Source organism: Lissotriton helveticus, chromosome 5_1 (genome assembly GCF_964261635.1).
Source record: "Lissotriton helveticus chromosome 5_1, aLisHel1.1, whole genome shotgun sequence".
In the NCBI taxonomy this organism is placed as follows: Eukaryota; Metazoa; Chordata; class Amphibia; order Caudata; family Salamandridae; genus Lissotriton; species Lissotriton helveticus.
The window spans coordinates 1,657,620,645-1,657,692,733 of record NC_136065.1 but is presented as its reverse complement, the minus strand read 5'-3'; the positions used below and the strand labels follow the sequence as shown (position 1 = coordinate 1,657,692,733).

Here is a 72,089-nt window from a genome sequence, read left to right as displayed (position 1 = left end):
ATAGCATCAATAAACGCATGGCACTTAAAAAACGAGGACACTAGGAAGCAGATATCCGACTCCATCACACAGTACTTTGACAATAATGTAGGCTCGGTTGACTCTCACGTCACCTTGTGGGAGGCATTTAAACCCGCGATTAGGGGGGAGGCGCTCTCAACCATCTCGGCTGGACGGAAAGAACAAAGTAGACAAGTCACGACAATTGAGGTAGATTTCGAAGACCTAGAAAGGGAGGCGCTAGAAACTGGGGACAGGGAAGTCAGTCACAAACTGCAGTTGAAAGCGGCGGAGTACAGAGCACTGGTAACCCAAGAAGCTCAAACTATGGCCCGGCACTAGATGGGTAGGCTCTAAGACCAAGGCGACAAAGCCGGGAAACTTATAGCCTGGCTCGAGAGGAAACAGCAGGCCAGTAGGGTGGTGCCGGAAATACGCACAGAGTCAGGGGCCGTAGTTACAGAACCTCGAGAGATAGTGCAAGAGTTTGCGAGTCATTATCAACGGGTCTACAGGAGGGAGTCAGATCGCCCGGAGGAGGACTCTATAGACCTCCTAACCGATATTCAAATGCCTTCCCTGTCAGATGAAGATCGGGAGGCCCTGGATAGTCGGCTTACTGAGGCCGAACTACAACGTGCAATAGGGGACCTCCGCCCTGGGAAGGCTCTAGGACCTAATGGCCTACCCATTGAGATTTACAAGCTGAAACCCGACGTAGCCAGCAAGTATTTGAAACCCATGTTCGACGAGAGTAGGGAGAAAGGGGTGCTGCCTCGTGATCAGCGCATAGCAACCATAGTGGCGATACCGAAAGAAGGGAAACCTAAAGACCAGTGTGCGTCATATACACCTATTTCGCTCCTCAACGCGGAGCCCAAAATACTGGCCAAAACACTAGCTAATAGACTCAAACCGCTGCTCCCTTCGTTGGTCCACCCCGACCAATCGGGGTTCATGCCTCATCGCAACACGGCCCTCAATATCAGAAGGTTACATGGCGTGCTGGGGCAGCGCCACAGGCTGCAGGAAGACGCAGTGGTGGTCTCTCTGGACGCCACCATGGCATTCGACACCCTAGAGTGGCCGTATATGTTCGCGGTCCTGCGTAAACTGGGCTTTGGACCCCACTTTATAGCGTGGGTGCGTCTCCTATATGCAGAACCCCTGGCGCAGGTACTGGTAAACAACAAGGTGTCTGGGGTTTTCACACTCGAGAGAGGAACAAGACAGGGTTGCCCCCTCTCACCTCTTCTCTTTGCCCTATCCCTTGAGCCGCTCGCAGCCTGGATACGGCAAGACGTTTACTTAAAGGGCATAGTTTGGACGGAAGGGTGGGAGGACAAGATATCCCTCTACGCCGACGACATCCTCTTGTACCTTTGCAGACCGCGCAGGTCGATCATGGCAGCCCTCGATATATTTGCTAGCTTCGGTCCCAACTCTGGCTTCCGGGTCAACTGGAGCAAGTCATATCTCTACGTCCTACATGATGACCCTCCGAGGCTCCCTGACACGTGCCCTATCACGGTCGCAGAGGACGGGTTCAAATACCTGGGAGTGTACATTACCACGAACAAGGCCCTCCTATATGATCTAAACCTCAAGCCGCCGTTAAGTCTGCTCCAGAGGGAGACCAAATCCTGGCAACACCTCCCACTGTCTCTACTGGGCAGGGCAGCCCTATTTAAGATGTTAGCGCTGCCACGCTTTCTTTATGCTCTACAAAACTATCCAGACTCAGTCCCTGACACATACTTCGCGGCAATTGAGGCGGCACAGCGCGACCTCCTCTGGGCCGGGTCACCCCGGATCGCACTGACCAAACTGACGCTGGGGTGGTATGAGGGCGGTATAGCCCTCCCAGACATTCGCAAGTACTACTGGGCAGCCCACCTCTCAGCAATCAACCAAGGGACGTATGGCGATGGGAATGACCCCGCCTACAGTATGGACAGATGGTTGCTTCCCGGGGGGAACTACGAGATAGCACTTTACTCTAAAAGGGGTGCACGCCAACTCACCGGACCTACACTACACTCGGTACGGGTATGGCACGCTGCCCAGAAGAAGCTCGGATGGTCAAGAGTCCTTACAATGGCCACGCCACTGTGGGCCTCCAAAAAACTGGGCAACCTTGGACGTACTAAGGGCTTCCGCAATTGGGACTTGATTGGAATCTCCCATATCAGGGATATCTGGGGCCCCAAAGGGATCCACTCGTTCACCCACTTGCGGGACACATACGAGTTGGCCCCAACTGAATACTATAGATATTTACAGGTGAGACACTCCCTACAGGCTAATATTCCACCAGAGACCACACTACCACAATCCTCCCCACTTGAGGATAGGATACTTGATGGGCACATGGCAGAACATGCCATATCACTCACATACAAAAACTAATCAATCATCCCCCTGACATGCTCCATTCCCTTAGAGAGAAATGGGTTGCTGACTGGCTCGAGATAGATGAAGAGGAGTGGATGTATGCCTTGGCTTCACCGCGGGAGGTCGCGATATCGGCCCGCCTGCGACTCATCCAACTGAAGATACTACATAGAATATATATCTCTTGTACAAGGTTACACCTCATGGGGAGGGCTGACACGGTACTCTGCAGGAGGGGATGTGGTGGCACGGGTACCTTCTTCCATGTATTGTGGGGTTGCCCCAAGATTCAAAGATATTGGAGAAGGGTGGTGCAGTGTATGCAGGAGGTATGGGAGGTGGAGATTCGCCCAGAGGCCAAGAGATGTCTACTCAATATATGGGAGCCAACGGACCTGCCGCCGAAAGGGAGACTTTGGGTTATGCTCGGACAAATGATAGCCAAGCGGAACATTGCCAGGCTCTGGGGTAGTCCTGATCCACCTAAACTTACAGACTGGCATAGTGATATGGACTGGTGTATGCTACAGGAAAAGACTGTGTATGTGGGGAGAGGGTGTCCCCGAAAGTGGGTGGAAGTATGGTCCAACTGGAACGACTTCAGGGGGGGCATTTGCGAGCCTCCATCCATCACGCAGGCGCACACAGAAGATATGTAAGGACTTTTCCGACCTTGTGGTTCCAGATGCTCCGGAGTTGGGAACTTGAAATGCATCGCCAGTACAGAAATGGACTTCCCGTACTCTACGGGGTGACCGTGCTGTTTCGGGGGGGGGGGGGTTGTTCGATTGTTGGGCCTCATTTACTACATACTTGAATCATGCCTTTGTCTATATGGCTATACAAAAGGGAAAATTAGACCTTCACTATCCTCCTCTAAACTGTGAGACACCTACACTTTATCACGCCGCCGTGCCCCCGGGATGACGGCAATGGGCTGTGTAATGTTTGAAGCAATACATGTGCTCCGTACCGCGCAGCCAGCCCGGTGGGTTGTAGGCTGGAAGCTGTGTAACATGGAAGATCAAAATAAAGGTCTTTTAAAAAAAAAAAAAAAAGAAACTGATTGGGCTACAATACTACCTAGTACCCACACAGTTTCTCGCAATGCCAGATTCAAATTAATCTGTTTTTATTTGTTACATAGGTGTTCGGAACTGAGCTATTGGTAGGGGGTAGGTATACACCTACCACCAGCAATAAGGCCAAGAATACAATAAAAGGTCTAGTAAATTAGTCCCTCGCTCAACCTTTGGTGCATGACTCCAAGCAGTCATGCGTCACTTACACAGGTAAGTGTATGCTTCACTGAAACAGGTATGTAGAGCTTTTAAAAACACCAATATATTAAATAAGTAAGACACAGCACACAATAAAAATCCCACACCAATGTTTAAACATAGGAACTATTTGTATTTTTAAAATAACACCAACATTTCAAAAAATCCAATGTAGGGACCTGGAGATATGATTTTTTAAGATTAAACCCACATGGTGCCTAAAAAAATATAGACCTCACTTAGGACATCTCGTTGCTCTTGACCAGGACAAAGTCAAAGTTTGAGGCAGACCACAATGGAGCCCTGGTTGGATACACTTAGTGGGAGGACCTGGCCAAAATGTTACCTTCACACTTAGAAATCTTTCTGGAGCCTTTTATCCTATGTTGGGCCAGATACTTCGTCAGGCTGGATTCGGAGCATGTTTACATGCTTGAATTTCTGTGAGGACCAGGTTAAATCCTGGATGTTTGGAGCTCTGGAGCTTTCAGTGGGACAAACCTGAAATCCAAACCTGTCATGGTTGAAGGTGGCCGGCTTGACTTTAGACGTCAGGTCGGTCCCCTTCTAGGGCTTATTCGCAAAAGTTCTCAAAATGTATTAAAACTTTTGGAAGTCCTTCCAGAAGTTCTCCTTGTAGGTTCAAAGTGCTCAAAACAGCAATGCAAAGGTCTGGAATCGCCTAGATGGTCTCTGGGATGTCTGAACTACAATTCCCACAATGCACCTGGCCAAACTGGACACACACAAGGCTGGGGACTCTTGGTGGAGAGGATGCAGGTGGACTCAGTTACCCTGTAGCTAGCAGGGTGTTCACTCCTAATTCCTTCTTGAAGCAAACTAAGTCCTTAGGGCTATGACACCAGATTGTGCAGCAGGTGCATTCACTCAAAGGGCATTCCCTTTGCTTTAGGCCCCGATTCCAGCAGGGCAGTCCTTCTTCTCCTTGCAGTTTCAGGCAGCAGATCTGAGAGGCTATGTAGCTCTCACATCTTTATTCAGTGTTCTGAGGTCCAATGAGATACTGGGTGCCACCCAAAAGCATGACAAATTCCACCAAAGTGTGGCATCTTCTTGTCCTACAAAGCACTGCACTTCTAAAATCTAAAATGGATAAATTCTCTCCAGAGGAGAAAGAGCCGGCTAAACCAACCCCACAGAGTGGCTCACTTCCATTGGCCCTCCTCCTGCTGGGCCTCTAAACCTCCAGACCCTATGATATACTAGTGACTTACAGGTAGTTTGAACCCACTGGCCTTATTATATACTCTGAACCTAAAGGGTCTGTCAGAGCCATTGTACTAGATGAACTTACCAGCTAAACTTCCCTGCAAGGCAGGATTACCTTTAGGAGTGACAGAGGGCCCACAGCAGCGCACACATGCAAGTGCAGGAAATCTGCTGGCCTCTAAACCTCCCTGTCCTATTACATACTAGGGACTTAGAGGTAGTTTGAACCTCCTGGCCCTATTATCTACAAGGGACTTACAGGGGTCTGTCATTGCCAATGTAATCATACCCAAGTACCATATACCTTTTGATCAGGCACTATCCCTGGGCCTGGTTAAATGGGTGATGCCATGTGCCCTGCTACCGTGCCTGTTGGGGGATTGTCCATGACCGGCTAAACACAAGTGACTACTACATTTGTGTAATTAGCCGTCATACTCCCAAAGCAAGCGGATAGGATGCCAGGAAAAGCAGCCAGGAACCCCCCCACGTGAAGAAATTGAGGAAGGTTCTCATTCTATGGACTGGATAGGAAAGCGTAGCTTTGTTCCAAGAAGTAAAGAAGGGTTGCAGCACAATAGATAAAGCCAGGGCTTGGGACGCCTTAGTGGAATCTCTGAAAGAGACCAACACCGATTCCCCTGATGATACACTACTTTCTGAATGACACCCAGACGAAACCTGAACTTAGTTGGACATGAATGAAGGATGCTTTGGGATGGCATGGGTGGTGGCCTTTTACTGAAACTGGTAGGAGGCAGGGATTGAGGGGGTGGGGTGGAAGGGTGGGTCATTTTATTAACTGTGTTAGAAACTGGCTGAATTCCAATTAATGTATTGTATGAACTGTCATCCCTAATAGAATATTGATTATGATTGAACTGATGCAAATGTACAACGATTGTGTCATTTTTTTTATCATACCTTGGTCCTTGGTCCGAACTGCACAGTTTATCATTGTTATACAGGAATAAAAATGTATTTACATGAAAGATATATGTATGCTCTGTTACTTAGTTTCAGAATTATGTTTTCAAATTAAAAAACATTTTATCAAATGTTCTTAAACAGCTTGTTCTAGTCCTATTCCACTTGAAGATAGGCTGTGCCCACTTCACTGACATTCTCGACACTCATCTGCTTCCTTTAAACAGTCTTCTCTACAGGGCAGCAAGACACCTCAAGTGCATTAGAACCTATGAATGGATGACCCTGTGCCCAAGGACCTCTATTGGCTCTTCCTACTGATCCTCATCACAGTCATGATCTGTTGTTTCAAATTCAAGGTTGTGAACTCCATCATCAAAACACACAAGATGATGGACGGAATGTTGCACAATGGCAAAACAATTACCCCCAGTCACAGATCTGGGTTTAATCCATTGTTATTTTGCTCACCAAGCCACCCCACTTCAGACATGGCCATATGCAAGTCAGTCTTGACCCTGTGCCTCATGGGAACTGTCCAGCCCGAACTGCCAAGCCATGTCTTCCCTGGACCGGAAGTAAGCATCCTAGGACCGGTTTCTGGCTATCAGCCGTCTTCAGCCAGGATAGCTTGACTCCAGTGGCTTAGTGAGCACTGGACCCACGTCTGGGCATACCCTTCCCACATAGGGTGAACAGCAAAACACACAAGATGATTGACAGAATGTTGCACAAGGGCAAAACATTCACCCCCAGTCACAGATCTGGTTTTAATCCATCGTAATTTTTCTCACCAAGCCACACCAGTTCAGACATGGCCATATGCAAATCAGTCTTGACCCTGTGCCTCATGGGAACAGTCCAGCCCGAACTGCCAAGCCACATCTTCCCTGAACTGGAATCAAGCATCATCTTGTGTGTTTTGCTGTTCACCCTATGTGGGAAGGGTATGCCCAGACGTGGGTCCAGTGCTCACTAAGCCACTGGAGTCAAGCTATCCTGGCTGAAGACGGCTGATAGCCAGAAACCAGTCCGAGGATGCTTGATTCTGGTCCATGGAAGACATGGCTTGGCAGTTCGGTCTGGACTGTTCCCATGAGGCACAGGGTCAAAACTGATTTGCATATGGCCATGTCTGAACTGGGGTGGCTTGGTTAGCAAAATAATGATGGATTAAACCCAGATCTGTGACTGGGGGTGAATGTTTTGCCATTATGCAACATTCTGTCCATCATCTTGTGTGTTTTGCTGTTCACCCTATGTGGGAAGGGTATGCCCAGACGTGGGTCCCGGGCTCACTAAGCCACTGGAGTCAAGCTACCCTGGCTGAAGACGGCTGATAGCCAGAAACCGGTCCTAGGATGCTTGATTCCGGTCCAGGGAAGACATGGCTTGGCAGTTCGGTCTGGACTGTTCCCATAAGGCACAGGGTCAAAACTGATTTGCATATGGCCATGTCTGAACTGGGGTGGCTTGGTGAGAAAAATAATGATGGATTAAACCCAGATCTGTGACTGGGGGTGAATGTTTTGCCATTGTGCAACATTCCGTCCATCATCTTGTGTGTTTTGGTGAACTCCATCATGACACCCTCAATAGCTTACAGTATCAATATCTACATCATCCATTGTACCACGCGAAGAAACAATATCTCATGGCTTGAGATTAAAAAGTGCAAGAAAGGAAGGAACACCTTCAACTCCACATCCGTGACCTGCAACTATATTCTAACACATAAAAGAATTGACCCGGCACCCTTCAAATTTCCATTACAATATTCATGCATCAGCATCAATTATTAACCATATGTTCTGGTAAACATCCAAATGTTCTCCCAAGAATTTTTCAGAATCAGTTTCTTCAAGGAAAAAGTTCTTTATTCGTTAATCATAACAGAATCAGTAGCCAACGCGTTTCGTCCGCGATCGGACTTCTTCAGGGCTATACATAAGAAAAGAAAATATACAAGATAAAATATTTACACATTCAGAGATATATACAACATATTACACACATTCCCAATGTGTGTCAATTAAAAACATACAAAAAGAGAACCAGATATGCTCGAAATACATTATATTAGAATCATGGAAGTTCATATTCAAGGGAGAACAGAAATCTAAGAGCACAGTGTCACAAGAACCCACATATTTAATACAATGATAATATCAGGTAACTGGTATATTCAATTCATACTTGTTGTATCTAATGATGCCATTATAAAGGGTTTGTTGTGTTAGCTCCATAAAGATTGTCAAAATCTATATACTGGACAAATACCTTGCTTAATTTCTCCTTTAATTTTAGGACAAGTATTCTTCACACACGTACGGTCTGGTGATCTGAAAGTATAACAATATGTTCTTGATAATCAAAACTGTATCATCAAAACTCTATACATTCAATAATTTGTAAAAAGAAAAGAATTTTCTAAATTATAATATTATTTCCATTATCGTCATCATGACGTCTACACGTTTCATGTGCTACATGTTGCAATGTTAAATCAGAAACATGATTTTACTCCATACTGATGATAAGCAGGACTTGAAAACATCAGTGAAAATTGATATTCTACTCCTGTCTGTGTCATGTCAGAACTTTTCATATATACCTTGAAGACCATACATTTGACAAGAAAACAATCCATAACAAAATGCCTTCAAGAACCTACATTTCCAAGTGTGTATCTATAATCCCTTCATTTCCATTACTTACATCATGGGACATGAACAATCAAAATTCAATGCATTGGAATTTTCCAAGAAAAAGGGTTTTTCAATGTAGACAGCCTATGGAGAGAAGCAAAGAGAAAAACCACTTGTTGGGTGTATATCTATTTCGACATGAACGATAGACAGAACCTTAGTACTACAACATTGCCGACTTGTACATTCGATATTCATATTATTCGGACATATTCACCTATAAAAAAGGTGTTTAGTAAAAGTTCGCATTTATGCAAGACTACGTCCGCCATCTTGGACTAGTCAAAAAGCATATGTCAATACGAGCGTTTCCGACCAACAATAATGTGTGCACATTGTTAAGTCAATAGTTTAGCTGATGGGCAAGTTGTCAATGCCGGTATATTACCTTATTAATCAAACATATAAAAATGTATAAAAACGAACTATCACCAAGTGTATCAAAACCATTCCTGACGAGTGCAGCCGCCCAAACAATGTTGGCGGCCATCTTAACCTAGTCAAAAGTTCTCTCTTATAGAATCGATATAAGTAACTAACCAAGTGATCGATTTTTAAGCTAAAAAGTACCTAACAGACAAAACTAACAATGCTAGTATGAATCTCTAGCAGACAGGGGCTTACCGCAAAAAGTATCGGCACGTAGTGGATGTGTGGTCATCTGGTTCAAGAAAGACATCCTGACCCACGAGTTTATATACCAGTAAATTGAACGACAATCACCAATTAACGATAATAAATTGGTAATTAACCCCATTAAGGTCGAATATCTATGACGTGCTTCTATTTTCAAAGCGCCATTTTGGGTCAGTCACACAAGATGACTGTACCCTCCTAGATTCAGCGGCCATCTTGATCAGGTCATACTCGAGTATAGATCGTCGGCCATTTTAACCTAGTCAAAACAATGTCCGTATGAATACCATAAGCTCAATAGATCGAACAATAAGAGCATATTTTAAAGGTAAATTAATGATTTACACCATTAAAGTTGTCCTTTTGACATGTACATTTACATTTAAAACACCTTTTTGGTTCGCCAACACAGAAAGTCACAAATCCTTAATTTCGGCGGCCATCTAAATCTAATCAAATTTAGATATAAAACATCGGCCATTTTAACCTAGTCAAACTAGTGCACGTATATATGTCAAACGTCAGCAGACCTCTATTTAGGCATTTTTACAGGTCATGAAATATTTTCAAAAATTATTTAAATGATCGACCAACTATATAAACTTTTTTTAAATCAGCAAGAACATTTTTTAGCCAATACTTGAGTAATCGGTGAACTTAACAGGTCTACTAATATTCAAATCATCGTAACATCAATTGTATTTAAGGTCCAGCAGTGAAAGATCCATAATGTGTAAATTCAGAACAAGTTCTTCATTATCATCGAATCAAGCTGAGAGGACAGATATACAGTGATCGAATAAGGAAATGCTTATCATAAAAAATCTGTCTATTGCGGGCAGACACCAATCTTAAATTAGCAACGGCCACACAATTAAATGTTGACATATTCATTCAATCTACAAAAAATGATGAAATTCATTATTGATATTAAGCCCATGGCTCACTGATCGCAGTCTACAAATCCAGCGAGCCTCTAACTGTCTAAGATATATCGTCCTGTCACCACCTCCAGTATTAGCTGATGCACTATCAAGTGCATGAAACCTAATGTCTTTTTTTAGGGGATGACACTCTAAGATATGTTGGGCCACCTTTATTGTTTAATTTCTACCTAAATTGATAACTAATCGTGAATATATAGTCTAACAGATATGTTTTAAACATTTGTAGATAAACCCCTGACGAAGAGCCATGACGGGCTCGAAATGCATTGGGTGAAAGAGATTATTTAAGGAGAAATACTTATGCTGCATTCCGTGCTTTAGGATAAGGCCACGTGCATTCCTACAGTGTTTAAAGGAAACAAATGCATCTACAAGTGTCTTACATGTGACAGACCAACGAGAATGAAATTGTACAAAAAATTGGATTAATTTGGAATAAAAACTGATGAAATGGATTTACTGTGGCATTATTGTAATGCGCAAATCAATGCTGTGCGTCCGGATTGGGGCGTCAATACGCCCCAGCGTTTGAAGTGATGTTACTAGCACGTGACTCGGCAGTTCACAATACCGGGCTAGCACGCATAAAAGGCGGAAACTAAAATTATAAGGACTAACTGGAGAAAGAAGGAGTGCACTGTGTCATTTATTTTTGATGATGTATTACTATACTGCCTACCCGACGAGTAGCACCCAGGAACAACAGATGATAAAAATACATAAATCTCATTGTCACTTGGCAGACCGTTACAACATCGTTTCTCTAAAAGTGGATCTGATGAACTACATCTTTAAAGCAAAAAGGATCAACATGGGTTGAACATATTGTCAAACGCACATTGTGACTGAAATGTGCAATACAGACTAGCAAAGAAAGCGATTTGGTTCAGAGATTAAGGTATTTACGCTGCCATCAGCGTTTAACATGACATTTACGGGAGGGCGGGGAACTCAATGTTAAATTGTTTGAATGACTGGGAAGGATGTTACGATTGGGAGGAATGTGAAAATATGCAGTTTTGAACAATAACCCGTAAAATACAAGTATGAGATTAGTTGAAAAGCTTTTGTAAGGCATTTTGGGATCGGTAGTATGCTGCATTGAAGGGGAGGAATCGGAAGTTCAAATGACGAGAAAGTGGTGGGATTACCACTCAGCCGTTTAAAATGGAGTGAGGCAGTAATGCACAGAATATGGTTTTCGACCGGATGGAGAACAGGAACCAGAATGTTTTATTTAAGGTATGGGACTATGTTTGGGGTTGGAAGAGGTGGTTTATTCACATTCAGAGGAACAGAATAGAGGGCGTTTAAGTTGAGACAGTCTAATTAAATGCAAACGAGTGAAGAAGTTGTAACCAGCATTTATTCAGGCACAATTGATTTCAGTGGGCAAAAAAACGTTATAGGCGGGAAGAACGTAAATGAATTGTATGCATTAATCTTTATTGTTTAATTTCTACTTAAATTGATAACTAATCGTGAATATATAGTCTAACAGATATGTTTTAAACATTTGTAGATAAACCCCTGACGAAGAGCCGTGACGGGCTCGAAATGCATTGGGTGAACGAGATTATTTAAGGAGAAATACTTATGCTGCATTCCGTGCTTTAGGATAAGGCCACGTGCATTCCTACAGCGTTTAAAGGAAACAAATGCATCATTCTACAAGTGTCTTACATGTGACAGACCAACGAGAATGAAATTGTACAAAAAATGGATTAATTTGGAATAAAAACTGATGAAATGGATTTACTGTGGCATTATTGTAATGCGCAAATCAATGCTGTGCGTCCGGATTGGGGCGTCAATACGCCCCAGCGTTTGAAGTGATGTTACTAGCACGTGACTCGGCAGTTCACGATACCGGGCTAGCACGCATAAAAGGCGGAATCTAAAATTATAAGGACTAACTGGAGAAAGAAGGAGTGCACTGTGTCATTTATTTTTGATGATGGATTTCAGTAGATGCCAATGTTTTCTTAGGATACTGTAAACATGGTTACTGTACATGCCATATTCTGTAACGAAGGCACACTGATTCAAAGTTTTGGATTTCTTAAATGGTTGTTTAATCAGCGTTTCCCGACGTTCCTTTTTACGGATCTTACTTTCTGCTTTCACAATATCACTGTTTGTGTAACCTCTCGCCGCAAAGTCCCTTTTCGTTCTTTTGATGTTTCCCTCAAAGTTAGCTTCTTCACTACAATTACGGCGTGCACGTATCATTTCGCCATAAGGGATTGCTGCTATAGTGTTTTTGGGATGACAACTAGTCGCATGCAATATGCTATTGCATGATGTCGGTTTTTTGTACATGTCACTATGGATTGTACCATCTTTTATGTACAATTTAAGATCCAAAAACACAATCTCTTTCTTTGAGTGACTGATGGTTAATTTGATGTTAAGATCGTTATTGTTAAGGTAGTGAAAGTAATCAGTTAGTCCCTCAACACTGCCCTTCCAAATAAGGAAGACATCGTCAATGTACCGGACGTAGAATATTATATCGTCCATCCACTTACCAGCGCCATGGCCCCAGGCATGCTCCATCTCATACAAGCCCATGAAAAGGTTTGCATAAGATGGAGCAAACCTGGAGCCCATGGCTGTGCCCTGTTTCTGTAGATACCAATTGTCTTCATGCAGAAACACATTCTGCGTCAATATCAACTCTGACATGGTCAGCAACATCTGAGTGTGTTCCAGATGACAGGCATTGCGTTTGTATAAAAAGTGTTTCAGTGACTTCATTCCATTTCTCAGCTCTATACAGGTGTATAGACTTTCCACGTCCATAGTTACAAACGTGAAAGTATTCTCTTCCCAAACCACATCTTCTAATTTACACAACAATTCTCTACTATCCTGCAAGTAGGATGGTAAATTCCATACAAAAGGTTGAAGGAAGGAATCAACATATTCAGCAATGTGTTCCGTTGGTCCCCCATTGCCAGATATGATGGGCCTGCCCGGGGGAAATGTACCACCCTTATGCACCTTGGGGAGTGCATAGATACAAGGAAAACGTGAGTTTTCTGCTAATAGATATCTATATTCAGGATCTGATAATAGTCCTGATTCCTTCCACTCAACCAATCTTGCATTAATAGTACATTCGATGTTCTTAATCGGATTCGAATGTAATCTAACATAACAATTCTGTTCACTTAATTGTCTGTGTATTTCATTGGAGTAGTCTCGGTGGTCCATGATGACAACATTCCCGCCTTTGTCAGCCTCACGGACGACCAAAGACGGGTCGTCACGGATAATCCGAAGAAAAAGTTTATCAGACTTACTGATATTGTAAGGATGTTTGCATCTGTTATTCATGTGATGCATGTCTTCTAGTTTATAGAGATCCTGTGTGACTCATGTGGAAAATTCGTCAATGACAGTTTTAGTACTAGATGGTATACACTTGGAACGATTTTTTAAACTACTGTCAATCGTTGTATCCTCACATACATCTAAATTCCGTGCATGGGTGACCAGATCCCCCAAATGATCCTCATCATACAGTGTAGCTATTGTATGAGAAACATCAAGTTCTGCAATTGTAAAATCTGATACACAAGAAGCATTCTGCACAGGAATACAGACATTAGTGTGTTCTGCAAAATATTTTTTTAATTTCAGTTTGCGAGTGAAACGAAATAAATCCACATGTACATCATCCATTGATTGTTTATCCATTAAACAAAAGTTCAAGCCTTTACAAAAAAAAGAAGTTTCCGCATCAGTAAATTGTTTCGATGACAAATTAATCACATTCACATCATCTCCAACACCATAATCCACTGATACAACGATTGACAGTGGTTTAAAAAATCGTTCCAAGTTTATACCATCTAGTACTAAAACTGTCATTGACGAATTTTCCACAAGAGTCACACAGGATCTCTATAAACTAGAAGACATGCATCACATGAATAACAGATGCAAACATCCTTACAATATCAGTAAGTCTGATAAATTTTTCTTCGGACTATCCGTGACGACCCGTCTTTGGTCGTCCGTGAGGCTGACAAAGGCGGGAATGTTGTCATCATGGACCACCGAGACTACTCCAATGAAATACACAGACAATTAAGTGAACAGAATTGTTATGTTAGATTACATTCGAATCCGATTAAGAACATCGAATGTACTATTAATGCAAGATTGGTTGAGTGGAAGGAATCAGGACTATTATCAGATCCTGAATATAGATATGTATTAGCAGAAAACTCACGTTTTCCTTGTATCTATGCACTCCCCAAGGTGCATAAGGGTGGTACATTTCCCCCGGGCAGGCCCATCATATCTGGCAATGGGGTACCAACGGAACACATTGCTGAATATGTTGATTCCTTCCTTCAACCTTTTGTACAGAATTTACCATCCTACTTGCAGGATAGTAGAGAATTGTTGTGTAAATTAGAAGATGTGGTTTGGGAAGAGAATACTTTCACGTTTGTAACTATGGACGTGGAAAGTCTATACACCTGTATAGAGCTGAGAAATGGAATGAAGTCACTAAAACACTTTTTATACAAACGCAATGCCTGTCATCTGGAACACACTCAGATGTTGCTGACCATGTCAGAGTTGATATTGACGCAGAATGTGTTTCTGCATGAAGACAATTGGTACCTACAGAAACAGGGCACAGCCATGGGCTCCAGGTTTGCTCCATCTTATGCAAACCTTTTCATGGGCTTGTATGAGATGGAGCATGCCTGGGGCCATGGCGCTGGTAAGTGGATGGACGATATAATATTCTACGTCCGGTACATTGACGATGTCTTCCTTATTTGGAAGGGCAGTGTTGAGGGACTAACTGATTACTTTCACTACCTTAACAATAACGATCTTAACATCAAATTAACCATCAGTCACTCAAAGAAAGAGATTGTGTTTTTGGATCTTAAATTGTACATAAAAGATGGTACAATCCATAGTGACATGTACAAAAAACCGACATCATGCAATAGCATATTGCATGCGACTAGTTGTCATCCCAAAAACACTATAGCAGCAATCCCTTATGACGAAATGATACGTGCACGCCGTAATTGTAGTGAAGAAGCTAACTTTGAGGAAAACATCAAAAGAATGAAAAGGGACTTTGCGGTGAGAGGTTACACAAACAGTGATATTGTGAAAGCAGAAAGTAAGATCCGTAAAAAGAAACGTCAGGAAACGCTGATTAAACAACCATTTAAGAAATCCAAAACTTTGAATCAGTGTGCCTTCGTTACAGAATATGGCATGTACAGTAACCATGTTTACAGTATCCTAAGAAAACATTGGCATCTACTGAAATCCGACACCTTGCCTATGGGCATTATTCCAGATAAACCGAGAGTTGTTTATAAGAAGGGGACAACGATTAAAAACATCTTGTGCCCTAGCTATGTAAAACCTCCTAAACAAAACACCTCCATCTGGTTACCTGTGAAACCGGCAGGATTTTTTGTATGCGGTACTTGTTCTGTATGCAAACATGGGATCAACAAGATTGAGAGCTTCAGTTATAATAGCCCTAAAAAACACATGATCACAACATTCATCAATTGTAATACTACCTTTGTGGTATACCTGATCATTTGCGACTGTAATATGATCTATGTCGGGAGTAGCACAAGATGCTTAAAAATAAGAATTCAGGAACATCTTAGGAATATCATTCATGGTGATATACGTAGCCCGGTGGCCCAACATATCTTAGAGTGTCATCCCCTAAAAAAAGACATTAGGTTTCATGCACTTGATAGTGCATCAGCTAATACCCGGGGAGGTGACAGGACGATATATCTTAGACAGTTAGAGGGTCGCTGGATTTGTAGACTGCGATCAGTGAGCCATGGGCTTAATATCAATAATGAATTTTATCATTTTTTGTAGATTGAATGAATATGTCAACATTTAATTGTGTGGCCGTTGCTAATTTAAGATTGGTGTCTGCCCGCAATAGACAGATTTTTTCTGATAAGCCTTGCCTTATTCGATCACTGTTTATCTGTCCTCTCAGCTTGATTCGATGATAATGAAGAACTTTTTCTGAATTTACACATTATGGATCTTTCACTGCTGGACCTTAAATACATTTGATGTTACGATGATTTGAATATTAGTAGACCTGTTAAGTTCACCGATTACTCAAGTATTGGCTAAAAAATGTTCTTACTGATTTAAAAAAAAGTTTATATAGTTGGTCGATCATTTAAATAATTTTTTAAAATATTTCATGACCTGTAAAAATGCCTAAATAGAGGTCTGCTGACGTTTGACATATATACGTGCACTAGTTTGACTAGGTTAAAATGGCCGATGTTTTATATCTAAATTTGATTAGATTTAGATGGCCGCCGAAATTAAGGATTTGTGACTTTCTGTGTTGGCGAACCAAAAAGGTGTTTTAAATGTAAATGTACATGTCAAAAGGACAACTTTAATGGTGTAAATCATTAATTTACCTTTAAAATATGCTCTTATTGTTCGATCTATTGAGCTTATGGTATTCATACGGACATTGTTTTGACTAGGTTAAAATGGCCGACGATCTATACTCGAGTATGACCTGATCAAGATGGCCGCTGAATCTAGGAGGGTACAGTCATCTTGTGTGACTGACCCAAAATGGCGCTTTGAAAATAGAAGCACGTCATAGATATTCGACCTTAATGGGGTTAATTACCAATTTATTATCGTTAATTGGTGATTGTCGTTCAATTTACTGGTATATAAACTCGTGGGTCAGGATGTCTTTCTTGAACCAGATGACCACACATCCACTACGTGCCGATACTTTTTGCGGTAAGCCCCTGTCTGCTAGAGATTCATACTAGCATTGTTAGTTTTGTCTGTTAGGTACTTTTTAGCTTAAAAATCGATCACTTGGTTAGTTACTTATATCGATTCTATAAGAGAGAACTTTTGACTAGGTTAAGATGGCCGCCAACATTGTTTGGGCGGCTGCACTCGTCAGGAATGGTTTTGATACACTTGGTGATAGTTCGTTTTTATACATTTTTATATGTTTGATTAATAAGGTAATATACCGGCATTGACAACTTGCCCATCAGCTAAACTATTGACTTAACAATGTGCACACATTATTGTTGGTCGGAAACGCTCGTATTGACATATGCTTTTTGACTAGTCCAAGATGGCGGACGTAGTCTTGCATAAATGCGAACTTTTACTAAACACCTTTTTTATAGGTGAATATGTCCGAATAATATGAATATCGAATGTACAAGTCGGCAATGTTGTAGTACTAAGGTTCTGTCTATCGTTCATGTCGAAATAGATATACACCCAACAAGTGGTTTTTCTCTTTGCTTCCCTCCATAGGCTGTCTACATTGAAAAACCCTTTTTCTTGGAACATTCCATTGCATTGAATTTTGATTGTTCATGTCCCATGATGTAAGTAATGGAAATGAAGGGATTATAGATACACACTTGGAAATGTAGGTTGTTGAAGGCATTTTGTTATGGATTGTTTTCTTGTCAAACGTATGGTCTTCAAGGTATATATGAAAAGTTCTGACATGACACAGACAGGAGTAGAAGATCAATTTTCACTGATGTTTTCAAGTCCTGCTTATCATCATTATGGAGTAAAATCATGTTTTTTGTTTAAACATTGCAACATGTAACACATGAAACGTGTAGACGTCATGATGACGATAATGGAAATAATATTATAATTTAGAAAATTCTTTTCTTTTTACAAATTATTGAATGTATAGAGTTTTGATGATACAGTTTTGATTATCAAGAACATATTGTTATACTTTCAGATCACCAGACCTTACGTAGAATACTTGTCCTAAAATTAAAGGAGAAATTAAGCAAGGTATTTGCCCAGTATATAGATTTTGACAATCTTTATGGAGCTAACACAACAAACCCTTTATAATGGCATCATTAGATACAACAAGTATGAATTGAATATACCAGTTACCTGATATTATCATTGTATTAAATATGTGGGTTCTTGTGACACTATGCTCTTAGATTTCTGTTCTCCCTTGAATATGAACTTCCATGATTCTAATATAATGTATTTCGAGCATATCTGGTTCTCTTTTTGTATGTTTTTAATTGACACACATTGGGAATGTGTGTAATATGTTGTATATATCTCTGAATGTGTAAATATTTTATCTTGTATATTTTCTTTTCTTATGTATAGCCCTGAAGAAGTCCGATCGCGGACGAAACGCGTTGGCTATTGATTCTGTTATGATTAACGAATAAAGAACTTTTTCCTTGAAGAAACTGATTCTGAAAAATTCTTGGGAGAACATTTGGATGTTTACCAGAACATATGGTTAATAATTGATGCTGATGCATGAATATTGTAATGGAAATTTGAAGGGTGCGGGGTCAATTCTTTTGTGCAGTATATTAGAGAGACAAGGTTTTGTCCCTCTACCATTGGGATCCAGGGGATTGTGTCCCAGACCACCAGCACCGTCTCTCTTATGAGATAATTAGGACTTTTGTTTTTAGTTCGGGCAGGGTAGCCTTAATCCCCTTTTCTGTTCTGTATATTGATATTCTAACACATATATGTTATTTACAGAAGGAATTGTAGACACACCTCCCGAGGGAACACCCCATCTGTAATGAACTATAGCCCTCTTAAACACACCATATGTAGATTGCTCCAACCATCTGTATGCCTCTCTTGCCTCTCAGCTCCTCATGGGAAGCTTTCCATTGTGTATTACCTAGAGTGGGGAACTTCAAGTACTAACACATACATTCTAGTCATTACATTTTTTTTAACATCTTTTATTGAATTTTTTAAACAAAGGTAAGAGGTTAACAAAACAGAGCAATAGGCAGTGATATTCAGACAAGAGTACATTGTATACAATGTTGCTCAGCATCCTTAGGTTACGGAATATACAACATACTACATTGCCACATGGTACAGTAAAGCAAGTATTCAGTAGTATGTGGCTAATAGGGGGACCATGCATCTCAGTGCATGCATACATGTGCTGACTGGTCATGAGGAGCTCCTCTGTTTCTCGAGCATATCATGACTGGTCAACTACACTCTTGACTACTGCATGCGTATCATGCTTTCGGTTATTGGTTGCGAAATCTGTTCTATTAGTATATCACAACCAAATAGTGATTGATATCAGAAAAAGAAAACATTGGGCAACATTACCAGTAGCACTATATGGCTGAAGATAGTCACTTCGGTCTCTGCTGGGACACTATGAAAATCACGAGATAGCAAATGAACATACCTGACACTTTGTGACAAGCTCTTCAAAGACCAACAGCCCCAAATTGCAAATAAATCAACCTTTATCAAAAGAAAAGAAAAAAAACCCTGTTCTGCCAGCCTGCAAAAGAGGAAAGAAACTAGAAATAGCGAAGACTAGATATGAAAGAGAGAAAGAAAAGAAGGGGAGGGAGGGAGTAGGTGGAAGGGCACCTCATTTGCGGAAAAGATGTTAGGGGAAAAAAGGTCCCACGGGCAGAGCCCAGGGTGCATCTACCCTAAGCAGAAACATCACACCCTATCACATTGGGCGCACAAGGGGGAGGCGGAGAAAAATTTTCAGTTTAACCCATCGCCCCCTATAGGACTTCCCCCGGGGAAGCAGGGGCTCATCAAACAGTTGGGGGGCCCATAGGTGGGGAGGGACAGATCGAGCATGCTCCAATTTAGAGAGTTGCAACACCAAGGGTTGCCAAATGCGCTTAAACTTAGTGTTAGTGTGTGCTAGATGATTGAAGAGGAGCGCAATCGCCATTACCTGCCGTAGGCGGGTGAACTACACCGAGGAGGGAGGGGCCAGAGCCTTCTTCCAATGCAGTACAATAACTTGATTCGCCGCATTAAGCATGTGGAAGATCAAACGTCAGTCAGGGTGTGTCATTGCTTTAAGAGACTTCAGTCGAAGTCCAAGAACCACTACCCCTGGGGCACTCTGAATAGGAAATCCCACTACCTCCTTAATGTGGCTCAACACCTCTTTCCAAAGGAGCGTGATAAGCGGGCGCAACCACCATATATGGATAAAAGAGCCTGTCTTATTCTTGCAGAGCCAGCATAGGGCTGTGGAAGTGGGAAACATCTTCTGTAGTCTGAGGGGGGTATAATACCAATGGGTCATAATTTTGTAAGCCGTCTCTTGTTGCTCAATCCTTTTGAAAGTGTTGGGGATGTCCGTCCATAGTTGTTCCCAGTGTTCAGGGGTGGTTCTTCCTCAATATCTGTGTGCCAACGTTGCTAATATGTATGTGGGGGCAACACATGTGAGTGCTGAATGACCTTATAAAGGAGCCGTCAAAGGAGCAGCCTAAAGACTCGAATGGGGGTAAGTTGACACGTAGATCCCTCCACGTATGAGCTAGTACGTAACCACTGTCGTATCTGGAAGTATTTGAAATGCGCTGGTTTGGAGAGGTAAAATTCCTGCCTGCAGAGATCAAAGGATTTAAAAGTTCATCCCTTAAATAGATCTGAAATCATATGACATTCTCCGGCTGGCCATGCTTGAAAGGATGTAGGCTGGAGGGCCATTGGAAAGTGGGCTAGGGGCGTGTTAGGGGAGGGAAAAGCGGTAAGGCCTTGGGCAACGACAATCTTGTCCCATATCTCTAGAACAGTTTGCGTCGGAATGGCTATGTAGGCGGTGCAGTGGTGCACTCCCCTCGGTAACCAGAGTGGGCAGCAAGCTACCGCTCTGTTTATATGAAACCAGTGTTTCTTGCTTTCGCAAACCACCCACTCAGAGACAAAGCACAAGTGAGACGCCCAGTAGTAGACAAGAAAATCAGGGCACGCCAGCCCCCGATCTCTTGGTGACATTAGGAGTTTGGTGGCAAACCTCGGTCTCCCCTTACCCCAGATAAATGCTGTGACCTGCCTTTGAAGACCCAAATGTCCCTTTGGGGGATAGGAGTTGGGAGAGCTTGAAAAAGGTGTAGGATCTGGGAGAGGATAGACATCTTGACCGCAGTGAGATGGCCTAACCACAATATAGGGAGCGATCTCCATCGTCTGAGGTCGTCTCTAACAGAGCATCTACAAGCAGGCCAATTTGCCTGAGTCCAAGAGTCCAATCTTGCCGTGACGTTAAAATCCAGGTAGGGAATTGATGGGGGGAGACACTAAAAAGGAATACTGCCACAGAGCTCCGCAAGTACCTGCGGAGAAAGTGTGAGGTTGAGTGCCTGAGATTTGGCAAGATTGATTTTAAGCCCCGATATCCACTCGAATTTAAAGAATAGAATAAGCAGCACTGGAAGGGAGCTCTCGGGGCCAGTAAGAGACAAGAGTAAGTCATCTGTGAATAGAACAATCTTGTGCGCATCCCTCCTAAATGGAATGCCTATAATTTCAACCGACTGGCACACTGCTATAGCCAGGGGCTCTATAGCCAAAGCAAAAAGTAAAGGCGTCAGAGGGCACCCCTGGCGGGTTCCCCAGTGGATTGAAAAAGGTGGAGTAAGGAGACCGTTAACTCTGATCTGCACTGTGGGAGCCACGTAAGGTGCCATGATACAGGCTATCATGACCGGGCCCAGGCCTATCCTCTGCAATACCGCTTTGAGAAAAAAACAGTCAACCCGGTCAAAAGCCTTCTCGGCATCTAAGGAGATTAAAAAATGCAGGAATATTGCAACGGTGGACCTTCTCCACCAAGTGGTCCACTCGCCTAATATTGTCTACCCATTGCAGTTGATGTATGAAGCCGCTTGGTCCGGTTCAATCAGACCAGGTAGAAACTGAGCCAGTCGCTGAGCTAGGATTTTGGTATATATAATTTAACATCAACATTAAGCAAAGAAATTGGGCGGTTAGAAGCACAGGATGTTGGGTCCTTCCCCGGCTTGGGTATAAGAGCTGTTTCGGCTCCTGCCATAGTAGGAGTCACATTCAGTGTGTCTGCAAAGGAGCTGAATAGCCCTAGCAACGGGCCTGCAGCTCTGGGAAGAAAAGGCGATAAAAGGGGAGTGTGAGGCCATCGGGCCAGGAGATTTGCCTAGAGGGAAACTTTTCAATGCCTTTTGAAGTTCTTCTATAGTGATAGGATCTTCTATTTGCTTGACGTGGGAGGGATCCAACGGCGTCCAAGGACAGGAGGCCAGGAATAGATCTATTACGTCTTCATTGATGTCGCCTTGCTCATAGAGAGAGGTTGCCCATTTCCCGCCCGCGATCTCAACCATTGCGATATGGTTCTGGGAAACCTGCAAAAGGAGACGGCGCACCAGCAGGGAGCCCACCTTGTCGCCTCCATTACAAACCTTCTGCTTCAAAGCAAGGAGGGAGTATTCTGCCTTGTTGACTCGAATCGCCCGTAGTTGACCCAGAAGCGAGGCCAATCTATTCTGATTCTGTCTAGAGGGTGCAATATGACCCTGTCTTTTCCAACAGTTTTATATCCCGAGCCAGGTTCATTTCAACCAGGCGGGATTATTGTGTACGGGCAATGGAGATTGAGGTATTAAAACCTCAAATGGTTGATTTAAACGCGTCCCATAAGACCTAACCATTAGTTTCCGGGAGGTCATTTGCTGCAAAATAGGCCTGGATCGCCTGACGTATTTCTGCCATGTCAACCTGATCCCGCAAAACATGCGGGGGAAGTCTCCATCGAGGGACAGAGCAAGGACTCCTGCCCATACCCATCAGAGTGATATCCTAGTGGGCATGGTCCAAGACAGATATATCAGAGATTGCGGCAGAGTCCAGTGAGTGAATGAGAGACTGGGTGAGAAAGAAATAATCGATGTGAGAGTAAGATTGATGAACATGAGAATAAAATGTGAAATCCTTTGTCCCTGGTTCTTTGTAACGCCACACGTCTACCATGCCCAAAGCTTCAAAGTCCTGTTTGAGTGCTTTGGAAAGAGGGTGTGGTACAATCCAAGCAGGGCCAGACCAGATTAAGATCGCCCCCAAGAAGGGTGGGGTCTGTCTCCTGGGAAACCAATTCCTTAAGTAAGGTCCTAATATATGAATCTTGGGCAGGGTTAGGAGTATAAACATTAAGCATTGTGTGTGCCCTACCGTGGATGAGTGTCGTAAGATTTAGGTAACGTCCCTCCTTATCACGCAGCACTTGATTAGCTTGCATATGGCTTCCCACTTTAAGAAGAATAGCCACCCTGGTGTTTCAGTTGGTGCAGATGCCCAGAACTGACTAGAGTACCTAGGGTGTTATGCGCTGTGTATCAGTTCGCAAGAGGTGAGTTTCTTGGAGAAAGATAACGTCTGGGTCATGAACAAGGAGATAACGCCATACCTGCCTTCGCTTATTGGGGGCGTTAAGTCCGTTCACACTGAGGGACAGACATTTAAGTTGAGCCATCGCTAGCAACACACAAGAAGGTGCGCGAAGTAAGTGTACCTTCTGCCACTCCTATCCCTGGTGAGCCCTGGCCTGATTGGCCTGATAGGCCTGATATGGTGCAAGGTGCCTGCGTTGGGGAAAGGCAGCAAAATTTAGCGTGAGCGCAGGGGGAACGCAGGGCTGCACCATATTGTTGAAAATATGGTGCAGCCCTGCGTTTCTGAAATGGAGTGCAGTGTTTTAGCCAAGGAAGCTAACGCCGCGCTCTGCTACTTTGCAGTAAATACGCCCCTAAATTTGGAAGCAAAAAGCTCCTGGTTCAACAAAGACTCATAAGAAGAAACTTTAACTCCACCTTCAAAGATCGCTCAGGCAATGTCCCTGTCCGAAACTTCACACAAGAAAGGTCTCCAAAAACACTGCAAAAGTCCCCTGTTAAACATACTTCAAAAAAGCTTGAGAATACCACACTGTGAAAGAATACAAGGTGGTGTGGCAGGACGCAGCCGGCATAAATGCTGTCAGCAAAAAAGGAGACACTAATATGCATGAGGAAAATGTCGAGGATGTAGAAACTTAACAAGAGATGCTACTGCTGTTCATTCAGAAATTATAGATGTTTACTGAGTTTAATCTACACATTAAAAGCGAGACCTAAGAGGACAATAATTATGACTGAATATCGATGCTGAGCATTCCTTCAGCTCAGCATTAACGTAGCATGACCGCAGCGCTGCCATCAGTGGCCGCGAGACGCCAGCCCTCAATGGACGAGCCTCTCTTTCCACAGCGTCTCCATTCATACGCAGCTTGGAATAAGAGAGACTGTGATTGGCTAATAGAGTCCAGAAGCAACGTATCCCTTGCTCAAACCATGGAAGAAGACCTGTGGGTTTGTCCTTACAGGTTTTTCACATTTGATAGAGTTCCTACCATGTATGCCCCAGACATGCCTCTCTAATAACCATTCGGATTAACCATCATCAGTTCCTGTTACAGAAAAAATAAAAAGTTGGTGCAGTACCAATGCCAAATCAGCAATCAATAGATTAAAAAAATGGCCACTGTTCTTCTCAATCCCACCTGCTGCTCGTACACGCTCCTTAATCCCAGTTGGACCACTCACGTTGTTTACCTTTCCATGGGAGAAGGGACAATGTGTGTAATATGAGGTCAACAAGATAAAACATCTATTAATCACATCACCTCGCTGGACCTCAGCGCCCTTATATAGAGGCAGTTCATCCCATTGGGTCCTCACATTCCTGAGTGAAGCTCACACTGCACCATGACTCTCCTGGCTCTGCTCTGCTCCCTGGCCCTGGCCGGCACCGCCCTTGGTAAGTGACGACAGTAAGACATCATCTAGGCTAAGAAGAGCCTCTGGGGCTCTTACAGGAAGAGCAAAGAATAAAAGACATGGGATGTTTTCAGGGGCGGCTCCACTGCTAAGGTGAAGGAGCATTGCCCCATTCCTCTTTGAGCAGGTAAAATAAAATGATAATAACAGAGTTATTATCATTTTGTTTTTCACAAGTTTGGGGCTGTGTTAGGGCGGGTGGGGCTGCAGGCACAGGGAGAGGAGTGGTTTGCACACTCCAAGTGAACATGACTGCTTGCTTGGGCTGTCGGGACCAGCCAAACATTCCTGCGCACTCTGCATGTTACAGGCTGCATTACACAGCCTGTTGGGGAACATGCCCAGGCTCCCAGTCCCCATCTGAGTGCTGATCCTCGGCGCTCAGATTAATCACAATGCTACATTGCAGGGCTGTGATTAGCTATCTTGAGCCTGGGTGCTTCCTGGTTCCTGGACTCCGGAGAAGCAAGGAGAGACAGCTGGTGGAAGAGGTAAGTGGTATTTTCTTTTTATTATGCCCCCATCAGCTAACCCCCCTTTCTGCTGCCCCTCCACCCTCGTTCCCTGCCAGCCACTACTGGGTTTTCTATGGCAAGATCGAGGCACAATGTCGAAGCCTACAAGGAAGGGGAGCCCTTGTCAGTCTTATTTTCTGCAACAGCCCATCTTATAACTGGTTAGTTTGTCTACAGGGTGCTGCATGGTCAGCATCTGCAGTGGAACAAAAAATCCACTGATAAATATAAATTATATAGGCCACATTTATCAAGAATGTTTGCATTCACAAATGGGCCAATTCTCAGAATCGACCAGTGTGTGAACGCAAAAAATGCTTTTGACATGTACCAAACCCTATTTTGCGATTCAGTAACCCGTTACCGAATCGCAAAAAGGGTTTGCGATTTGGTATGTGGAAAGGGCATGTTTAGGGAGTCCTTTAGGAATGGTGGCGAAAACGTTTCTTAAGAGGAGGAATTATCAGGCATGGTTCTTAATACCCAGTCCACTCTTATCGCTTTATAAAAGTGTCAAGGATCACATCAGGGAATGCCTTACAATATGGACGGGACACAAGAGCTGCTGCTGCTGGAGTCCTAACGAGGCACATCTGTCCAAAGCACAACAGTGTGACCCTCTGCCTAGAAATGTATATTACCTACTAACATCACGTTTATGGCTGATGAGCATCAGATGCAGAGTCTACAAGTACAGATGTAAAGCCTGAGCCTCGACCCGGTGACCCAGAGATGAGGCAGCATAGAATGAAGAAGGTGCATGCGAATATGAATAACATTATTTCTGCTGCTTGAAAAGGGGCTGTGGGAATGATAAAGTAGGATATTTAGCACTGGCCACCACTTATTGATCAGAGAGATTGTTTATTTTGCCGCAGTAGATGAGATTTGGACCCAAACATTCTCTGAGCTCGGTCTTTGTTGCAAACAGGTATTTAACGACAAATAGTTTCTGCTGTAGGTTTTTTGTTTTTAAAGAAAGTCGGATCTTTAATATCAAGATTTTTCCATTTTGTTGATGCTGCTTACTGTTAGCTAATACCTTTTTAAGGGAGGACGAGTCATTTTGAATAATTTCTCAGCCAACGGGAGAAGATACAACTCTGTCCAATAAAGATTTTACCTGTGAATGCTGCAGGGATTGAAAAGTTCAGGCGAAGTAGAGGTAGGGGTTTCACCCTGTGTCTGTCACACTAGGGAGGGTGAAGGCATTCTTACCTTAGGGGCGTTGGCGGCATGAGCCACGTGCTCATGGCTTACTGTCTAATGAAGGCTATTGCGCATGTGTGTGTGTGTGTGGGGGGGGGGGTATTGTCTGGACAAGCAATCAGGCCTCTCTTCACAGCTGCCACGAAAAGGGAAAAAGGGAAAGAAATAAAACAGAAAGAGAGTGCAGCATCCCTAATCGTAATAAAAACCACTGGCAAATAAACGCAAATTGGAAAGCAACTGGTTGGCTAAAATAAACGATAAGAAAACAAGTTAAAAAAAGCCTCCGAGTACAATTCATTAAAAAATAAGAAGCTAACACTAATAAGTGTCAGTGTGGCTGGGCTGCCCAACCATACAAGGAACACAAACGTAGGGCAAAAAAACACATTAAATGTTGACTCGCAGCCCATGAATTTGTAAGTTATACCTGCTTGTGCAGCATAGCTCATTTGCTGGTTGAGAGTGTGCTTGGAGGGATCCGGGGGTATTAGTCTTTGGGTCTTAATCCTGACTCGACTAGCACTTACAGTCAAGCCAACTCATCGCAATGGCAGAATGTGCTCTGAGTCTCTGATGCTGCTCTGACCATCTACCACTGAGACTGATACTGCCCTTTGACCCCGCCTGCTTCCATAGCCTACAGCATGCCATGATACCGATGGCCCCTAAGGCTAGCCAGAAGACGCCCATCTCAATGACTTCTTACAGTCTAGGACGTAGTGCTTGGCTGTTCAGGTTTCATCAAGGCTGGTCAAGGGGAGTTTCTAAGTCTCAAATATGGCATGGTTTGGGATTATGAAATTGTGCTGGTAGGGCTGAAGACAACATCCCATCATAGCGCTTCATGGACCAGATTAGGATGATGGCATTTATCAGGAAAAGTTGGACTGAGGTTGGCGTTCAATTTCTCATTAAACACTCTAAGCAACTTAGCAGAGACACCAGGGGCAAAGGTGCCATCTTGGAAATGTTCAGGGGAGAAGGAGGGCGGCTGTGGAGCAGGCAGCAGAGCTGTCTCAGCATTACTTTATGACTCCTGACCTCTTAAGAGTATAAGATCCTTCTCGCCATCGTCCATAATGTACATATATGAAATGCTGCTCATATAGTAGCCTAATGAATCTTCTCTCCAGGGAATATGAACAACACACGAATATGAAAAACACACTCAATTTTGTAGGTATACTGAACACAACTCCAGAGGCAGCATTTTCCATCAAACAAGCACTCCTAAGACTATATGGTACATTATGAGGATGAGGGCTTGGCAGCACTGTTAAAAGATAACCTTAGACAGGGAGGGCAGTGAATACATAGAAAGTCCTCTAGAAGAATTGTCAGTGACAGAAACAGTAAATTGAGGTACATTGCCCTTTTGCAGACACATTGAAAGCACGTGTTTGAACTACTGAACATACATGCTCATCTGTGTGATTAGTTTGCGTTTCTGTTTCATGACTCTAAACTTAACAAACAGAATGACATAGGAAAGAAATGTGTGTGACATTTACTGTTGCTTTCGGAGTCCATGTTTCCTGGGTGTGCTTCACTGGACTAACAGAGCTCTCTTGCATTCTAGGCTGCGGTGATCCAGACATCTACCCTGTTCTGAGCGGCTTCGCAAGGGTGGCGAGTGGTGAAGAAGCTGTCCCCGGGTCATGGCCGTGGCAGGTCTCCATACAGGTAACACTTTGTCACTCACTCACACGCCCTCGTTTCCCATTGGTGGACAGTGCAGGCTGAACCACAGAGACTTGACAGCTTCGTATATCACTACTGACAACAAATAATCATGAGAGATCCGCACCAGAATCCGATGAAGCCCAAGTGTGCTAGTCAGTGCTCAGCCAATGATGACAATTCTACCATGTGTCTGAAATCAGTGATTTAAAGAGTAGCGGAAAGCGTCATCTGTGGCTCGCGTCCAAAGCTTTCTGGTGTGGGACACCTGCGTCTTTTCCTTGCCATCCTGTTATCAGGTGGATTTGACGTGAGGCAGGGGATGCAGCACGCTAAACTGACCCAAATCGTTTACTCTTTAACACAGACACCTGTGTGCACATCTGTGGCTCCTTTTGAATCTGAATACCTCTGTTACCAGATCGCCTCAGAGACCGTGTACGTTCCCACTCACCCTGCGGTATAGACCTGCTGGGTTGGAATTATCACCAGCATCTCAATTATGCCGCCTTTCTTTCAGTATTTCAGTATCACAGCCCTGAAGAAGTCATGGGAGTATCCTACTAAATGGAACACATGTAGGTTGGTTGTTATGTGCTGATTGCTTCTCAACGCGAATGAAATTTTGAAATTGAATGTTCTCATGAACTTACGTTACAGTTATCTTTTTTAGAAAATATACCATTATATGAGTACCCAGGATTTGGTAGTAATAATGAATCAGTGGTTAGACATTGTCTAACTTCCAACCACTCTTTTTAATGTATATCAATGCAGTGGCCCAGCTTATGAGTCAGGGAATTTCACTCTCCTGGGATAGACCAACAGAAACCTGCCCGTACGCCTCGGACCCACATAATCTACCACCTCTTTCAGAAAGTTTCCACCTGCTCGGAACGGGTGGAAAATAACAGTGGTTGTCTTCCAGGAATAGTGAAAAATGCCTGGTGCTGGACTCCATAAAAAGACTCCAAGGGCCATATGTATGAACACATTTTCCCATAGACACAGAATGGGTAAAACCCTTTGATACATCTGGCTCCAAATTGCTTGATTTTAATGTCGGAATAGTGGTCGCAACCAGAGATATTGGTTCCACCTGCCCCACAACAAATTGCGGCCATCACATAATCAGGGCCAGTGTGTTTTCAAGTGAAATTTTAGTTCATGCTTAGTAATGTCTTCATTCCACTCGATAGAAGTTAGGGTCAGATTTAGGATTTGGCATGGTCCTGACTCTCCTCATATCAAAGTGCACAATAGGTAAAGGCCAGAAGCCCCGTTGATGCTCCCCAACCATTTTACAGCTCCTGAAACTCCTTATTGGGGCCTCAAGGAGCTGGGGACCACTGCCTCTGCCTTTATATTTGTTGGTACCTTATATCAGCATCCATCAGATTGCAACTAGAGCGCAGGTATTATCCGGCTAGTTCAGATAATATGGTATCACCCGTGTTGCCTCCAGTATGGAAATGACAACAGTAAGTGGGTATTGTTTTCCAAATCTAGTGTGCCTAGCTTATAAATATCTACAGGTTGGAAAATGAAATAGAGGAAGACTGCTTTATTCACACAAGACACTCTTCCTGGATTGAAAAGTTTCACTTCAAAATTGAAAGAGCAGGATTTGCATTACTACCTTTCTCAGCATCTGTAGAAATGGAAAATTAGGGATTACACTTCAATGTAGCATTTTGATGCCAAATCCCACCAGCCAGCTGTTTACAGCATTCTGCTCCAAGGGTTAGTGTGACAGCCTGCCACCATTGGGCGGCTGATGACAGCCCCATGGCTGGTGACCTACCTCAGGGTCTAGTTTTTGATAGACTAACCTAATGTACGCAGTGTATGTCTTTTATTTCAACAGTGCAGTTACACTTGAGAGGGCGTAGGAAAAAAAACACATCAGGAGTCTTCGGTTGCTAGGCGACCAATGCCCACATAAAATGATAGACTGCACTTTATTGGTAGAAAGCACTGGGACCACCTGGAATCTGGCCCTGTGCCTTCTTGAATCATTGGATAGTCCTGCTTGAACCCCCAGCATTTCCTCTGTCTGGTGATATACATAGATCATGGCACTGTCCGTCCTAGCCCACATTCCCAGGCCTTGGGGGCAGACTGCCATTGCAGCTTATTTTGCATGTACCTCTTCAGGTTGTGTAGTGAGCCAGAAACCCTAGAATTTCTTTAGGCCTGTGGTGAGAAACATGTCTCCTCCTGGCACAGCCCAGCTATGCCGGAAATCAGGGAGTCATGTTTGTGCATGTTGGCCCCGCCTGCCTCCATACTCACACTTCTGAACCACACAGCCAGGAGAAGAGGAGGGAGCTTGGCAGGGGGGCACCTCCTTTCCCCGCTAATTTCTGAGTCAAGTCACATCTGCCATGCAGAAGAGTGAGCTTCGTGTCACTAGAAGGCCGAGAGTCCCATCCAGGATCTCCTGTGCATGCCAGTCCAGCTGGAATTGTCTAATACTCTATGGTGGTCTCCATATTGGCTGAATGATCCTACATTCATACTGTTTCTTCTTGCAGGAGTTGGATGGATGGCACATCTGCGGTGGGTCCCTCATCAGTGCGAGGTGGGTCCTCACCTCCATCACCTGTTCAGTGACGTAAGTAGCCAACATTTTAATATTTAAACATTTCAAAGTGGAGGGAATCTTGTTCCTGTGCTTGGTGCCCTAGTCCACATTCCTTCTATCCTTTGCAACAGACATTACCTTCTGTGGGTTTCCTTCTACATTTCTACCTTTATTCTATTGCACGAGATTAAAGAATCCCAGGAGTATTCCAGGAGTATTCCACCACCGAGTCTGCGCCAGTCCTAGATTCATGCAACTATTACTATGCCCCCAAATTTCAGGAGAAGATATAATGATCTTTGTGTCCTTGGGGGTGCCTTGCACAAGCACTACTCCACTAACTACAAGGGCTGACAATGTTAAACAGGAAGGAGGTAAGGATGTTCGCAGTGTGTCAGCTGGAACACGGGCGGGAGCAGACCTGCTCACCTCAGGGGCGCCGCTTCGAGCAGCTGGGCAGCCATGTAGCGAATGAAAGCCCCTTGTGGTTATTACAATGAATGCAAGTACCCATATGTCTCAGAAAGTTCTCACGTGCACATATTCTTTTAACAAGAAACTTTTTTTATACTCCAGAAGAAAATGATATCTCTCTGTACAGAAATCCCTTTACCTAGATCCTTTAGATATTAGGGTGTTCCCCTACCTGCCAAGCCCTCTCTAGAAAGGCACTTACTGCTGCCTTTAAAAGGGTCGATATAAGGGTGTTTTCAAGGTAGCAAGCTCTCCAGTTCTCGCCTACATACAAGTTTGGGGAAATGTACTACATTCTACAAGGCCAGCCCCTGTAACGCCCCCTTTCCATCTTCATAGATCCATCCCACGTGCATACTGCACTTCAACACTTCCGGATAATCATCAGTCTTTGACACTGGAAGTGCAATTCAAATCACAATCTGCTTTTTTGTGTACCTAAACTGTATTCCCTCATTTAGAAAAGAGGTTATGTGGATCTCAGCTGGAGACTCACCACAAGCAGGGGAGTCTGGGTAGGCTCAAGCAATCAGGGGAGCCCAAAAGAATTCAAAAGTGTCCCCTAAGAGGACACACAGGCTGGAGGCACTGGAGTCACATAGGACCACATGCAGCTCACCAAAGATGCAGGCTCACGGCGCAACTAATATGGTGAGCACAAAGGTCTTGGTCACTGTAGAGGCTTGAGATTGGGGCTACCAGGAGCCTGCAAATCTTGGTGAACGGAAGCCAATAAGCCTTTGTAACTGCAAGTCAACACGTGCACAGGGGTTCGGTTCCTGCAGCTCCAACAAGTGATACTGGCCTCAAACTTGGTGAGAGGACATAGCAGGTCTCGAGAGATGTGAAGAACCACCACCTGTGTTGCTGAGCCTTCAACAGTCTGTAGGAGCCCAGGATCAGCAGACTGGTCAGCTTAGTAGCTGTGCATGCAGATGCAGGGAAGTGACTCCTTCACCTCAAAGGAGCGTCCTTCAGTTGTCTTGGATGTCCACAGGTCTTGGACGGGTTCCTGTGTGGAGTACAGGCATGGACATTTCAGCAGACGAACAGAGCAGCCTTGATGCCAAAAGCGGAGTCCAGCAAAGTCCAGAGTGTCCAGACGGTCGAAGTTGAAGTGGTGTCTGAATTGTATCCTGTCTCACACCCACAGGTTAGCCCTTAAGTACCCTAAGGAAAGGGTTGGGACGATACAGAGGTCCCTCCCTAAGGAGGGCTGGACAAGGGGGAGGATAATCCGCTTTCCTTTGTCCCACTTCACACCAGAGCAGGAGCCAACGGCTCCCTGAACTGGTTTGAACTGGACTATGCATGGAGGGCACCAAAAGTGCTTCAAACTTTTAAAAGTTTGGGAAAGTAATGAGGAAAACATTCTGGACTTAGCAAATCGATTAGCAGCTTCTTCAGTACCTCTCAAGCTTGGCCAACATCTGGTTCCTGGTTAAGGGAGACATGGTCTCAGCTATTACGTATGTATGTATGTGGTATTTCCATATTGCAAATCTAGCCAAGAGACAGCTGAGCGCTGTAGGTCAAAATCAACCGTAAAGTCAATGAGTGATAGAAGAGATTGCTGGTTTGTGGATGTGATTTATGTCTCTTTAAATGCCACTTACATATGTGATGTGTGGGAATACAAGGATGTGAAAGAAATGCAGGGGGTGGAAGACAAATTATTACGCAGGCTCCACGCTGGAACCATGTATCTTGTGGTGGAGAATGCCGTTTCCCACTGTAACCTAGAGGCCAACACATACAGAAAATATTTGATGTATCTGGCACGTGCTGGCCTTGCTAGTTGGAGGCAGGTCATGAAGCACTTTCTGGAGGTGTATCGGGTGGTCCTCTCAACATGAGCTGTAGGGAGTAGTGTTATCCAGGTATTGTTTAAACTGTTAGGTCCCTGGTTGACAAGCCTCTGAGTGGTGTCGGTGAAAGTTTTCAAACCATAGTATATCACTTTGAACAGGAAGTGACCTTCATAAGCTGAAATTCATAGTAATTGAGCAATTCAGCCAGAGGCATTGGCTATACATTTACTTTTGTGTTAGAGTTAAGATCATAGTACTAGTCCATGCAGAATTTCAGTTGTAGGCCCCCACTTTGAAGGGAGACCTTTGGTACCACAAACACCAGCCTTGGCCAAGGACATTAGAAGGGGTGAATCATTTCAGGCCTGACATCTTGGAGACTGCCAGCCTGATGCTAGCTCAGGCCTTAATTGAAAGCCTGTAGATGTTTGTTTACTAGGTATATTATCACCAGTGTCACAAGTCAGTGAGTCAAGATTGGAGTGGAAACAAATCAAAATACAAGCCAAGCACTCACCAGCACCCACCTTTTTCTGCTAGAATAGGTAAAAGATGCACTCCTTCCTCTCAGTCACTCTTGCACCTGTGCACTCACTCACACCTTCAACATGGCCAGCTCAGCACTGTTGTAGGGAAGGGGAAGGGAGTTGGAGAACCCTATGAGCATGCCCTATGGGGTCCAGGTCTAGTAAGTCGTTTCAGCTCACTGATCTCGTCAAAAACTGTTTTAAACCCAGTCTACTGGTTCGACAGCTAATCAGATAAGTTGTCCTTCTGATGTTACTAATGACAATTCATGGCTGTTCTTCATAATTTTACTGGACTTTTTGTATTGGAGCATGCCATGGGTGGGGGTGTCGAGAATGCTCTCCTAAACTTCTCCAACAAGACATAGGGTACTTCTGACAGCGTTTCTGAGCATATGATTACGGAGGTGAAAGCACATCTGTTTATGTGGCTCCTTGCTGTGTCTAAAACAGGGCACAGAGTAAACTATCCCACTCGGTGCTTGAAATGGAAAAATAGAATTGCAGGTACTCTGAACCAGAGTACCTGGTTGTTTCTTAGAAGTGCCGGTACTCTCCAATTAAAACTATTACGTTTCTCTTGAGAAGTGCAAGTCCTCTCCTCAAAATGAAAAAGAGCCGGTACTCAGTACCTGCCCATTTAGAGCTCCGATTCCACTCCCTTCTGATTGGCTATTCCGGTAACCTAATAGCATCTTTTGGTATTTTGCAGAATCTCGGAAAAGGCCCAGGGATTTTTTGAGAAACAGGGTAGAGGACAAGTGTGTGACCCTACATTGTCTCTCATATTCCTTATATAGGTTGACAAGCATTTGAGCTCCTCCATTAGAGAAACACCATCAATAAAAATTAAAATGAGGCATTCTTGTCCATAATATGGTGTCTGAGTGGCACAGAGGAAAACGACTGGCAGCTGAAAACATCAGCGTTTCGTACTTTGTTTGGTAAATGCTACTGGACAGATAGAAAAAGTGCCATTGCTTCTTCGTTATGGCTTGAACAGGGACTAATCAGGCTCTTCCTGTCACTCGGACGGCCATTTGCAGATGAAAGAAGGTGATGTACATGTGACAGACTGGTGTGGAATTTACCAGCAAATATGATGTAAAGAATCTGACAAATATATATATATATATATATATATATATATATATATATATATATATATATATATATATATATATATATATATATATATATATATATATATATAATATGTGGGTTTGAGTGTCACGTCGTTGAAAGTAGACGCACAAGTGAGTTATTTCATTAGGGAGTTTATTCAACCTTGCAAACGTCTGTACTCATTCCTCCCCAGACGTAACTGCTAATAAAATTCCCGCAAAAGGAAAATTGAAACAAATAAATTGAGGAATCATAAAATAGTTCAACTGTCTCCCCCTTTTTTAGGTTGAGCATTCAAGACCTCTTGTATATACTTTAGTATATACTTATAACATACTCATATGTGGGAAACATCCTTTACAACGCAACTTTTACCACGCAGTGCCTTTACGACGCAACTTTTACAATGCAAACCATTACAACGCATTGCGCTGGGGGGTGCTCTAGGATAGGGAATAAGTTTAATTTACTATCCAACACCTTCCCTGGTGTCCATGGGGACTGTAGTTGGAATAGTAAATTAAACTATTCACTATCCAGCACCCCAAAGCGCTATGCATTGTAAAGGTTTGCGTTGTAAAGGCATGCGTGGTAAAAGCATGCGTTGTAATGTCATACATCCCTCATATGTGTATGTACTATGTGGGAATGTATGACGTTACAATGCATAGATTTAACAGCGCCTGCCTTTATAATGCAGTTTTTACACTGCAACATCTCTTACAATGCACACATTTACATTGCATACCATTACAACACATTTTTTAAATAACGCATTCCATTACATCGCATTATACCGTCACAACGCATCCCATTACAATGCATACCATTACATTGCATTTAAGGTAAGTGTTGGATAGTGTAGGGGTAAAAATTACTATTGCATCTCCAGGGGCTGCAACAGTAGGGTAAGTGCTGGATAGTGTAGGGATAAAAATTACTATTCTAACTCCAGGGGGTGCAACAGTAGGGTAAGTGTTGGAAAGTGTAGGGGTAAAAATTACTATTCTAACTCCAGGGGGTGCAACAGTAGAGTAAGTGTTGGATAGTGGAGGGGTACTATGCGTTGTAATGGTATGTGTTGTAATGACATGCGATGTAATGCCTGCGTTGTAGTGACATGCGTTGTAGTGTCATGCGTTGTAGTGACATGCAATGTAATGGCTGCGTGGTATTGACATGCGTTGTAAAGGATGTTGCGATGTAATGACTGCGTTGTAAATGTAGTTCGATGTGATGACTGTGTTGTAAAGGTTGTTTCCCATTATGTGGGCTCTGGAGATCAGCCCTAGGACTTGTCCAGCAATGAAAATGACCAGCAGAAGTCAGTAAAATACCAGAATTGCTTTAGCATTCTCTAGATTCCAGTCCATAGAAATTGTCTTCCACAAGCACCCGTAGACAATAATATTTTTTTCAAATCTGGTATTTTCAGTGATATGACCACCAAAGGCCTTGATTTTGTATTAAAAACAGAGCTTTGGACCATACTATTTCCAGCTGGAAGGCAATATTTCTCTCCACGTGTTCCCATACCTGCCTGGCGTGTCACGCAGTTTCATGCTTACTTTCGCTCCATGTTAAAGAATAGTAGATGTTTCAGCACCCAGGCTAATATGTTGCATAGCTAAATACATATAAGGTCCCAAAAGCGAGACCAATTGCATTGCACATGGATGTTTTTTTATTGTTGATCTAACTCTATTTTGAGCCAAAATACATAATAATTTAATTTACAAGGTGATTGATCCTTCTGACTAGACAGCTCCTTGTAGGTTGTTCATTACATTTATTATTACCTTTTATCACCCGCTCAGTGGTAGTTCTTGCACCATGGGCTTCTAGTGTAACCTTGCTTCCTTTTCCTGTTGCACCAGACGCTGATGCTGGAATAGATTCCCTAGATATCTCATTTTCCTCTTACTGGCAATCCCATGAACCATCACTGATTCCATCCAATATTTCATTTCCTTTAATGGGTTCTCTGCACCGAGCAATGCAACTCATATGCCACATCTTCCCATCACTCAATCTCACATAACTTTTCAAACATTTCACCACTCTTAATGGATTTGAATGCATGCCCTGCCCTTTGTTTACTTTGTCGGCAGAGGGAACTAAGGGGCAGATTTACAAGCCCCTTGCAACATTTTTACGCCGCTGTTTCGTCTCTTTTGTGACGCAGTGGTGGCGTAAACAATGCACCACTAGGCAACATCTTTACAACGTGACAGTTCTAATGAGATGCGTCACGTTGTAAAGCCCGGCGGTACATTATACCTGCGTCAGGTATAATGTATGTAGGGTGGGCGTTCCATCGAAAGGAAGCCCAGTGAAAGTGACACAGTGAAATCTACAAGATTTCACGGAGTCACTTTTACGCCCCACTGTGTCAAATCCTTACGCCTGCTTGAAGCAGGCGTAAGGAGTGAAGCAGCATATTAGATATAGGGCACCCCTGAGCAGTGCTGGAGTTGCGTCGTGTTTGTGACACAACTCCAGCACTGCGTCACCCTTTCGCTGACAGTTGCGTCACGCATCTGTCTATCCTTGCACCACTTTGCGCCGCATTGTAAATGCGGGGCATCAATGGTGGCGCAAGGGGTTTATTGAGTCATGCAAAATATCTGGCGCACCCCTGCTGGTATGCAGGGATGCAGCGGTTATTGTAAATCTGCCCCTAAACTCTAATAGCTGCCCTAAGAGCAGAAATCAGCTGAGCCCCATGGCCCCAGAGAGAACTTTGATGGATTCACACAAAAGATAAAGGGGCAGATTTATGAAGGCCTTGCGCCGCCGGTGCGTCACTTTTTCCCATGTTAAAAATGACGCACCGGCGGCGCAAGGACTTCATAAATCTGCCCCCAACTGTTGCTACTCTGCTGCTTTGTAGGCCTGGACGCCTACCGTGGGGTTCCTTCTAGAAGTCTAAAAGGTTCCTGTAAAGGACAGGACAAAGGGATGACTGACACTGCCGCGTTTCCAGTTTGGAAGCTCTGGAATTTCAATGTTTCTTCTGCCATGTTTCACCGGTGCGTGATGCTCTGCAAATCCTCTGTGCTGCCGTGCATCCAGATGCATATTGTTGTACATGACCTAAGTTTGGGCGACTTCGCCCTGGTGCTCTTGAGGTTCTGATATGACAGACGTCTGGACCTGCTGTCACGGTAACCAGAGCTCTCTATGAAGCCACTGAGTTCCAGAGTGCTAAGTGGCAGTTCATAGAGGGAGTTCCTGTCATCCTGTTATCCCGTTGCCCTGTTAGTAGAATAGCCAACTTCAAATAAAAGACATTGGCTAGACTCCAGGATTTACTTCAACGTGGCGACAAGCCTTTGTTCTAGATCACCAGCTGCGTGGGAGCTGAACCCATCATTTAAGACTTATTTGCTTGCATGGCTCTGAGATGTATGTTTCCACTCACTTCATAGTCATTCTACTACGTTGTTTGGCCTCATTAGTTTTCCGAATTGCTTTTATAGCCCTCAGGGTTTAAATTAACTCATTATCACCGGGGTCTAGAACATGATCTGCGCCAGATTGACTTTCATCCCAAGCAAGAGCCTGGCTCCCAGCGTGCATCTTTAGCATTATTTAACCCGTGATCCTCATAATATCCAGGTCATTAGAGGCAGCAGCACAAGACCTCTTACTTGCATCGTTGAATAGCACAGTGCTGACCTCATTTCATCTGTTTGCCTTCAATGCATGACTCTCTTAAAAGTGCCTAGCGTTATCTCAGGAGCTCAGCAACAGGCACACAATCACATAAGCAGGGTTGTTTTTTTCTGGTTTTTAGTGAGCGAGCGCCATATAGTGGAAATGTTTGGTATTATCACATCGGCTTCTCCAATAAAGCTTATGAAGCATTAAAAACATCCCTACATGGAAAAGTGCAGTGATTTGCTCACTTCGTTCTGGTAACCACAAAGGGCCATATTTACAAGCCCCTATTGCCACAGGAACATCACATTAAAGATATTCCTGTGGCGATCCGAGCCTCGTCATTACAAGGCAGCGTTAAGCCCGCTGCCTTGTAATAAGGTACCCTTTCACGCTATACTTCTGTTGCAACTCCCATTGATTTTGACACTGTCCCGTATTTGCAAGGGTGGCTTAAATATGCTGCAGCGCCAAAATTAAGATCAAAACAAACCTGGTTTCAGGGCTGGCTTTAGCGCCGGTGGTGCCCTGTGCGACAATGTCTGTTGGTGCCCCCACAATGACCACCTCTGCCACGGATTCCTTCACCACCACCCTTTAACAGTGGCCCTCAAGTCTCCAGAACCACTGTCTCTCAGATTCATTTAGTTTTATAGCACCACTCATACCAGTGTAAGGTGACAGCTATTAGATGAATGGATTCATTTTTTGTGAACTATCAAATAATGGCCTATAAGAAAATATTTTCGGTTCCCCAGCATGCAAGGAGGGCCAGGCTGAGACTCGAGCTGGGCCTGGCAAGTGCAGATCTTCACTGTCTAGGCGACTTAATAAAATTCTACATCTGCACTCTGCGTGCACCAGCTCAATATATGAAAGAACAATTGCAATCAGTGTTTACCGACAAACTCTCTCCTTGGTACAAACAGCTGCACTTGGCCATTACTACACTGAAGATTGAAACCATAAACCTTTCTAACCCAATTATTCCCCTGTCAACGTGGAAGAAAACAATAAAAAGCCAAATTACTCTAGTGTCATACGAGAGAGACACCGCTCGGCTTTCCAAAAAGCGTCTCCTTACATCTCTGGATGCCTCGTATATCAAGGGGAAACCTCAACCATACTTTAATCACTCTCTCCAATCACAGACTCACAATAAAATTAATTATATGAGGCTGCTAGCCCTTCCAATTCATGATTTTAACCCGCTGTGGGATCGTAGGAATGGTCAGCAAACATGTAGGCTCTGCAATTATCCACATGAGTCTTTGTTACACCTGCTATGCTGTTACCCTCATCTTGTTAACAATCGTTGACGTTTACTGGTCCCAGTCTATTGGGAAAAGTTACTGAGACATTGCAGGGAAGCATCGGATTTGTGTTTCAGTAATGATTCAGCCCAAGTTATAGCAAGGGCTGGGAAGTTTGTTAATATTATTTTAACTGCAATGCACAATGCCCAGCATTAAGAAACAGACACGTTCTTTTTCTATTGTACAAAAGAACTTTGATGAAAGTTAATTATCAGTAACAAGCATTGGGACAGTTTTGTTATTACCTTCCAAACTATACACTTTCCTATGGACTAAACAGCTAATTGCGATATATTACCATCAACCGGATAAGCTGTTTTTGTATTGCTAGATTTTATAATGTGTATACAATTTGTAATCCCTAAATTTTATTAAGTATTAATATGATGTTTGTATGTTACAGTTTTCATTAATTGCATAATAAAAGACAGCTATTAGCCTATCAAACAGAAAAAGGGGCACATGAGAATAGACCTGCTATTTTTAGCCAGTTTAGTACACCCACGGAAGAAGAGTTTCTCAAGCTTGCCATGAGTACTAAATCTGGGTCCCCTATGGACCCTCTCCCCCACAATGTCTGGAAGGAGAATTCCAGGGAGCTATTACCACAGCTCCATCAGTTCTGTAGTCAATATTTGAACAGCGGAATAGTTCCTTCTTCCTGGAAACAGGCGATGGTGACACCTTTATTGAAAAAATCCACCTTTGACCCTCAGTGCCCCAATAATTATCGACCTATTTCCCTTCTCCCATACCCGGTAAAAATTCTTGAACGCCTGGTCAGTAAAAGCCTTTCCCAATTTCTGGAAACCAACCGAGGACTGGGAGACGTGCAATTTGGTTTTTGGCCTGGCCATGGGATGAAGACAGCTCTAGCAGTTGTCTTAGATGAACTTAGAATTTCGGGAAGACAATGGCCAGTTGACCGTCTTGATCCTCTTAGATATGTTTGCCGCATTTAACATGTTCAATCATAGAATACTACTGAGACGGCTTGCTGACCTTGGGCTGGAGGGTCTGGCCTTTAACTGGTTTCAGTCTCACCTGGAAAACAGGCAACAAGCTGTGGCCCTCCCCCCTTTTCGTTCTGAATTCAGAACGGTCCAACATGGGGTTCCTCAAGGCTTGTCTATCAGCCTGATCCTTTTTAATATCTATTTGGGACCTCTGATTACCATTATTACATCATACAACATCAAGCTGGTGAATTATGCTGACGACACACAGCTTATCCTGTCTCTAGAAGGCAGAGAGTCCACATCACTAAGTAGCTTCCATGAACGCATGCAGAAGACTGCTAGACAGTTATCGGACAACTCTCTGCAGTTTAATGGCGAGAAAACAGAAATTTTACACTGCACTGTGAAGAAAATCCCTCGTCGACTTCCAGACAATTTCTGGCCCATTCAGGCATTTACGCCTTTCATACCAGCGGTAGCCGTGCACAACTTGGGGGTCGTTTTTGACGACAAGCTGAGCCTGGAGAAACATATGAATAAGACAGTTGGGACTTTTTTCTCAAGCATAAATGCTCTGCGGAAAATTCTTCCTATGCTCCCTTTGGCTGCTAGGGCTCAAGAAGTTATAAGCATTATTTTAAGCCGGCGGGAATACTGTAATGCCCTGCTCCTCGGTTCAGCCAACATCCTTATTCCGAAATTACAAAGAATACAGACAATGGCTGCTAAGTTGGCTTCAAAGAGGACCCGAGGCGATTCTGCATCTGCGGCTCTTAGTGATCTTCACTGGCTCCCGCTAGCTCAGAGAATCCAGTTTAAATCACTATGTATTGTTTTTAAGGCCCTTTATGGACTTAGACCCCTACCATTGGAGAAAAAGTTTGCCTGGCATGCATGCTCCATCACAAAATCTTCATTCTTCTACTGCCCACCTGGTCTGTACCGCCAGAATAAGAACCTCTAAGTTTGGGGGGAGAGCCTTCAGCTGGACGGCTGCCCATCTGTTGGACAATCTCTCGCCTGATATCAGACAAATAGGAGAATGCCTTCAGTTTAGGAAAAAACTTAAAACATATCTCTTCCCAGGAGGCAGTGCAGGCTGTACATCCGGTGGGTAAATACATGCATGTAGAGGAACTGCTGCAAGTCAGTGCCAGGATACCCATGGGGTGATAGTGCGTGTTAGAACCCGGAGTCACTAGCTAGCAACGGTATGTACCTTTGTCAAATAGGGACCCTTCGTCTGCGTCAGGGCAAGGGAGTTACAAACTGAAGATAACCACGGCTCACCCCCTTGGTAGCTTGGATTGAGCAGACAGGCTTATCTCAGAGGCAGTGTGTTAAGCATTTGTGAACACATACAGTACTATAGATAAACCACTACAAACGGACACCACACCGGGATGTATCAAAAATAAGTAAGCTTTATATATTTATCACAAGACCTTAATGACAAAAATCCACAGTACGAATATGCTTTACAGTTGCTCAAAAGTGTCACTGGCAACAGATAACCCCAACTGGAGTTATCACTTCAACACACAACATAGTTCTCGGGGTACAGGCCGCCTGCGAGGAGCGCAGCGTCGGGCCTGGAGTCACACCTGGACTCTCACGAGACTGTACCTATAGAAAAACAAGCGAAGGCTCTTCTCGGCATCAGGGAGCTGCGATGTCATGTGGCACAGGGTAGCGTTGGTTCCTTGCTCCAGGAGAAGCGATGCGGCGGGGCCCGGAATGCAGATGCAGACAGGGGGCGGCTTCGGTCCTTACCAGAGAGGAGGTGACGTTGTGGCAGTGCCGGCACCATAGGTCGTTGCTGATGTCTTTGAGTCAATGAGTGCTCGTTGACTCTTGCCGATGATCATCTCTGTCCAGGTGGAGATCTCGGAGTCGATTGAAGTACAGCGGCAGGCGTCGGTTTATGGGGCGAGTCAGAGAAGCGCTCACTGTCTCGTTGCAGAAAGTGGCATCGTTAGCTGACTGGAGTTGCAGAGTTCCTCTGTAGCAGCTGAAACTGCAGTTCCAGCTCCGCTCAAACAGAAGAGGTGAAGTCATTGGTATCCCTGCGTCTTCGAACAGGAGGCTAGCTCGCTCTAGCCCTTGGAGAATGTTTGGCAAGATGATGAAAGTTTCTTCCTTGGTCCTTTCTACCTCTCTTTGGCACGAGAGACACCACCACAGGCCAGCCCACTACAGCGCTCTGGCAGAGGGGCAGTACAACTCCTGTGGTCCCTGGGTGCTCTTCCTCGGCAGAGGGTCGTCTTGTTCATTCCCAAAGTGATCCTAAAGATCTGAGGTCGGGGCCCCAGTAATAATACACCTAAATCTTTTGTCCTCTGGCAGCAGAGGGTCCTTTGCCTGGTCAGAACCAGTTTCAGATGCATTCCGCCAATGTGTGCCCTCTTCCTTTGTTGGGGCGGGCCAGGGTCTTCAGACTCAACACAGGGAGTGAAGCAGACATTGGGGGAGATGGCCCAGCTCTATTCAGACCCAGGTACCTACTCCTCCCCACTTCTCTCAGGATGATCAGATTAGTGCCGTTGCACCCTACCTCCTGGAGTCCCCCCAGCCCTGTCACTCGCAAAACCAGACACACAATACACACGCTAGCAGAAGAAGACTGGATGGTCAGGCAAGAAAATACAGTTTTTCTAAAAGGGGTATTTTCAAACACAGAATGTTAATATCAACTTTCCTAAAAGATGCATCTTATCCTTCTGAGTTCAGGCATACTAAACTCGATTTTCTACCTGGTTCCTTGGGTCAGTTAGGATCACAGGGTGCTACAATCGAAACTGCCCAGTCTGACCTACGGGGGAAAGGTAGCCTTGCAATAGTGAAAAACACGCTCTGGTGTAATTCCCTACCAGGTCACAACCTACACTTCAGGGCATGACCTGCCTCCTACATACAATGCACCCTGCCTGTAGGCCTTCTGTAGGGGTGACTAACATGTTGCAGAGGGAAGGTTCACAGACCGGCGAGTGGTTGCACTCACCAGTCACACAGTGGGACGGGCTGCGTACGTCGCTCTGCGGTGGCAGGCCCGAGTCATACTTTACGAGCTACTCCGGTTGGAGGCACAACCGGTGCTGCAAGCTCACCAGTAGCTTTAGAATTACAAGCTCCGGGCACCCCTTGTGCACGATATGAGGGTCTGACAGTAAATCAAATACACCAATCATGGAATCACAAATTAACATTACTCAGGGAGCACTTCCATTACGCTCTGAATGGCAGTGATGCAGTGCCCAAAGCATCTAAACCAAAAAAATTCAAAAACAGAGGAGGCAATCCGTCGAAAAGAGGAATGGAGACCCACGCCAATGGTGCCAGGTCTGACAGTGCGCTTTAGAAATTCTTATTACATTATATTACTTTACATCACACACATTGCACAGAGATAATCATAAGTGTGTATATCAGTGTATTGGAAATCTTACATCAGACAGGACTACAAGGTGTATTGTAGGAGTAACATGTCATCGATACTGGTAGGCAATATAGTTTAAGAGTCCTTATTCTGGAAAAGCACAAAATCAGAATTTAAAATGTAGCGCCATTGTTAGGGGTTCTCTTTAGTGACTAGAATTGTTTTCCACACAAATGCCCTTTTGGGCAAGATTGGGATAATGAAAGACTGGGCAAAAAACATAAAGCTCAAACATATACCCTACAGTTTACACACAGCTCTTTGATGACAGTTAATAGCTCAATGTTCTATATTACGATTTTGACTTACAAATGACAAGTAACAAAAGGAGCTCTCTTACAGAAGCAGTAACCCATTGACCGATTTACATTACATGCACTTTGTTATCTGCATGGTACACATTCTTATCAGCAAGCATTTTAACCCTCTCCGCTACCTTTGAATGAGTCAAAACTTCCACTAGACAAACCTGCGGTCACTTTCCAGGAACATGATAAATCACCGGAGTTATCTTGATGTTTTAATGGATGTATGACGGTACAACGCGTGCTTTCACAAGGCGTTCCGTTACCACGCAGGTTTTACAACGCAAGTCGTTACAACGACTTGCGTTGGGGGGCGCTGGATAGTGAATAGTTTAATATACTATTCCAACTCCTGTCCCCGTGGATAGTAAGGAAGGTGTTGGATAGTAAATTAAACTATTCCCTATCCTACCGCGCCCTCCAGCGCAAGTCGTTGTAAAGGCTTGCGTTGTAAAACCTGCGTGGTAATGGTACCGCGTAGTGAAAGTTTCGTTATAAAGGATGTTTCCCGTTTTAATTGATGCCTACAAAAATTGCTGGAGGCCAGGAAAGTGCCAGCAGGTTGGTGCTTTTAAAATGATAATATTACTTGTAAAAATCACACCCCCACCTCAAGTCAGCGCCTGGTGCGGTGGCATCGATCTCACTGCCCTAGAGCCGTCCGTGCCAGATCTTAACATGGCGCAACGGGGAGAAATGCTTTATTTCTCCTTGTTTTTGCTGTTTTATATGTGCTACAATGTGCAGCACAATTAGAAACTGCAAAACACCATGCATGATTGTTTATGTGCAGGAAGGTGTTCCTTCCTGCACATAAACAATCATTTTAAAAATGACGAGTTGCAACTTCTATGTGTGCTGCACAAAGCAGCACATATAGAAGTTACAAATCACCATTTAAGATTGTTCATGTGCAAGAAGGGACACCTTCCTGCACATAAACAATCATTCCCACAATGCAGGCACCATTGCACTATGGCGCAAGGGTGCCTGCATTGGCGCTAGGCAGCTGTAATTAGTGCCCATGTAGGGGGGAACGAAGGGCTGCACACACTCTTCTCTGAAAAATACTGCAATTTAGTGCAAAGGCTGTGACAGTAATAATTTTTCCACTGATAGGGGACTAATGGAAGGAAACTTCTTTAATTGCACAGAACCATCATCCATTTCAATTGAAAAAATCTTCCCTTCACGTCACGGAGGGCAATGAGAAAAACCGAGGGCATCGAGCAAAGCATCTAATTTTTAATGTCAGTTTTTCTAGTTTATTCCAGAAAGGAAGAACAAAATGGTACAGCATCAACCAGTACAGTCAGTGTCGGCTCCTCCCCTTTTTAGCACAAGCTGGCCCACCCCCAAATGAATGGGGAGAATGGATTGACAACTTTGAGAGTTATTTGGAGGCCATTGGTGGGTTGAATTTTAGAACTTTAAGGAAAAGAGTGCTGTTAATTAGGAAAAGAAGTTAACATATTTCCAAGTTTTCAACAATAGCCACAGGCCCAGACAATGCACAGATTCCTGAGACTTATGTAGAAGCCAAGAAAAGACTAGACAGGAAGGGACATACATTTTGCACACAACTCCAGGAAGGACATGAAACATTAGACCAATTTATTAATGATTTGTCAATTAAGTGTACATTTAGGAACATGATGGACCAAATGATCAGAAATCATTAATTGATCAATGCAAAAACAAAAGATGCAAGAAGAGTTGTGATCTGCATATATATCAACTTTGAAAATAGGAATTGATATTGAAAAGATAGTGGAAGAATCCTTGTGAGGGAAATGCAACACATTGATGCAAGGAAAAGTGATGAAGTGAAGGTTGTAGAAATGACAAAAAAGTCTATGAAGATACAATACAAAAGAACTTCACTGAAAGAACAAAAAACAAACCAAGCAAATCCATCATCAAACTAGTCTATAAAGGATGCCACTGATGTGGCAGTATGTCACACAAGGCTGACTTCATATGCTATTTTGCGAGGGTTAAAGAATGTTGGAAACTTGGTGGTAAAGGACATATTAGGTAGGGTGTGAAAGGACGGATCCAGATCTAGAGTGGCTTATGTTGAGGAAAAAGATGAAACCCCAGAAACAGTATTGTGCTTTTGAAACAAAGAAGTCATCAAACTGAATGGCCCAAATTGAAGTTTCTTAGTGAAGGGATCAGACATAGAATTGATGGTTCATCTTGGATCAATGTTTATTTGGCAAAGTATGGCCACACACCTCTATACAGTCCAGTGACATACAGCTTAAGGGTTATGGAGGAGAATATATACAAATCCTAGGATTTATACATTTCACATTTTCATTCAAAATTCAGGAGGCAGCAGGAGAGCTGTGTTTGGCTCATAATGGCCCAGCTACATTGGTTTGGATTGGGCAGTATAATCTGCACATTGTGCTTGATCTCAGATCTAACGAACAAGTCATAATTATCCAGGAAATGGATGCAGTGTTTGACAACTTGGCTTCATTATGGGTCATATTAATGAATTTAAATTGATACAGAGAGTGCTACCAGTAAGGCACATTTTGAGTTGAGGAAGGTTCTCATCGTTGTCATAAAACCTGTTGAGTGGCTATCTTCAATTATAAACACAAAATGGGAATGCCCATTTAAGGTTTTATGTTGATTTGAGGAGCTTGAAACATTGTATTGAGGTGGACATGTTACCCTTGGCTAGCATGTAAGAAATTATTTGATGACTCAATCATGTTTCACCAGATTAGATTCAGAATTTGCTAAGTAGCAGATTATATTGTATTTCAAGTCTCAAAATCTCACTGCTTTCATTACAATGGTAAGTGTGTTTCCATTTGCCTTTTGGCTCGGCATCAGCTCCCAGGGTATTACAATTTATGATGAGTAATTTATTTAACCCCTTCGGTGCTTATGAAAAGCACAGCTCGTTATGAGGCACAGTGGAGCTGTGCTCATGACCAGCTGAGCTAGTCATAACTGCCGCGGAACGCCCAGGCAGGGCTAATTCCCCTCCTGTGTGGGCGTTCCATGGGAGTGGGCCGAGTCATGACAGCTCCACTGTGCAGCATGACGAGCTGGGCTTGTCACAAGGACCACGGCGCCGCGCACGGCCCTACCTCCCCCCGCACCGAGGGGGAATTAGCCCCGCGTGGAAGGGGTTAAAAACACATCCAATGTTCATTTTTTCTAAGATGATTTTCTAATTTGTGGTGCCATAGAAGAGCAACATAATGTATCTTTGGTAAAATACTACAAAGGATAAGGGAAGGTTGTTTAAGAATTCGCAAAGAGAAATGCCAGTTTCTTTTACAAGAAATCAAGTATTGTGGGTACAAGATATAGTAAAAATCCATTAGATTGGCTCCATCTCCTGATGGAAAAGACGAATTATGCTCTTTTATGGGCCTAATTGAATATTATGCGAAAATTATTCACAATTTATCTTAGAAAACAGAACCCATGAGACAATTATTAAGGAAAGCAGAGGAGTTTGCATAGAGAGAGAAAACATATAAAAGCATTCGGAAACATAAAAAATTAAATTATCGAATTCAACGATTTTGACACCATTTGATGCCAACAGCACAATCATATTAAATGTTGATACTAGTTGTTATGGATTAGGGGCACATCTTAAAGGGGGAGTGGTGCATCTCGTGGCCTTTGCTTCTAAATCTTCGAGTCTTACTGAACACAATTATGCAACCAATGAGCATGACGCATTAGCAGATGCATGTGGATCTGAGTATTTCTGTACGTATATAAGGGGAGTAGAATTGACATTAAATACTGACCAAAGACTTATGGTTTTACAGTTGAGGGTGTGGGTTTGCTGAACGAGTCTCTGCTAGATTAGCTACCATGTCCTCACAGGCTGTGGGGCTGAACGCGGAACTGTTGCACGTTACGTCCCCCCCTGCTTGCATGTACGTAGTGGGTTGGACCTGCATGCGCCAGGTCTGCGTAGGAGTGTGAACAAAAAGCCCTTTCACTTGACGTTGGTTCTCATTCGGAATGGACCACGCGTCAACTAGGGCGGTGTCTCTCAGCCCACCACGAGTCCTGCCCTGAGCGCGGCGGGGCCTACGTCCCTGAGTGCCTGCTGCACCCCAGGCCGCCGGTCCCCAGACCCGCCATGCCTGCCCCAGTGCACCAACTAGGCACCACTCACCTGCCTACACCGGCGTGTGCCAAACAGGGCCCACCACATGCCGGTGCAAGCTCCAAGCACCAGTTCCGCGACCTCGGCTGTGGCCCAGTAGGTCCCACATGTGGAACTGTGACCTGAGTCCTGAATGGCAGTGACCCCAAGTCAGTGACTGCGGCCACAGCACCAGACCCCCTTCGATCAGTGAGGCATAATTCCATATGGCAGGCCGGCCACACGAGGTGCCACTAACCCTGTTCAATGCTAGCCGGCCACACGAGGTGCCACTAACCCTGTGCAATGCCAGCCAGCCACACGAGGTGCCACTAACCCTCTTCAACACCAGCCGACCACATCAGGTGCCACTTACCCTGTTCAATGCCAGCCGGACACACGAGGTGCAATTAACCCTGTTCAACGCGGGCCGGCCACATGAGGTGCCACTAACCCTGTTCAATGCCAGCCAGCCACACGAGGTGCCACTAACCCTGTTCAACGCCAGCTGGCCACACGAGGTGCCAATAACCCTGTTCAATGCCAGCCGGCCACATGTGGATGAGGGCCCAGGCCTCACCAGTGAATGCACGGAGAGGAGTAAGAGGAAGATGCGGTTCAGACCGGACGAAAGCCGGATCAGAGTCACGGAGGTGTTTGAACACTTACAACGACTGACCTGGTGCCATCAGCACTGTTCACCGCAAGTCACTGTCCCGTGGCGATGTGCCTAGTCTGGCCGCAGTGCATCCGGGGCCACTGACTCTGTGCTGGTCACGTTCAGGACCCTTCTTCTGATATATTGGATGACCTCTGTGATGGTGGTCATGGGCTCATCAACGCCATGTGTCTGTGGCCCTGCGCTGACCGCTGCCTCAGGCCTAGACTGCTGTCCAGTAGGTCACACATGTGGAACTGTGTCTTGGGTAAGATGTGGAGGAGTCCACATCCTTGGACACGCCTCTTTGCAGGTGGCATCCCCAACAACACTGGTGCCACTAACTCTGTGTGCAATGAGTCATGGGCACTTTCTGGTTGTACCTTGGTGGCTTGTGAATCCATGGCCTGGTGGTTGCCTGCATCTTCCATATGCTGCACTGGACTTGGTGTCCGACATGTGTCTGTTCCATGCATCTCCACCATTGTGACTGTTTCACCGTGGTCCTGCACTCTGCATCATGCCCTGGGGGTACTCCTTCCACTGTCCACCTAAACACTTTGTGTGACAAGCTCCATTCACATCTATGAGAACCTTCTCTGCACTCGTGACCCTGCCCCAGTGCCCCGCAAGTCAGTGTCCCGTGGCAGTAGGCCCGTGCAGGCTGCTGTGCATCCGGGGCCACTAACTCTGTGCAGCAAAAGTCATGGGGCCTTTACGATTGAATGGTTGTGCCCTTTGCGATGTACACTGTTGTTGATTTCTGACTGCACCAGGCAGCCCTTGCCTGCTGGTGTGCACACATCCCACACACATCCAACACAGGTGTCACTCAGTATGTGTGCCTGCACGCACCCCCCTGCATGCACAAGCGGCATGTGCTAGTCTGGGGTGCGTTAGGTCAGCGCAAGGGTGTGCAGAATCGGCAGGGAAAGCAGGGCATGGCTCGGACCTGGCCTTGGGCAGGAAGTGTGGTAAGTGTGTCTCTGTGCTGGGGTGTAGTCTCCACCAGGGCCACAGTAGTTGATATTGCAATGTAGCATGCACCAGGAGGGTGGGTCCGCACATACAGGGACATGTAGGAGTGAAAAATCGCACTGGGTCTTGGCACATAAATGCCAAGTGTCTTGTGTATCAGCCCTGCGGATGCATGAGTCATTTTCCTGGGCTCAGTTGCAGTGCATCCCAGCCAGCCATGGACTGTACACCTGTGTCCGCACTGTCCGGTCCATTGGCCTATGCCCACGTGGTACCACACCTTCAAAGGCCAGCGTCACGGTGTTCCCAGGGTGGAAAACATCCCACCACACCCACACCAGGCCCTATGCATCTCCTGTATGCATGCAGATGGTGAAGTTACTGTACGGATAAAAGGTCCTTTGTGTGAAATATCAGGCAGTAGCACATCTGCAGCTCCGAGCAGGAACTGGCATGTGGCCAGCACCCCCTGACAGATACAATGGCATTTGCTTGCGACTCTCACACTACGCACTGCCTGAAGTGAGACCAACGGGTACACATACTAAACGAAGTAGTCCTTGGTCGTAGTTGGCGTGGGTGAAATGGCCTTCAAATGTACTCCCACCCCATCCCAGGCCTGCACCCGTTGCACACAGACACTGCTCAGTGCACCGGGCTGTGCCATTTCATCCACAGGACTGGTGCTGGGCAAGCTAGCGCCACTTCTAGCAGAGCCACTGACGCCATGGAAGATCATACTGAACACATGTTCGGATCCAGTCATGTGGAACTGTACCATGCACGTCTGCTGCATGTACTGGGAGCACTCCCATTTGCCATCTTGTGAATCAGTTACCGGCTGAGGTTCCGCCTAGCGGACACACCTGCGTTCAGCCTCTGTTGCATAGTCGCTCATGCATATTCAAGTGGTCCATGGATGTCTGCCTCTCTAACATAACGGTAGCTGATCTGGATTATGACATGTGTGTGCACCCCCTGTTGGTCCATGACCAGGAGTGTCACCGTGGTGCCCATTTGTTGCATGCATGGATGTTTGGCATGCAGGCTGGACACTGGACCTGGGAGATTGCACGAGTCCTCGTGTGCAGTGAGCATATTGTGCCACTAACCGATTGGGCTTTGGTGCACATTGGGGCCAGTGGTTGGACCCAGCACATCTGTCTGGGTCAGCTGATGCATTACGTTGATGACATGTCAGGTGTGGTGGACCATGAGCGCTCATTGGAGATGTTGGCTTACGTAGCTGCAGTTGCGTTCATGGACGAGTGACAAGGTATCAGTTGCCACAACTGGATGTGAACCATTGCACGTGTCCCAACGCCTGTTTGCATGTTGGGAATCTGGTCACATGTCCCAAGATGACAGTGGACATGGCTGCTTTTGCCTGGACTCATGATCCATGCACGGACAACCAAAGCGGGTTGGTACAATCTTGTGTTGGTGATGGACTACCCCGAGGTGGACTTGGGTGCTGTCCTCCGTTCCTCATTCAATCATGCTGCTGCATTGGTCTGCATATTGTGGCACTTCTCTTGGCCGTATTGACACGCACTTGTTGATAAAGTTTCCGCACTTTCACTTGTCTCCAACTGTGTTGTGTCTTGATTTTTATGCCAATGTGTGTGTCACGGACTCCCTGGCTCCCTGTCATATGTGCATTGCTACCCCATTAAGGCTGTGGGTTTGTACTTGTGCATTGTCATGTCCGTGTGTCCTGCTTAGCCAGATGCATGTGGCTGTTTACCGGCACCAGGTGGGTGCATTTGTGTCCTGTGTTCAGTTGTGCAAATGTTGGTGTTTGTGCCACATTGTGTTCGAGGTTGTGGTGCTGTGCTTCCTATGTGTGTGTGCTGCATTGTGTGTGAGATGTCCCTTCAACTCTGATTTGGCTCACCTTTCTCCCCTTCAGGCAGTGTGGTTTCCACTTCTGTGCTTGTTCTGTGGTGTGATATTGACGGACTGCGTGACTTGTACTCTTGGTTGGTGTTGTTCCTCTTGGGCATGCTTTGTCTGCAGTGGTGCTGAGATTAATGGTGCATGTGTGCCATTGTACCTATCGCCCCCAGGTCCTTGCTGGTTCCTCTCCCTGTTGCTGTTGTCTGTTTTGGTCAGTTTCTGGTCCCCGGTCCTGCCACCGTCTCCAGACTGATGTGGTCGACACCATGCCATCCAGCTTCTGGTTCTATGCTGGCTTGGGTTGCCTCTATTGTGCTTGGCTGTTGTTTTTTATTTGGATTGGCTCTTTTTTTCAGGCTTTTGTTTTGCTTATTCCTGCCTGCCTTGTGTGTTGCGGGCCTGGCGGTGCTTATCCCTGCTTTCCTTATCGCGAGTGGGCTCTTTGCACATTTTTTTGTGTTGTTGTTTGTGTTTTTATCTCCGTCGAGGTGGTTGTATTGCGGACATTGGCCGTGGTTTAGGCAGTCTATCGCATGCTACTGCCTTGTTGATGAATTCCACTTTGACACGGGGTTATTGTCCCGCGATAGGCTGGGATGTGTAAAGGTGCGTTAGCATTTTTGGGTGATGTTTAGCACATGTTATTGTGAATATACCCCAATGACTGAATTGCTTGTAGTGGTAACGTGTTAATGGATGACTCACAGATGGTTAACCCAACAAAGCATTGGACTCAGTGGTCGAGCACTTGCACAAAGAGTGAATGGGACAGCAGGAGGAGACGGAGCATTAGGACACTGCAAAGAGTAGCGAAGGTGGTTGTTAATTCACGTGGTGAAGGCCGCAGAGACCATCGCACACCCGTTATTTTTTATGACTTTTTTTTATGAGTAGCTCAACCATTGCCTTTCGTGTCTGGATTAACTTTGATTCTCATACATGTATTTTTATGATTATTTGTCATTGTTAAAAAGAGGAGATGTAGTATAAGGTGCATTTTATTCATTTCAACTAGATTGATTTATATATTTTTTAACTACAACATATTTCCACTTCATCGACATTTAACTTGTAACTCAGATCAAAGGAAAATAGAGTAATACTCCTTTATGTTAACCCACTTGTTTAAACCAAATATTATTTCTTTTGTGAACCATGAAATCAATTGTTATTGTTGTAAAGAAAGGAGCTATGATATATTGTGCTAAGGTGTGGGGAGTTCTCCTCTATGCTCCTGAGGTTGTGGCATCACTGTTGTCATGCCGTCACAGTAACCAGAGATCTCCATGAGGTCACTGGGTTCCATGGTGGTTGGGTGAGAGTTGCAGAGAGCAGGTGAGGGAGCTCCTGTGGTGCTGTTGGTGGGATATTAAACATCAAATAAACAAAATTGGCCAGGCTTCAGTGTTTACTTCACATATCTTCTTCTCAATTATTTTCTCGATAAAGGAGGGTCCACATAGAGGCAGGGACAAAAGGCACTCAAAGAGTAAAAAGTCTCACATTTACTCCGAGTAACTTATCCCTCTATCACAGGATACAGTTTGATGCAGTTCTAAAAAGGGGAGGGGTTAGTAAAGCACATTCTAGACGTAGTTGCAATGGCTGAGATGAGCAACAGGAGGTCTGGTAAGATGGGTAAAGCCCAGTACAAGAAGGGATACCGATGAAGGTGGTGGGACTGGAGCGAGGTCACCCCGAGATGAATAAGCAAGGAATGACATGGGTCTAACAGCACTGGCATCAGAGTGACAGCAGGGATAAGGAGTGGAGGGACTTTGTAGTGTGTAAGTTGAAAAGCCAGGTTAAGGAGTGTGCATGCCACATGGCAGCATGGCCATGGACTTGCGTTGTGGTGAGAGAGTAAGGGCCGGGCTTGGAAGATGGAGGTGAAATAATTCAGGATAGGGCATAACTCAGGGGTTGCTTAGTGGCTTGGTGTTGCTTGAAGTGTAGGGCCTTGAGCTCTTTTCAGAAGAGAATGAGAAATTCTGCTTGGTTGACTTTAAGTGGGGTGGAATTAGCAGGCAATTGCACTGAACAAAAGAGAAGCCTTGCTGTTTTGCCTTCTTGTTCCCACGCTGACTGGGCTTTGGCCTGGTGATGTTACTGCTGCAGGTCCTCTGAAGCCATCCAGATGTCTTTGTGTTCGATGTCAGGTTGTGTGGGGTGCAGGTCTTTGAGTGTTGCAGTTATCCCATCAAACTCGGCAGACATTTGATGAGATGCGCCATAGCATTAAAAGCACTCTTCAGGGGAGTCAGGCAGATTTCAGCTATAACAGCCACTCGGGTGCCGTTTTCTTCTAAATGAAACAAGACCAGCTGATGGGCATTTGTCCTAAACTCATACTTTGAGAGGACTGGGTACACTCTGTAGAGCAGGGCAGCTGATCAAGTAGTGGGATTTTCCAGATTGTTTTTTGCTTCACTGCGCCTGTTTGTTCTTGGCCAACATCTGCTTCACAGGCTCATCCAAAGATCTACTTATTCGTTGCTTTGGTTGCAAGCTCATCCATCTGACCCTTGCCCCTTCTAGGCCGGCATCGCTCATTGGACTGTGGACAAGTTAGGTTACACCATTATCGAAAAACACTCAGCAGCCCCTCACTTCAGATGTGCCTGCAGGGGCTCAACCTACAACCCAGAAACCAATTACCTGAGACCCCAGGACACCTTCACCTTCTCTGAGGGACCACATATAACAACATACTTAATATTCTTCAAGGAGGGCACTTGTGGGACTGACTTTGATACTGGGTCCCTGTAGTGGCACAAAATATAGTCTATGTGTGTTTTCTTGCTCTGCGGTGTTTATTATTACCCACGTTTTGGTCATGCTTTCTGCAGTGCCAGGATAGGGCATTGTTAGACGGGGACCTGGAGGGTCGGCCGAGCACAGTGATCGCACAGACAGGTAACTTCCCCCCCACAGATGGACACCACACAAAGATCAGGGTAACACCTTTTATAGGCACTTCTGGTAGTAGAGTGGTACGATACAAGGCGATCAGGACACGATGATCCTCTCAATTCTAGTCTCTAGTAAGGGAAGGGGGTAGCGGGACAGTCTTGGTACCCACGGGTACGGAGGTGTAACGGTGATAGCTCACAATCCTCGAGCTCGGTGTTCGGATGGGTCAGACCGCGGCAGCGCCGGCAGGTCCCGAAGAGGTCGTAGGTGGCAACGGGCCGCGGCAGCGCCAGCAGGTCCCAACGAGGATGAAGGTTACAACGGGCCGCGGCAGCGCCAGCAGGTCCCACGAGAATGCAGGTTGCAACGGGCCGCGGCAGCGCCAGCAGGTCCCACGAGGATGAAGGTTACTACGGGCCGCGGCAGCGCCAGCAGGTCCCAACGAGGATGAAGGTTGCAGAGGGCCGCGGCAGCGCCAGCAGGTCCCACGAGGATGAAGGTTGCAGAGGGCCTCGGCAGCGCCAGCAGGCAGGACAATAGTTCACAAGGCAGGGCTGTGGCAGCGCCAGCAGTCCGTCAAGGATGAGTTCGTCGCGGTGTCTCTCGACTCCAGGATACAACTGCCTTCCTGTCCTGGGGCTGCCTCAGTTATAGGTCTGGCGCCCTTTGATGTCCGGACCCTCGCTCTTGGAGGTCGGGAGGTCTGGGATGAGGGAGTCCAGACACCCAGCAGGGGGGTGGAGCCAGCGCCCGGGGAGGCTGGGGTTGCTCGGCACCTGGCGGGGGAGAGCCATCGACACTTCTTTCTCCCATTGACCTGCCAAGTGGTCCGTTCACCTCCTGGGTGGAGGGTGGTGCCGGGATGTCGGGGCCTGGCCAGGCCCAGGGTTGGGGTCGGCCTGAGGCCGCGCGGCCGCGTGGTGCCGTGTCCAAGATGGCGGCTGGGCCGGGCAAGGGTGCTGACGGTGGCCCGGGCCCTGTCCTGCGGGGAGGGAGCAAGCCCTTCAGGTGGCCTGTCCAACATGCGTCCCCCCCAGCTGAAGGCGGGGAGAGTCACCCATCTTCTTGGGGACTTTCCTCGTCGAGGCGGAAAAAGCGGGACAGGCCATCCGCGTTGGCGTGGTCTGGGCCAGGGCGATGCTCCACAGTGAAGTCCATCCCCTGCAGGGAGATGGACCATCGCAACAGTTTGGGGTTCTCCCCCCGCATCTGCATGAGCCATTGCAGGGGCCGATGATCTGTCTGTACCCGGAAATGGGTTCCGAAGAGGTACGGCCGGAGCTTTTTGAGGGCCCATACCACTGCGAAGGCCTCTCGCTCAATGGTGCTCCAGCGCTGTTCTCGGGGCAGTAGGCGTCTGCTGATGAAGGCCACTGGTTGGTCCACTCCTTCGGGGTTCAGTTGGGAGAGGACGGCCCCAATACCATGGTCGGAGGCATCGGTCTGCACGATGAACTCGCGGCTGTAGTCGGGGGCCTGGAGCACAGGAGCGGTGCACATGGCGGCCTTCAGCGCCTCGAAGGCTGCTTGACAGTCGGGCGTCCAGTTGACTCTCTTTGGGCTGTTCTTGGACGTGAGTTCCGTGAGGGGCCCCACAATGCTGCCATAGTCCTTCACAAACCGCCGGTAGTATCCGGTGAGCCCCAGGAAGGCTCGGACCTCTGTTTGTGTCTCGGGGGGTTGCCAGGACCGGATGGCAGCTACCTTGAGTTGGAGGGGGGCCACCAGACCGCTCCCCACTTGGTGTCCGAGGTAGGTCACGGACCCCTGGCCGATTTGGCACTTGCTGGCCTTTATGGTGAGGCCGGCCTGTTGGAGGGCCTGCAGGACCGCTCGGAGGTGGTGGAGGTGGTCTGCCCAGTGGCGGCTGTATACTGCGATGTCGTCCAGGTAGGCGGCGCTGAATTCTTCGAGGCCCGCCAATACCTGGTTCACCAGTCTTTGAAAGGTAGCTGGAGCGTTCTTCATGCCGAAGGGCATCACTCTGAAGTGGTAGTGTCCGTCCGGGGTGGAGAAAGCGGAACGTTCTTGGGCCCTGGGGGTGAGGCCGATCTGCCAGTAGCCCGCTGTCAGGTCAAAGATGCTTAGGTAGCGGGCTGCCCCCATGCGGTCGACTAGTTCATCTGCGCGGGGGATAGGGTGAGCGTCGGTTCGGGTGACCGCGTTCAGCCCCCGATAGTCGATGCAGAATCGGAGCTCAGGTGTGGTGCCCGGTGCCGCGGCCTTGGGGACCAGGACGACCGGGCTGGCCCAGGGACTGTCCGAAGGCTCGATGACCCCGTGGGCGAGCATCTTGGAGACTTCTTCTTGGATGCATGTACGTACCCGATCCGGTACTCGGTACGCCCGGTGTCGGACAGGAGGACTGTCCCCCGTGTCCACGTCGTGCAGGCACCAGGAGGTGACTCCGGGTGCGAGGGAGAACAGGTTTGCGAACGGCAGCAGGAGGGCCCGGCAATCTTGACGCTGCTCTGGGGTCAGGGCCTCGGAGAGTCGGACCCCGTCCACCGAGCCATCCCTTTCCCGAGTCCTCAGTAGGTCAGGGAGGGGCTCGGAGTCTCCTTCCGTACCACTGTCGGTAGCCATCAGCAGGCTGAGTTCTGAGCGCATGAAGTGGGGTTTGAGCCTGTTGGCGTGGAGGACCCGGAGGGGGTTCCGGGGGGACTCCAGGTCGATGAGATAGGTGACGGGACTCCTGCGCTCGATCACCTTGAAGGGCCCCGTCCATTTGTCTTGCAAGGCACACGGTTCGATGGGGGACATCACCCATACCCGCTGACCCGGTTCAAACTCGATGGAGGAGGCATGTTGGTCGTACCACTTCTTCATGTCCTCTTGACTGGCCTCCAGATTGGCTTTAGCGATCTCCCTGAATTTCCGGGTCTGATTGCGGAGGGTCAGGAGGTATTTGTAGACGTCCGGAGGGGTCTTTAGGGGGGCCATCTCCCATTCCTCCTTCACTAGGCTGAGAGGCCCGCGAACGGGGTGTCCGTACAGGAGTTCGAAGGGGCTGAAGCCGAGGGACTTCTGGGGGACTTCTCGGTAGGCGAAGAGGAGGCACGGTAGTAGCACGTCCCACTGGCGGCGTAGGGGTTCTTCCAGCCCCATGATCATCCCCTTGAGGGTGCGGTTGAACCGCTCGACTAGTCCGTTCCCCTGGGGGTGATAGGGGGTGGTGAAGCGGTAAGTGACTCCGCACTGCTGCCAGAGGGATTTCATATACTTTGAAATAAAGTTCGTACCCCTGTCGCTGACGACTTCCCGGGGGAAGCCCACTCGAGAGAAGATCCCCATCAAGGCTCGACCCACTACTGGGGCTGTTATCGTACGAAGGGGGACCGCCTCAGGATATCGGGTAGCGTGGTCCACCAGGACCAGGATGAAGCGATTCCCCTGTGCTGTTCGGGGGTCCAGGGGCCCCACAATGTCTATTCCCACCCTTTCGAACGGGGTGGTCACCACGGGGAATGGTTGTAGGGGTGCCTTGAGTTTGCGGCCGCTCTTCCCGCTGGCCTGGCAGGTCGGGCAGGACCGGCAATGGTTGGAGACGTCATTTCTCATTTTGGGCCAAAAAAAGTGAGTCACCAGGCGGTGGTAGGTCTTGTCTTGGCCCAGGTGCCCGGCCAGGGGGACATCATGGGCTAGGTTCAACAGGAAGTCTCTGAAGTGGAGGGGCACCACCAGCACTCGCCCGGCCCCCAGTTCTGCGATTTTCTGTTCGCTGTACAAGAGATCATTGTCCCAATAAACCCAGTGGGCCCCGGTGGTGTCTCCTTGGCTCTGGGTGAGCGCTTGCTGTCGCAATCCCTTGAGGGAGGGGCAGGTCTTTTGCTCCTGCCGGAATTGTTCCTGGGTGGGCCCCCCTTCTTGACGCCACTGAGCCAGGTCGGGAAGCTCGGGGGGCTGTGGGGACCCCTCTGGGGCGGGGTCCGGGTGGTCGGTCTGGAGGAAGTCTTCTTCTGGAGTGATCGAGGGCGGAGGTGCTGCCCATTCTGGTTCTTCTGGTCTAGGGATGGTGCGGGTGGCCATGGACCGGGTGGTTACGCACGCCCAGTCCGGGAGACCCAACATCCCCAGATGCTCTCTTCTTTCCACAGCGGCCCACGGGGAGCTCTCGAGATCGTTCCCCAGGAGGCAGTCTACGGGGGCATCGTCACGGACAGTTACTTTCAGCATGCCGGACACTCCTCCCCATTCGAAGGGGACGCAGGCCATCCGACACAGGCTCTCCGAGTTATCTGCCGATCGGACGGGGCAAAGTACGTTTGGTAGGATTTGTTCTGGGGTCACCAGGTGACAGCGGACGGCCGTCACACTGGCCCCGGTGTCACGCAGGGCCTCGGCCTTGCGCCCATTGATGCTCACCCATTGGCTGTACTTCCGAGTGTTGGCGAGCAGGGGAGTCCGCGGGACCATGTCTCTTCCTCCTAGGCATGCCAGGGTCATGGCGGCGGTTTCCCACTCGAACTGCTCCGACTCATAGGTCTCCGTGTCTTCGGAGGCTTGTTCTTCTCCCAGGGCGGCGGCCGCCATCTGGCGGGGCCCGGGGACCTGGTTCTTCGGGCAGGTCGGGTCACTAGCATAGTGGCCGACTCGCTGGCATCGATGACACGTCACGTTAGCTCGGAACCCCGGGCGCATCGGGGGGTTTCCCCGGCCTGCTGGGGCCGCGGTGGCGTTAGTGGGTGCGGCCGGGACGGCGTCTCTGCCCCGGCCCGGGCCTCCTCCTCCTCCTCGGGGACGATGATGACCTTGGTTGGTTCTGTTCTGCTCATTCGGCCCACTCCGGGCCACTCGGGTGCTCTCCCACCGGTCAGCCTCGGTGGCGAGCTGCCGGGGTTCAGTCAATTTACTGTCGAGGAGGTGCTGCCTGAGCTCGACGAAGCAGTTGTTGGAGAGGTGCTCCCACACAATGAGATTGAAGAGTTGTTCGTAAGTGGTTACGTTGTTACCCTTGATCCACCCCTCGAAGGCTCGGCTGAAATAGTTCACGTATTCCAACCACATCGTACCTGGGATCCGGGTGCAGTTGCGGAACCTCTGGCGGTACATTTCGGGTGTAAGTCCATATCGACTGAGGAGGGCGGCCTTCATGTGGTCATAGGACGTCATTTGATGGTCCGGAAGCTGCAGCAGGGCATCACGACCCTCGTTGACGAATCTCCCCCATAGACCGGCTCCCCAGTCACTTCGAGCGACCCGGTGGGCGGTCATGGCAATCTCATAGGCCTTGAACCACTGCTGTATGTCGTCGTTCCGGTGATATTCTCGGACCACATCCTTGGGGATGTGGACCTTCTGCTCGGTAGGACCCGGGGAGTGCGGTTGCTCGGGCACCCCTAGGTTTTTGTTCAGTTTGCGTATTTCTATCTCCGCTAGTTTGCACTCGTGCTCGTATGCCAGTCTTTTTTCTTCGAGGTCTCTCTGTCTCTGTTTTTCCTCTCGCTCTTCTCTGAGCCGTAAGTGTTCTAAGTTTATTTTTTGTTCCGCCAGTTTCAATTCTCCGTCTAATCTGAGTCGTGCCAAGTCTAACTCGTGTAATCTATTTTTTTCCCGCTCTTGGATCTCTTCACGGGAAGGGCCTGTTCTCCGTTCCTCCGTCCGGGTGGTGTTGACTTCCGGGGCTGCGGGGTCCCGGGGGGTTGCGGTATTTGTCTCTGTCCAGGCCTCTAGGGCGTTTTTGAAGTCTTCTTTTGTGCTTAGCCCGGTGGTAGCAATGCCTAAGTCCATGCAAAATTGTTTGAGCTCTCGGTGGTTGTATTCCTCCAGCTTTTCCATCTGGAACTTCTCCGCCGATCCGCTCTCTTTGGTCGTCATTGTGGTTTTAGTCGTAGGGTGAGTTACTGTCTGTACGGTACGCGTTGGTTCGGATCGCGCCGCTAGCCACCAATGTTAGACGGGGACCTGGAGGGTCGGCCGAGCACAGTGATCGCACAGACAGGTAACTTCCCCCCCACAGATGGACACCACACAAAGATCAGGGTAACACCTTTTATAGGCACTTCTGGTAGTAGAGTGGTACGATACAAGGCGATCAGGACACGATGATCCTCTCAATTCTAGTCTCTAGTAAGGGAAGGGGGTAGCGGGACAGTCTTGGTACCCACGGGTACGGAGGTGTAACGGTGATAGCTCACAATCCTCGAGCTCGGTGTTCGGATGGGTCAGACCGCGGCAGCGCCGGCAGGTCCCGAAGAGGTCGTAGGTGGCAACGGGCCGCGGCAGCGCCAGCAGGTCCCAACGAGGATGAAGGTTACAACGGGCCGCGGCAGCGCCAGCAGGTCCCACGAGAATGCAGGTTGCAACGGGCCGCGGCAGCGCCAGCAGGTCCCACGAGGATGAAGGTTACTACGGGCCGCGGCAGCGCCAGCAGGTCCCAACGAGGATGAAGGTTGCAGAGGGCCGCGGCAGCGCCAGCAGGTCCCACGAGGATGAAGGTTGCAGAGGGCCGCGGCAGCGCCAGCAGGCAGGACAATAGTTCACAAGGCAGGGCTGTGGCAGCGCCAGCAGTCCGTCAAGGATGAGTTCGTCGCGGTGTCTCTCGACTCCAGGATACAACTGCCTTCCCTTCCTGGGGCTGCCTCAGTTATAGGTCTGGCGCCCTTTGATGTCCGGACCCTCGCTCTTGGAGGTCGGGAGGTCTGGGATGAGGGAGTCCAGACACCCAGCAGGGGGGTGGAGCCAGCGCCCGGGGAGGCTGGGGTTGCTCGGCACCTGGCGAGGGAGAGCCATCGACACTTCTTTCTCCCATTGACCTGCCAAGTGGTCCGTTCACCTCCTGGGTGGAGGGTGGTGCCGGGATGTCGGGGCCTGGCCAGGCCCAGGGTTGGGGTCGGCCTGAGGCCGCGCGGCCGCGTGGTGCCGTGTCCAAGATGGCGGCTGGGCCGGGCAAGGGTGCTGACGGTGGCCCGGGCCCTGTCCTGCGGGGAGGGAGCAAGCCCTTCAGGTGGCCTGTCCAACAGGCATGTACCCCTTATTGCAGTTGTCCTGCCATCTCTGTACCCAATCTAATTGCCCCATAGAGGCCCCAAGGCTTGAACCACATGCTTCCAACAGGGCCGGACTGGGAACTTGAAACAGCCCTGGCAAAAAATTATTAATTCAGCCCCCATTTGCACCGAGTGAGTGACCCCGAACCTTTGCTGAGTATTATTTTTCCAGGATAATTTTGGAAAAATCAAACTGAAAGGTGCCTGCTGAAAGGTTTCAATTATATACGCTAGTTTTGCTGGTAGTTCAGAAGGGGATTTAATTAACTATTCAAGTACGTAAGAGTTTAGCACAGTTGCGCTATTCTACAGTTTCTAATCATGCATGCACCTGTGCAAGAATAATTAGTCTTTTAAAGGGGCTTGTGAATCTTAGAGAGGCCGCCGGGATCCGATTGCGTAACGTGCATCACAACTCCTGGGTGCGCAACCGGCCTCCAGGTGTCAAAACCGGCCTCCTGGGGCTCCAGCCTTCCGGGGGATTGCCCGCTTGCCCGGCTGGCCAGTCCGGCCCTGGCTTCCAATAACAGCTTAGGGAATCCTGTACATACTCCCTGTTGGCAGTTTTCATTACCCTTATACTCTTGATCATCCAATTACCCCACACTGTGCCAATCCTCAGAGCAAGGATTGGCAGCAGAATCTTTTGGTACCTGCTATCTTTCATGCCAAGTAAAATATCCTGCTAAAGGAGGAATCGGATATGTTACTTCAGCGTGGTTGAATTAAGGCTGTGCTTGATTCCTAGACTCTTTAAAGTTAAGGTGCATTATGTATAAAGATGAAGTAGTTTAACTCTGCAAGTACCATGATGAAATTATCATTCTTTTGGCATGGCCTTAGACAAGAATATTTGTTTTTAATAAAAGAAAAAGTGCAATGTGCATAATTACTTTCAAGGGAGTTCAGTCACTCTTCTTTATCCATTGGTCTACTATAGTGTCATTCACATTTTGCTTCAACCAACCACAGCATATGGCATGAGGCACAGGGTCTTCCCACTCCAGCCATTTGTTTACCTAACTGTGAGTGATAGTGACACCATTTTGCTCGTGCATATCATGGATAAGAAGTCCCTTTGAGAACCACGTACTACTGGTGCAATTAATTTTTATTAACAAAAGCATGCTTTCAGACAAACTTTTGTTCATAAAAAGTAGGCCTTACAAGAAACCCATTTAAAAACAAAATAAATATTGGTGAAGCCAAATGGTCAGCAGCCAGCGCTAGACCGCTTGGCTTTGCCAATGCTTGTTTTAAATTGTGATGGATATGACTACATGAGTGTTTCATAAGGTCCTTGACATATACCTATGTACATCAACAACTAAAATTGAGCTTAAGAAATTGGCACCCCTTGCTTTTGTCACAATATGAGTTTCCACGCCCGGAGAATGTTTCTCTCACTTTGGAAACGACTTAAATTTTAAGCTCTGAGTGTTCTCATGTCTGAAATTAAAAACTTTTTTCCTTTATCAGGACATCGCATCAAGTGGTTCTTGGAGAACATGACTTTGAAACTGTCACAGAAGTCATAAAAAGTGTGCCTATAGTTCAGGTGAGAACATTTAGAAAACTTGATTGAAGTTCATTGTGTCTGATGGGTGTGATTGGCTGGAACACGTAGACAATAATGTAAATTCACAACATATATATAAGGGCTTAGATAATCTTTTGTACAAAAAAGTACCCTATGCCCACTTGCATGCATGACATCCGGGACCAATGTAAAAGAGTTCAAGTTGAGTTTTTCACCCCCGGACACGCGGCAAAGAGGCATAGACCCCCCCCCCCCTCTTTCTTCTTTCCTCTCTCCTTTTCTCTTCTCTGAAGACAAGGCGCTGCGTTTCATTATGTACTGTATATATAACGTTTGATTTGTAAACTTTATATTTGAATAAAAACACTTGAACTAAAAAGAAACTAAACTCTATTATATTCATCCCGATACAGGAGGATCCTTGCGTCAGTCAAAACCGGCACATTGTCTTTGTTTTTTGCCACATTACTGTTGTTGAGTCAGTTTTATGCTTAACTACAACAATGCACCACTTTTGAAACGAATGCTTTGCAGCATTCTTCCCACGGATATGTCAAATTTTCTGACGCATCCCTGGGACCTTGTACCATAGAGCCCTATATGTAAATACGGCGCATCCATGACGTCATAATGATTTTTCATGCAGGCAAGAAATGCATTGCTGCCTTAGCGCAGCAATGTGTAATTTCTGGTAAATATGCCCCCCAATGTGTGGTATAGCATTTTATAGCATGTTTGTACTGCTTTTGTAGTACTGCACAATGTACTACAAAATGCAGTTTGTGAATAGCCTCCAAGCCCTTCAATTTGATGGAAACAGGTAAGTTACACGTTTGAAGTAAATTTACACTCATATTTTGTGAATAGCAAAAAAGTAGTAAACTTACTTAAAAGTGTTTTGTGAACCAGACTCAATATATTTGAGATTCCACACAAAAAAATCAAAAAATTAAAACTTCTTAGTATAATGGAACAAGAAGAAGAAACGACACAGACAGTTGACCCGACTCAGGGCTCCCAGACCTCATTACCAAGCCAAGAATGCACTTGGAGGGTGTCACTCCCCCAAACACCCTCACATGAAACTACGCCCCTGCATGTCCCATGTGTGCCTGATAGTTCTCTATGGGAGCTCATGACTACGATCAGGTACAACTCAGTCTGTAGTCCATGACCTGGGGTCACTTATTTTAAATGCATTTTCAGTGCACACATCCTTTTTCGTCTCTGCTATCAGAAGCCCTGATGGTAGAGTTGTCAAATACGTACATGTAGGAAGGGTTCCAAGTTTCAAGTCCTTGCCTTTTACAAATCATTTTATCATATGAATGACTGCCGTATGTATGAAGACTGAGTTGCAAATGGAGGTGGGCATCCCAGCAAATTGATAGGGCCAGTGGAGAAAGAGCCGATCGAGGAATCTGGCTTGGCCCTAAGAGTATATGCCTAAGCCAAGTCATGAAAATATTTGGCATGTATGTCTTGCAAGACACATAATGTAAAAATATGATACCTCTGCTTTAAAATTCAAAAGATTGTTTTTTTATAACATGCACAAGTGTTTCAGTTTAGAACATCAGATTATATCACTGCCTGGACAGACATTTTTTTAAAGTGATAGTTTTGTAAACATGGAATTAGAAACATTATTGGCTCACCTCACAATGACAATGTCGTTGATAAACAAGAGGCAAGTCATCAGTCATGTACACCCTAAAAGTGGCCTAGATTATTATTGTAGATAGAGCAACATTATAGTCTATTAAATCATCAGGACATGTGCTTGTACAGCTCATATCGTGACCTCAAGTATTTAAAAGTGCTCCCACTTGTGAATATACAGGGAAATCAAATGTTTTCCTAGGATCACATAATTTGGAAATTCAGGGAAGCAAGTATTGATTCCAGGTTATCTGGTTTTACATTTTGAAATTCCGCCACCAGATGTATATTTCTGTCTCTCGCCTGGTTCCCATCAAAGGTCACTGTTTTGTCTTTTTTTCTTGGGCGACGACAAAAAAGCCAACTCAGGGCCCCATGACCCAACGAATAGGCCAAGGATGCATTTATTTGGGCGGATGACACCCCAAAGCATCATCCCTGAAGTAGCACCCGAGGAACTGAAAGGGGCTTCCGAATCTTACCAGCATAGCAGCCTCGTGGCTAGCAGCAGCCAATCTGTCCTGAAGACTCACACTGGCATTCTTAAAAACCTTTCAAGGAAAGGAAACACATTTCCTCTGAAACCACCAGTTTCAAAGCAGAATGACAATGCTAGGCTACAGTCAACTGAATGGCAGTCAGCAGGGACAGGACAGAGTTGGGTCCATAGCACTTCAGTAGTGCTGTCACTGAGTTAGTCACAAACCAGTTAGAGAGGCAGGGATATAACTGGATGTCTGGCAAGCCTGCAGGATGGACAGAGACTGCTGCATCACACACATGACAGCACAGAATAATGTCACATGGCAGGTCACTAAGGCTGTTGCAGAGTCAGTCCCATGCTATATTAGTGGACTGGGAAAGAGACAATCACATGTTAGATCTCTGGGGTTAGGGCAGAAGCCATTTGAGAGAGGTATGGACAGAGCATGTCTCAAGAGAAACAAGTACGGTTGGCTTAAAGCCAGGCACATAATAATAATAAGGTATTATAAAGCGCTTGGTGACGCCATCCCGGCGTGTCCCCGCGCTGTGTTCATGTCAGATCAATTGGGCTGGGAAGAGTCTATCATGTTGCAGGCAGTCAGGACGGGGGTAGAGCCAGTCATGAGAGGTTAGTCAGCTTCATTCTCCTGTCTCCAATTCTTTTCCGCAATGCGTACTCATAATATTCCAATCTTATCAGTGCACAATGGTCTCTAAATCTTACGTAACTGGCAACTATAAGAGCGTGACTGTATTCCAATTGTATCATGCCACAGCCCATAGTTTTAAGAATAAGTAAGGATCACTGATGGAGGCTGCCTTCCCCTAGAGAGAGACCATGGATTGAGATTGATCAAGCTAAGGGCTGTCCATAAGCAATAGCCCGTAAACTAAGCCAGGACATTACCTGTTGAGATAAACAACGGAACGGTGCAGCACTCTTGAAAGTACTACTGCTTGACCAAGAGTTTAAGATGCACAGTTCTAAATAATGAGCCAACTGTATATACATGATAAAGAAAATGCACAGTAGTTAGCACTTCTAAATCTGTGGCTCAAATAAAAGGCCATCCATGTTTTCAAGGCTTTCAGGCAATGTGAAATCGAACCAATATCACCAGATCCATTGATGTAAAATCAACAGAATCTGTGTATCATCTGCAGCTATCTGATACCAGGGTCGATGCACAGAAATAATATAAGACTGGTGTCGACTGAACCACTTAGATCCGTTGATGTTGGTGAGTCAAACATCAATGTATCCTATCTATGGCTCTGCCTATACTACCACCGCCTGGTCCAAATGTAGAAGAAGAAGCTCAAGGTCAAGACATCCAACGGGATCCAGGCTGCAGGCTGGACCTTATCACATAGCTCAATAATTTGCTCGTCGATATCTAAAACTTCAGTTTCCTTCCGTTTAAATACTGGAATCCAGATTGAAAAAACAAGGAAAACACACTCTTTTCAAAAAATATCTGGACCTGTGCTTTACCAATCGTTTTTATTGTCTTTGTCTGGACGAGGAGTGGAAAGTTTCAAATTCGTAGCTGCAAAAAGTTGCTAATGGCTTTCATAATTTAATGGAGTGAAGTCTGCGTGTCTCAGAGCCTCAGATAATGCCCTTTCTCCAAGGATGCATTAATTAGCTTCGGAAACCTATCTGACAGCGCACGGTCTTCTTTAAATGCAGTGCTGAGAAAATACCCCTTCATAAGGATGCCTTAACTAGCCAAGCGTAGCACCGACAGGTTACTTGACAACACATCAATATTTTTTTAAACCAGTGACGCTAGGACAACACCTGCTTTTCGTTCCATAGCTCCAAACAAGCAACATTGTCATTACATCCATTGGCAAAGCTTGTTCAAAATGCTAACATTCGGATTAAAAGAGACTCTAAGCACAGATACATATATGGTACATTCAAAAGTATCAGAATCAGTACAGCAACAGTTGTTGCTAAAATAATGTCGCTCAAAGTTTCACAACAAACTGAAATACGTTCGTTCTTTATTAATTAGAAAAAATCCTGAATGCACTCCTCTTCGTATAATGCTCTTTATAGGATCAGTATATCTTATTTGTGTTGTCTATGACGTGTTCTACAAAGCAGTTTGTTCAAGTCAGGCTTAGATTAATGGCTTTGATGTGCTATCAGGTGTCCCTTTTATTTGAGCAATGCCATGTCAGGAGTCAATCATGGGTTTGGCACTTAACTATAGAGGTCTATGGTCTTCATTTTAGGCAGTGCAACTTTATTAAAGGACAGTTTATATTGCTTATAGAACTGTCTCAAAACTATATATATATATTTTTAATGACATCAAGTAACCTAAGTGCAGAATACACAGAGGTGATATCCTCAAATGATAGTGATTTAAGATTATATACCACCATAAATGAAATGTTATGCTTAGGTACTTCCGGGTTGAACAAAGAAATGTCTTTCATAAACTGAACCAGGACCGTCATTGGGATCATGGACAGTAATCAGTCTGCACATTCACTATACAGTGTATAAGAACTCACCATTTCGTATTGGAGTAAAACATCATCTTCCATGGATCTAAACGAACATTCTGTTGAAATCTGCAGCATTGCACCTTATGGTCCTGGAAATATTTTTTTTATTTTTGTGATTTTCTTTCTTTTTTCTATACAGGTGTTCAACAATCCAGATTGGAATCCACAAACCAAAGAGTTTGATATTTCCCTTGTTAAACTTGCTAAGCCTGTTGGCTTCTCTAAAACTGTCAAACCAGTCTGTCTACCAGCTCAAGACGAGATATACACAGGCCAGGAGCTGTGCGTCACCACAGGATGGGGGCTGAAGCGAAGCAACTGTGAGATTTGTCTTTTTATTGGCTCAAAACTCTGTTCTTGTTTATTCATTCATAGATTACCTCAAAGCCTAGCTCATATATTTCAACATGTATTCAACTGATACATGTGCACTCATACTTTGATGCCTCTGATGCTTTAGCAGAGTAAGCAGCCACATATAACATAATAGTACACCCACAGGTAAATGTTGGCATAATGCTACAAATGTATGTTGACCTGCACCATTATTTAAAGGCCTCTCTTCCTGCTTCCCAACTACCCATGCTGTCTATCTGCTCAACTGTTGGCCTAGAATTAATGAAAGACAGCAAGAAAGTCTCTCAAAAGGAGTCCAATATTCCCTATGTGTCAGTTTTTTAAAATAAATGGAAGCAGGAAACACATTCTTTTCTTACTGTATTTATCTGCAAAAAATCAGTAAAAACAGAAAACTGGGACCGTTGGTTTCAAATAAATGGAAAATGCTATGGCTGCATAGTCACATAATGACAGTTGCCTTTAGTATAGGTGGTTCGATATAGTGGGAAACCCAATCTACCGTTGACGGCTTGGGCAAAGTCAAATGAATGGGTAGAGGTGCCTTCAAGGGATTTATTCACAATACTCAGTTATACTATTTTAGTTTACTGTTGGATGCAATAACATTTCATTTACTTGCCAATTGATTTCTTTTCAAGACGTTTTGTGAGATATAAACATACGTCTATATATTTTTGTGGCTCCTTATAAACAATAGGGATCCATGCCCAAATCACAACAAGAGATATGCAAAAACATATGCAAAAACACAGGTGTATGTAAAAAAGAAGATTTTTATCTTTTAAAGGTCATGTAGGGTACTCAAAAATTAAACACACAATGTAACAAGAGGGAGAAAATACAGTTATTATATCCTTCACAATTGTGACATATGAACAGTATATATATTCACAACAGTGAATATATATATATATATATATATATATATATATATATATATATATATATATATATATATACACACATTTACATATATAAAGCATAGAGGGCACAGAAGATACATAAGTGGCATTAACTCACTAATCTATCTTACTGTGACCTACAAGTCATGCCCAGCAACACCTAATGTCCTGAGATATCTCACTGGACAGGAGCATTGAGGTCTTCATGACATTCATAAGTGTTTCTTACTTTTCAAAATTTCTCTATCCCACTGTCTATCATGCATAACACCCCCAATCTGCTACCCTCTTGATACCCAACTTTCCCGAGTCTACCCCAGTCACCATGATTTTGTGTTGGGTACCCAGCAGTGTTTGTCAGGAAAATCTCCTTACCCCATGCCCAAACATATTGACTAAAACATGCCCTTGCAACTTCCCTGATATTCCGGACGCATGACAAATATTCTGACACAACTCCTTCTTCCGTCAACTCCTTTTCCCTCCATCTATGGCAGCTAACTCCATCTAGCTGTGTTATTAGATCCATGCCAAGCCAAGCCAGGTTTGCCGAAACTATCAAAATATGAAACAAGCACAAATATTAAGATTGCTATTTTTGTAGTTCTTTGTTGATTCGGGTATCTTGTTGCATAGCAGAGGTGATATTATCTTCTTCTGACGTTTATGTTTCTTTATTCACAGCATTCGTCCCACCCACTAAACTGCAGCAGGCTGTTGTGCCCCTTCTGACCAACCTGGACTGTGAAACTCGCCTTGGCAGTTTGATTACCGACTCCATGGTCTGCGCAGGAGGTGCCGGCGCATCCGCCTGCATGGTACGCATCTCCGTCTCCTCAGGATCCATTCTGTCCTGCATGTACAGATGGACAAATGGGCATATGTAATTCTAGTCATTCAAGAGGCTGGCACAGGTGGGCAGTCTTATCAAAATTCTCCCTATTACTAACAAACTCTGTTGAAACACTCCTTTTGGTGAGAATCCAACTCATCACCAGCATTCTCCTTAATTATGAAGTGGCTCAAGCTTTGTTGAAGAGACTCAGGTGGGGTGGAAAAGAAAATGTAAGCTAGCATGAAGTCTATTATCACGTTTAGGGCCAATATTAGAATGCCGCACTGCGATACGGTCAAACCTTGAGCTCAGAAGGTACGTGCAGTTACTGCTTCACCACGACTGGGTAAGGTTTAGAGGGTAGCTTTGATATGGATTATGTCTATTTTCATGTTTTTATGATATTTAGTCCATGAAACTCTGACAATTTCTATCTTCCACTCAATAGCATAGAAAGTGAAGGCACTTTACGTCCTGTGCCCTGAAACTATTAACAGGGATTCCAATGAAAGTATCTTAGGTAGGAAATAAACGCTCCAGTTATGGTCTGTCTCCATCCTCCAATGAGCTCTTCATTGACCTTTCTCGTATCCTCTTTCTTGCAGGGTGACATTGGTGGCCCTCTGGTCTGTGAAAGATACGGCGCTTGGTACCTGCTCGGTGTGGCATCCTGGACTGAAAATACCTGCTCTGCAACTACGCCGGCCGTCTATTCGAATGTATCGACGTTTCGAAAGTGGATCGATGAGATTGTCATGGCCAACTAAATCTTTGAGAAGTCTCTATTAACACAATGCCATTCTGTATCATTCTTCTCCTGTGATTGTTCAATTGTGCTCTATTTCTTTGATTGGTGTTGGCATGGCACCTCTTGCTACTTACTTAAAATCCAGTACTCTGAGATTCTAATTTTGTGTCTGTAATTATTTCTTGACACTTCTTACTTTTCCAGTCTCAGGATGAGTGCTTCCTAATGGGTCTGATGATTTTAGCAAAGCTGGCATGCAAAGGGTGATCTGAAAAATGAGGGCCTGATTCACAAAGGTAAGCTTACACTTGTGTGTAAGTTTATGATTGTTTGCTATACACAAAGGAATTTAGGAGTAGAATCTTTATGAGTGTGGAGTCTCTGCACATAAAAAGACCATAAGAAGTGTAAATTTACTTGTGTGAGTCAGGCCTTGAGTGAATTCACCATTACCAATGTGTGAGTGGCCCCATGGTCTCCAAATGCAGCTGAGATATGGCGGAGTGGACACTTGAAGAAAAAGTGCAACTGAAAATGGTAAGAAATAAGGAGGGGGCTGAAGAGGACTTGCCATGCTGGGCTGATATGATGCAGACTTTAATGGGTGATCAGTAGGGGTGGGCGGTGAACTCCCCCTTGCCAGCAGAGTTTGCCGAGTATTGCAAACTGCATGCAGTTCGGCAAAAAACTCAGACTCCACCGCTTGGCAGAGTTTGCCCCCACCGCCCACCCGTAGCAAAGAAAACTCAAAGGAAGGAAGTAAATATTACTGAAAATCCACTATTTAACTAAACTGTAGCGCTAGTACTCTGCATGTGGCGCTCTCACGATGGGAGTAAGTATGAGGTCTGCATTAGGGGTAGGCGGAATTTGCGTAATTGCGTTACGCAAATCTCCTCGAAATAGTAAAAAATCTCTGCGAGCACGCAGAAATTCCGCCAACACGCGGAATTGCTTGTTCGCAATGCTTTTTTCCTGTTCGCAATTGCTGTTTGCGTGGTTGGGGGGAAATATCTCGCTAACA

General features: G+C 45.7%; 1 protein-coding gene across 1 annotated transcript; it reads left to right on the top strand.

Moving 5' to 3' along the window:
* The first annotated feature begins 24,688 nt into the window (after positions 1-24,688).
* Positions 24,689-71,226, top strand: LOC144755691 (chymotrypsinogen B-like). The gene is made up of 7 exons (XM_078644869.1): positions 24,689-24,798; positions 28,125-28,228; positions 30,763-30,842; positions 63,486-63,564; positions 68,360-68,540; positions 70,167-70,300; positions 70,923-71,226. Exons 1-7 carry the CDS (start codon positions 24,747-24,749, stop codon positions 71,082-71,084), a joined length of 792 nt encoding a protein of 263 aa, XP_078500995.1. The 5' UTR covers positions 24,689-24,746; the 3' UTR covers positions 71,085-71,226.
* The last annotated feature ends 863 nt before the right edge of the window (positions 71,227-72,089 follow it).

Coding starts and splice junctions, on each gene's coding strand:
- LOC144755691 (XM_078644869.1), top strand. CDS start 24,747: ATGACTCTCCTGGCTCTGCTCTGCTCCCTGGCCCTGGCCGGCACCGCC. Junction 24,799..28,124: donor CCTGGCCGGCACCGCCCTTG/GTAAGTGACGAC, acceptor CTTGCATTCTAG/GCTGCGGTGATCCAGACATC. Junction 30,843..63,485: donor TCCATCACCTGTTCAGTGAC/GTAAGTAGCCAA, acceptor TTCCTTTATCAG/GACATCGCATCAAGTGGTTC.